Source organism: Hibiscus syriacus, unplaced genomic scaffold (genome assembly GCF_006381635.1).
Source record: "Hibiscus syriacus cultivar Baekdansim isolate YM2019G1 unplaced genomic scaffold, ASM638163v2 tig00111540_pilon, whole genome shotgun sequence".
NCBI classification, from domain to species: Eukaryota; Viridiplantae; Streptophyta; class Magnoliopsida; order Malvales; family Malvaceae; genus Hibiscus; species Hibiscus syriacus.
Genome location: NW_024063114.1, coordinates 1,405,330 through 1,477,418, shown reverse-complemented (window position 1 = coordinate 1,477,418; position 72,089 = coordinate 1,405,330). Strand labels below are relative to the sequence as shown.

Here is a 72,089-nt window from a genome sequence, read left to right as displayed (position 1 = left end):
TTATTTCGCATTCTCACTAATCTGGTTAAAGGGAAATTACTTGTACTCGGTTTATTTTCCTAACAACTGGTATCAGAGCTTTTGGTTGTGAATTTTGTCAAATTTTCTGCGAGGTTACTATTCATTACTATTCACGTGAATAGTGAATTTCGTGAATAGTGAAATTCGGTCGGCGATACGAGTTTGTCGACGGTGGTGTTCTAATACACGGTGATTCGCAAGAATTGTCAGAAACGATCCAAACGAAGCCAGATTCGAGTGGGAGCGATGGCTGCAGACGAAGGGAAGGTGAAAATTGAAAAGTTCGATGGTGCGGACTTTGGCTTTTGGAAGATGCAGATTGAAGATTTTTTGTACCAGAAAAATCTATATCAACCTCTCTCAGGAAAGCAACCAGAGGGCATGAAGGATGAAGATTGGGCTCTTCTCGACAGACAAGCCCTCGGAGTTATCCGACTGACGTTATCCCGCAATGTTGCTTTTAACATAGCAAAGGAAAAGACCACGGCGGGTCTTATGGCGGCTCTCTCCAGTATGTACGAGAAGCCATCGGCCTCAAACAAAGTTCATTTGATGAGGCGATTATTCAATTTGCGGATGGCGGAAGGGGCATCGGTGGCACAACACCTAAATGAACTCAACACAATCACAACCCAGTTGAGTTCAGTGGAAATTGAGTTCGATGATGAAGTTCGAGCTTTAATTCTCTTATCATCTCTACCAGACAGTTGGAATGCTACTGTTACAGCAGTCAGCAGTTCGTCGGAAACAGCAAATTAAATTCGACGATGTTCGAGATCTGGTATTGAGTGAAGAAATTCGACGAAGAGAATCGGGTGAAGCATCAACCTCCTCAGCCTTACACACGGAGTCTAGAGGGAGAACTTCAGAAAGAAATTCAAATCGTGGCAGATCAAATCTAGAAGGGGCAAATCAAGAACAGGAAATAAAGATTTTACCTGTTATAATTGCGGCAAAAGGGTCACTTCAAAAGAGATTGCCGAGCACGAAGAAAAATACCGGCGCACAGGAATCTGCCAACATGACGGAGGAGACAGGTGATGCCATGATTTTAAGCGTCAACAGTCCGATTGAATCATGGATCTTGGATTCAGGGGCATCTTTCCACTCCACCCCATGTCGAGAAATCATGGAGAACTATGTCAGTGGTGATTTTGGGAAGGTTCATCTTGCTGATGATGAAACCTTAAAGATCGTCGGAAAAGGAGACATCCGACTAAAGTTGCCAAACCAGACCACCTGGAAGCTGACAGGAGTGAGACATATTCCTGGCCTCAAAAGAAATCTGATTTCTGTTGGACAGCTTGATGGAGAAGGATAGCACAACCTTTTCAGGCTGTGAATGGAAGATTACCAAAGGAGCACTCGTCATTGCTCGTGGTAAGAAGACTGGTACTCTCTATGTAACCTCAAATTTAGAGAATATCATTGCAGTAGCAGATGCTGATGGAAAATCAAACCTATGGCACCAAAGGCTTGGCCATATGAGCGAGAAAGGGATGAAGACACTTTTGTCAAAAGGGAAGCTGCCGGATCTAAAAAATGTAGATGTCGGACTATGCGAGGATGCATCTTTGGCAAACAAAAGAAAGTCAGTTTTGCAAAGATTGGCAAGACACCCAAGGCAGAAAGGTTAGAATTGGTTCATACTGATGTATGGGGACCATCCCCAGTTCCATCTCTTGCAGGCTCACTATATTATGTCACCTTCATCGATGATTCAACAAGGAAGGTGTGGGTTTATTTTCTGAAGAAGAAATCAGAAGTCTTCGATATCTTCAGAAAATGGAAGGCCATGGTGGAAAATGAGATGGTTTGAAAGTCAAGCGGTTGAGGTCTGACAATGGAGGAGAGTACAGAGACAGTAGATTCAGAGATTTCTGCGCAAACAATGGGATCAAGATGGAGACAACAGTTCCCAAGACACCGCAACATAATGGTGTAGCAGAGCGCATGAACAGAACTCTGAATGAACGTGCCAGAAGTATGAGGATACATGCCGGCTTGCCCAAATTTCTATGGGCTGAAGCAATCAACACTGCAGCTTACTTGATCAACCGTGGGCCCTCAGTTCCTTTGGATGCAGAATACCAGAGGAAGTTTGGAGCAAGAAAGAAATAAACCTTTCACACTTAAGAGTGTTTGGTTGTATTTCTTATGTACACATAGACTCTGTTGAAAGAAGTAAGCTTGATGCTAAGTCCAACAATGTGCCTTTGTTGGTTATGGCGGTGATGAGTTCGGTTACCGTTTTGGGACTATGAAAATCGGAAGATCATCAGAAGCAGAGACGTCATTTTCAATGAAAATGTGATGTACAAAGATAGATCAACCGCAGAATCAAGTAATACCGAAGCTGAAACAAAGGAATTTGCTGAGTTCGAGGAGATTTCTGGAAATGATGTTCAGATCAATCCTGAAGCAGTTCAAGAAGAACCAGGCACACCAGAACTGAGACGCTCATCCAGAATTCCTAAACCAACCCAACGGTATTCTCCTTCTTTACACTACTTGTTGCTGACTGACAATGGTGAACCAGAGTGCTGATGAAGCAATGCAAGTGGGGATTCAGTCAAGGGGAGTCTTCCATGAAAGATGAGATGGACTCGCTTATGTCAAATCATGGGAATTAGCTGAATTACCACCAGGCAAGAAAGCGCTCCACAACAAGTGGATTTACAGGATCAAAGAAGAGCACGATGGGAGCAAACGCTACAAAGCAAGATTGGTTGTCAAAGGCTTTCAGCAAAAAGAAGGTATTGACTACAATGAAATTTTCTCTCCAGTCGTAAAATTGTCTACAATCAGACTGGTGTTGAAAATTGTAGCTGCAGAGAATTTACATCTTGAGCAGTTAGATGTAAAGACAGCTTTCCTTCATGGTGATTTGGAGGAGAAATCTATATGAGGCAGCCAGAAGGCTTCATAGAGGCAGACAAGAAAAACCTGGTATGCAGGTTGAAGAAGAGCTTGTATGGTTTAAAACAAGCTCCTAGACATGGTACAAGAAGTTCGATAGCTTCATGAGTAGCAGTGGTTTTATCAGATGCCAAGCAGATCATTGTTGCTACATCAAGAGGTTCGACAACAGCTTCATATTTTATTATTGTACGTTGATGACATGCTCGTTGCAGGCTCAGACATGCAAGAGATTATACACTTGAAGCAAAAATTGTCGAAGCAGTTGCTATGAAGGATCTGGGCGCTGCAAAGCAGATTCTTGGGATGAGGATCAAGAGAGACACAAAGTCGGGGACTTTGATGTTATCACAGGCTGAGTACATCAACAAAGTACTCTCCAGGTTCAACATGCAAGATGCTAACCAGTAAGTACACCTTTAGGTGTTCATTTCAGACTCTCCAAAGACCAATCACCAAAGACGGAGGAAGAACGTGCACACATGGTGAAGGTGCCGTATGCCTCAGCAATTGGAAGTCTGATGTATGCCATGGTTTGTACCAGACCAGATATTGCTCATGCAGTGGGAGCTGTTAGCAGGTACATGAATAATCCGGGCAAGGTACACTGGGAAGCAGTCAAATGGATCCTCAGATATCTTCGGGGTACCACAAACAAAGCACTTTGTTTCAAAGGTGGAGATATGATACTGACAGGCTATGTAGATGCTGACTTAGCCGGAAATGTCGACATCAGAAGAAGCATTACAAGGTATGTCTATACTCTAGGAGGAACCGCAGTGAGCTGGGTTCTCAACTACAGAAGATAGTTACTCTCTCCACAACTGAAGCAGAATATGTCGCTGTTACGGAAGCCAGCAAGGAGATGGTTTGGCTCCAAAGTTTCTTGGAAGAGTTAGGCAAGAAACAAGAAAACAATATCTTGTATTGCGACAGTCAAAGTGCTATCCATCTAGCAAAGAATCCGTCTTTTCATTCCAGGACAAAGCACATACAATTGAGATATCATTTTATCCGGTCTCTTCTGGAAGATGGGATTTTGAAACTTGAAAAGATTAGTGGAGCTCAAAATCCGGCAGACATGTTGACAAAGACGGTGACTACGGACAAACTGAAGTTGTGTTCAGCTTCAGTTGGCATGCTAGAATAACAAGACCAGACATGCTGCTGCATTGATCGAGGTGTGAAGACATATTAAAATCAGTCTTCAAGTGGGAGATTGTTAAAAGTTTCAAAGTTTGGCAACCAACTTTGGAAAATGTTTTTTCAAAGTTTGGTAAATGTTTCTTTGAAAAATGTTTTTCAAAGTTTGGTAAAATTTTGGTAGATGTTTGTTGAAAATAGGAATGGGTAAATTCACTTTAGTCATTGCACTTTAGGGTATTTTCAAAGATTAGTCCCTAAGTTTCTACTATAAATACCCTTACCCATTTAGCTTCAAAATCATCCCAAAACATTTCTTTCTTCCTATACTAGAGAGCTTTCTTGTGAGTAGTGAGTGTTTTGTAAACACCTGTAAATTTTCTCTCTTAGTAAAAGATCTGCAGCAGCCCGGAGACGTAAGCACAATTGGCTGAACTCCGTTATCAATTTTCGGGTATTATTTTTCCGCTTTTATTTCGCATTCTCACTAATCTGGTTAAAGGGAAATTACTTGTACTCGGTTTATTTTCCTAACACTTCTTAGCAGAACCAGATGATTTACATCTTGCATTAGAAGGTGTGTCCCATTTTCCTTGCTTTCTAAATATTTCCTTCTCAAGTTCAGGCGCATATAGGATAGCGTCTTCCCGTCGAGCATATTTCTCTCTTTCTTGGGTGGCATACCTTGTGAGGATTCTGCCCTTTCAATGCAATCATCAAACTCCCCACATCGAAATGTTTTCACACGCTTAGACTTTTCTAAATTGTACCAATCACTGAGAAGGCAGAAAAAAGAAAATTTGTCTTGCTAGAAGAAATTAAGTGAAAAACAGACAACAGATCCTATGTCATAAATATTCTAATCAAAGTATGGCAGAAGAAGAGGAAAAAAATGCGCTTTTGAACCATAACTTCGAACAAAGAGAAAATCATCCCATCCACTGCAGGTGGAGGTTTTAGAATTCACCAGTTAGGTTAGCAAGGTCACACATACTCCTCCAAGGTATTTATAGAATTAAAAGAGGAAAAAAACTAATATAAAAGTTCATGTGACATGTGGCAATGTAATAAGTGGAATTCCACCTGTGGTGCATAGAAAAACAAACAGCTCAAAACACACAAAACGGAAGCAATAAAGAAACGGTCCCATGAATTCGATCCAATTAAAATGACCACATAAAAAAAAGTTGCAAAATGATGGTAATCCAATCTCCAAGTGTTATATGCCTCCTTGCACATTTCCACATCATTTCACAGAATGAGATGACTTCAAAAATCATATGTAAATACGGATTCAAACCCTAGAAACCATGCAAGATGAAGCTACAACTATCTATATTTTAGATTTTCACAAGAACTTTTTTGCCGAGTAAAAGAGATTGAACCACATCAATAATTCACAACTTTCCTCTGGAGTAAACTATCAATCAGCCACAATTTTCTATGTAAACCAATAACAAATCAAAACCGAGTTCCATATGACAGTGCACCATCAAAATACTTCATCTTTCCTTCACATCATACATTTCTAGTCATTCTCAGCTTTCATTTAAAGATTAGCTATACCTTAAATGGCTACAGGTCGAGTTCATAAGATTTCAATTAATTGTGGTTAGAATAATATCTTTTGTATCTTTTGTTTTCCATGTTTATGGCTTGGCTCAATTATGGAAAAGGGGTGTTCAATTAATTTTCCATGCTTAGCCTATTCTCTGATTTTGTATTTCTTTTATTTCATAATAATTCCTGCTAATATGCAGTTTTTTATGTCTTTTTGTTCTTGGGAAAAAGTTTCCCTTCTCAATTGAGGAATGGTTTGTCGAAACCTGGTGTTCCCAGCGAGTTTCTTGAAATCTTATTTAAATAGGCAGATGATGTTGAAGAATATCCCAAGATTCCAGAGGCGAAAGGGTCGATTAAGGCCATCCGTAGTGAGGCCTTCTTCATCCCTTTGTATGAGCTTTACATCACTTGTGGTGGGATTTTCAGGCTAACCTTTAGATCAAAGGTTTATCTGTCTTTTCCCTTTTTGGCTTAAATTTTTCACTAGTATATAGCGTTCTCCTTGATAATTGTGGATTTTCTGTTGATACACATGGTGATGGGATTTTCCTGCAGTCGTTTTTTATTGTTTCTGATCCTTCCATTGCTAAGCATATATTGAGGGACAACTCAAAGTCTTATTCAAAGGTAAACCATGGTATACTTCTTGGTTTTCCTTGGATGGGCTGATATGTTTTATTGTTTATCCCATCTCTTGTTTTATTTAATGTGAAGGGTATATTAGCAGAGATTTTGGATTTTTTCATGGGAAAAGGACTTATCCCTGCCGATGGTCAGATATGGCGTGTTAGAAGACGTGCTATAGACCCATCATTGCATCAAAAGGTATTATAATTAATTTATGGGCCCAATTCATTAAAAATAAGAATTGGTTTTTTTTGTTTATATGACGTGTTATCATAGACAACACTATTAAGACTTTCGATTCATGTTAGAAATTATATGCCATTCTTTTCTAAACACGTTAGTGCTTTATAATATGCACTTGAACTATGTATGGAAATTTCAGAATTGTTGGAAACTAGTGATATAGCTTGAAAGGGGGGCGGGGTCTCATAATTATATAAATAACTTAAGAGTGATTAATGTATTCTGAAAAGGAGTGGACAGAAGGAAGGGGTTTTAGCATAAAAATGATTAAATTAGTGTGCATAATTACTAACAGCAAAGTGTTCAAATGTGGTATTGCTAACATGGTATTTTCAAATGCATTCAAATGATGATATAACATGTGTCACGTAACTTAAAGTGATGATGTGTCATACGTCATACGTCACGTTATTTATATAAATATTGGAGATAAATTTTATTATTATACAAAGAATATTGAATCTTTTAGGATAAAATATCTTCCTTGACTTCTCCTTCACCTATTCATTTTATCTTATTATTTTCAATCAATTTCGGAAAAAACAGTCAAAATCAATTGAAGTTAAAAATATTAATCTTCAACCGCAATCTAAGCTTATGATTAGAACACGAAACAAAGAAGCTTTTGCAATTTAAAACATTTTATTCCCAGAATCTTATTATTACATTCCAAGTGCTCTCAGGGTCAAAACCTGAATGCAGAAATGATCGAAACATGTCTAGGGTTGAAATAAAAATATTACTGTGTAGATAATTAACTTGGAGGGATAGCAATTAAGACTAAATTATTTTTTCTGCTCATGGTCACACCAAAAGCCTCTGTCATGTCCAAGTCTCCATTCCTTATTCCATCAGGACGCTCCCAATCAAAATGGTAAAGCAATTTTGCCAAAGCCAGTTCAATGTTAGGAAGAGCAAATGATATTCCTGGACAAATTCTTCTTCCTGCACCGAATGGGATATACTCCAAATCCGTTCCTCTGAAATCAATGGAACTATTGAGGAACCTTTCAGGGTAAAATCTCTCAGGCTCATTCCAGTACTTGGGATCCCTTCCTATGGCCCATGCGTTGATTATGACTTTAGTTTGAAGGGAACTTGGTAGCCATTGATTTCACAATCCTCCCGGCTTTCTCTTGGAAGTAACAGAGGGAATGGAGGGTGTAACCTCAAGGTTTCTTTGATGACTGATGATAAGTATTTAGTTCTTTAAGACTTGCTTCATCTACATCTCCTTTTCCATGGCAGATCTCTCTTACTTCACTTTGTGCCTTTTTTAACACCCTTGGATTTCTCACCATTTCTGCCATTACCCATTCTACAGCTGTTGATGATGTTTCACCACCTGCACTGAACACATCCTGCCAAATCATGCCCCAACATTAGTTCATGCTTAATTCAAGAAGAAGAAGAAGAAGAAGAAGATACTAACAAAAATGATTGCTTTGATTTCCTTATCTGTCAGGGGAAATTCAAGACCGCCTTGTTGTTGAATCTTCAAAAGAACAGTGACCAAGTCTTCCTTGGTGTCTTCTTCACCAATTCTTCCGTTCTCCAGTCTGGTTCTATGTTCATTTATGATGCCTTCAATTATCCCATCACAAATCTGAAACAAAGTTCCAGCTTTCTGCTTCAATCCACTAATAAGCTCGAGCACTCTAAAAGATGGGTACATGTCTGCAAGTCTAAATCCAGAAGCTAGCTTTGTTAATTTTTCCACAGCCACTAAATACGATTCATGGTCGCTGCACGTCTTGCCAAATGCTGCTCTAGATGCGATCCTATACGTCAAGGAGAAAATCTGCTTACTGAGATTGACCGGCAAGCCTTGGTTCGAAGCTATAGATTTCACAAGTGCTGAAACTTCGTCTTTCCTGATCGATTCAAACGACTGCACTCTTTTAGCTGTTAAAAGTTCCACGGTGCAAATTTTTCGTGCTTGTCTCCAGTAATTGCCGTACGGTGCCATGGCGATGTCCCTGGAACCGTATGTCACGATATCTAGAGCAGCCACGTAAGGTCTATCGGCGAAGATAAGACCTTGTGTTATCATGATCTCTTTGGCCATCTCTGCAGATGAAACGACGACGGTGGAGAGTTCGCCGAGCTGGAGGTGCATTAAGGGTCCATGTTGATTGGCCAAATCTCTCAGAATCTGGTGAGGTTGTGCCCCGAATTTCACGAGCTTGTGGAGGTTGCCGATAATGGGCAGTTTCCATGGTCCTGGCGGCAGTTTCTTGTTTGGATCTGTGCTTGTCATTTTCTTTACTGTTTTGATTGCTACATACAAGAAGAGAAAAGAAGCAAGCAGGATGGAAAGGGAGGGAAATCGAAGCTCCATTGTTATTTGAAGAATCGAAAGTTTGAAGATGTGATTCGATTCCCGATTTGAAGGGATATATATAATAAGATGAAGATTGAAGCTGCTACTGGAAAATTTTCAACTCTTACCTATTTGCTGAATAATCTAGACGTAGTGATTGAGACTTCATAGTTTTATTTAAACGATAATTTATGAACATCATTAACCATATTTATTTTTAACTTTTCATATATAATTGCAAACTATTCATAAATAACTTTGAACTAAACACAAATTCATACATATATTTAAAATATTTTTTCAACATAAAAATCAACTTTTCGTCGTTGTCTTCTTCTCAATTTCTACACTATTATTTTTCTTTATTTCATTCCTCTCTATAAGTCGTTTGCTACGTTGGATTGATATGCCTTCATACTTCTTCTTCTTCTTCTTCTCGATTTTCATCTCCTTATTATCTTCTTCAAGTTTTTTTATCTCCTTATGTTGATTAAATATCGAAATTATTGCCTCCTTAACCCACTCCTCATCTGAAGACGAGCTTTAACCTGAATCTTCGGTGTGATGATTGGCTTTTGGGCTGAAAATTGATTATCGATGTTGTTTGAAAAATGTTTTTAAATTTTTTTGGAGTTGTCGCCAATCATTTTTAAGGTGTGATTAGAACACCGAAAATCAGATAATTTAATGAAACATTTTTTTATCAAAACTACCCATTTTTTGTCTGAGAAATCAGAAATTAGGTTCGGGAGTCGGTTACACGTGGTGAAGGATTAGCATCTCAATGCCCAAAATTGATACCTAGTTGATTACCCTATTTTTGAAACTAAAATTTTTGAGTTCAAAATTGTATTTAATCTAAAATTCATTATGTATGAAATTTTTAAAAGGATGTCGATTTACCAAGACCAATAACGACCACCCCCAATCACAAGCGGAAACTTTGTTATCAATCTCAATAAATGAACATTGCCTTAATTTAAAAAATATAATGCAGAGTTTAAAAAGGATGTCGATTTACTTCAGAGATTAATAGTGGTCACCCGCAAGCAATGGTGGAGGATACATTGTTAATCACCTAATAAATTAACATTGCCTTGATTTTAAAATCGAAATGCAATCAGTCAATTCATTATTAACATCAAAAATGAACGTTTGGCTTGATAATGTTGATTGGATGCGTTGGAGTAATCGACAGCCGTCCCCTGACCCGTCGTCGTCACATGCGAGTGGGACTCCTCCGCCAATATAGGAGGTTTCTGAAACTGGTCCAATCAAACCGGTCTGAACCGAGTCAACTCGTGTGAGTCAATCTGTTGACTTTGACCCATTGACTTTGATCGTTGATCGATCTGACCGTTGACCGTTGACTTTGACAAAAAATTTAAAATTTTTGAAAAGTTGTATCTTATGTTTTTCGATGTCCTGAGTTCGAACCCAAAGTTCATTTTGCCAAATTCAATCCCTGACAACTGTCATTTCGGATGTCAAAATAGTTCCTTATTCTCAATCAATAAATTAAGGAATGCGTAGCAAGGAGAAGTAAGGGTCGATTCCACAGGGACTTAGAAAATTATAAATTTCTGTCTGAATTATTTATGCCAGGCGTGAAACAGTAAAAATGGGGGGATTTTAGTAAAAGATAATAAAGTGATTAAATAAAAGTAATTAAAGTAAAAATAAGAAGATGAAGATTGTGAATAAATACGGTAAAAGTAGCCTCAAGCTTCGCTTTGATTCAATTTCCTTTAGATCATCGAATAAGATTTTCTCTTCGGGATTCACGTCGGTTACTTTGTCTACAAGGGCTATCCTTGTGACTCTATCTTGTATACCGAATACCCAAGGAAATCTTTGATTTCGGCTTCGGTAGTTGATTCTAACAACATCTATTGTCGTAGATCAAATACCATTTAAGTTCGTGGCGACCGACTCGGATTGTTATTTCTATAACTGTCAATTCCGATCTCAATTCCCTCTTGGCGAAGCTATCTCGCCAAGTGTGTTCCCAAGAAGTCGAATTGCTTTCTATAAGCCGAATCTTCCTCCCACACGTTTAATCGCAACAACCTCTTGACCAAAGTCAATCTTTGATTTTGAAAACTGTTTTGATTTTGAAAAATAAGCGCAGAGATTGAGAGAGATATTTCGAAGATATTAAGGGACCGTTTCAATTCTCCCGTTGGAATTCAATCATCGCGACAGCTCTCGGCTTATGAAAAGTTTAGCTAAGCATGACAAAAATCATACTTAGCATAAAAATAAAACTTGAAAATAAAGAAAAATAAAAAGAACTTGAAAATGAAAAGAGAAAACTTTTATAAAAACTAGAGAGAAAAGAAGAATGTATTCTGAATGATGAGTTTAGGCTTACCCCAAGTGGGTATTTATAGCCTCTCAAAGCCTAAAGGATAAACAAAGAAAATAATAAAATAATACAAAAGATAATTGTTTTTAAATTTAAATTCAAACTTAAACTAGTCTCCTAATGCAACTCTGCTCGTCAATCTTCCAGAAGGCGTGCAGACGAAGTCTCCTAGAAACCGCCGCTGACTGGACCTTCTAGAAACTGCCATGTTAGACCGCGTCGTGCCCAGAGTCGTGCCCATGTCTCCAGCCGTGACCAAATAATAAAAAAATGCAGAATTCGCCCGTTTTATCACCAATTCTGGAAAGTAAGGACCTGCACGAAAATAGACATAACAAAACCAAATCAGCAGCAATAACTTCACAAAATCGAAGAAATAACGAACAGATATTAACGATTCTGAACACTCATCAAATTCCCCCTCACTTATCTCATGCTTGTCCTCAAGTATGATTAACCAAATCAGTCAAAAACTTCATTAAACGTTCTTTGTCAAGTTTCATATTCAAGGAAGTAAGGTAGAGACCACAATAACTATTGAAGTCAAGAAATCAATCAACTGAACATCACCAATTGAAACAAGTTAAGTGCAATTGTAATATCCATTCATTCATAAATCTCAATGCTCATAACTCAATACCTTACCGGGATTCACTCAAATCACTCAATGTGTTTGGGGTAAAGAAACGCTCAATGTCAGAATCGACACGATATTACCATAAGCCTGCAAGTAAATCAAATCTCCACTACTAATAAGAACAAGATGCATAAATCAAAGGGTCTTTTATTGGTTGTAACGTGGCTTAGGTAAAGGTGGGGAAAAGGCTAAATATATGGCTAAAATTCAAGGCAAGGAACTAACAAATAATAATCTCAACTCCATCAAAACATTAAGCACAACAAGATAAAAAGACGACATATCAAACAACAATTTTCTCGTCGAAATGCATTTTTTCTTTTTCACACTTTTGTTGTTTTGTTTTCCATTTTTTTCTTTCATGTCTTTTTTTCGAACAGTTTTTTTTTCTTTTTCGAACTGCTATTTTTTTCAACATTTTTTTGTAATGGAGAATACAATGGTAAAATTATTCACTTGCCCTGAAAAAGGTAGAAAAGAGGGATAAAATAAAAAGGCTCGGGTTTATGAATATGGTGGAAACAAAGAAATGGAAATAGGCTCAAAAGTGGTTAACTAAGGGAAAATATGCATGGGTAGGCTATTTAGTGGGGAAACGAAATGGTTAATCCTAAGGTGCCCAAATCATTTTTAAGCATCATGTTCATGTGTAATCTCGACAGTATTTAACATGCAGGTTCTAGTATGCCAATGTCAAATTCGACACACTCAATCAAACAAAATGAGAGCGAAAATGATATGCTCGTAAAGGCTCAAATCTCACCAAATTGTTTTCATGCATTGAGCTAATCACATTTCAACCAAAAAAATCATGGAATATCACAAAAATACCAACTTATCACAATCCATGTTATCCATTATCAAGAATATCATAACCTAAATAATCATGTGTTCCCAAACAAGCATAGCATTCCAAAAATTTTCACCAAGACAAAGACAATCAATGAAATTTCCGACCAATTCAACTAACACATACTAGATTCAAAGCATAAAAATAAACAAAGGGAAATACAACCGACACTCTACTCCCCCTCACTTAAAGCGTTTTGCCTCAAAACGAAAAAAATTAAAGTGCAAGAGAAAGAACAGAGAACTCCCTGGATTTAATGTCGACCGTGGCCATGGTGGAAGGTACTGGAAACATCATGTTGTCGGTGGAAAACCAGCATCTACATCCCCCGATTGTGCGTACCATTGTGAGTGGAGAGGTTAAAAACACGTTAGCAAGGGTGACGGTGAGGAGAGGAAGAAAGGATGATGGTCTCGTGCTTTTTGGGGAATGAGCGATCGGGTTTGAGAAGATGAAGATGGTTGGAATTTTGGTTGAATTTGGTTTAAAATTGGTTCTTGCCGTGGGTTGTAGAGTTGGGAGTAAATGAGGACTTTTGGTTTTTCTGTAATTTAGAAAAAGGTATACTTAAAAATTGAAAAGGTGATTGAAAATGATAAGATAGGGTCCATGGTCAAAGTAAGATAAAAGAGGGAAGGGGATAAGGTGGGCGGCAGAAGATAACAAAAAGGGGGAAAGAAAAAAAATGGGGTTTGCTAACGTGCGTCGGCCCCTCTATGGGTTTTGCTAACGTGCGCCGTTTAGTTAAACGGTGCGCACGACTTGAGGCTCTTTTTTTCTGCTCAATTCGATCATGTACTGCTCAATGGACTCTGAAATTAACACTGTTCGAATCATAATTCCGTAATTTCTCGCCATTTAAGTTTGAAAAAATATTCGGTTCCTGCAAAATAAAAATAAAAATTAAATTAAACATGCTTGAATGAATAAAAATAAAAAGTAAAAATATAGCGGAATTGAAAACAATGGGTTGCCTCCCATGAAGCGCTTTTGTTTAACGTCATTAGCTCGACGACCTGATTCAGTCTACAGGTTCCGTGACAGACACTTCCACTTCATTCGCTTTTTCCAACTAAGAAATTCCTTGAGAAATTTGAAAATTCTCACAAAGATTTCTTCGAATATTTCCTAATTTTAAAATCTTGTCCAGAAGAATGGCCGTCAAAACATCTTTTTTACCAAAAAATGATTTCTTGAAACGACTCCTTGATGATTTCGACTTAATTTTTGATGCCTGCAAAAAGGAATGTAAATCTTTAGTTTTTAAAGGAGTTGAGATCAAATTTGAATCAACAACTGAAATAGTTTTCAACTCCCTTATGTCGTCTTTTTTATCATCCGATTCCTTGCATAAATCATCAACAAAGTTAGATTCATCATCAACAAGTTCAAAAATGCCAACAAAATTAATACTATGAATGTTATCCGGATATCTCATTGCTTTATAAACATCAAATTGTAAGATCTCACCGTCAAACTCCATAGTAAGAATACCGCTTCGAACATCAATTTTTGCATTTGCCATGCTCAGAAAAGGACGACCGATGAGGATTTCAGAACCAATGTTGCTACGATCATTTTCCATATCAATCACATAAAAATCAGCAGGGAAAATTAAGTTTTCTACCTCCACTAGAACATTTTCTATGAGTCCTTCAGGATACATAATTGATTTGTCGGCTAGCTGAAGTGTAACTCTCGTCTCTTTCAAAGGCTTGGTGGAAATTAAATTATAGACGAAGAGGGGCATTACATTGATAGAGGCACCTAGATCGCACATAGCTCGCTTGATCTTAACCTCACCAATTTTACAAGGTATTGAAAACATACCTTGGCCTTTATACTTCGGTGGAAGCGGTCGTTGGAAAACTGCTGAGACATTCGCGCCTAAATCCACTTTCTCGACCCCGGTAACCTTCCTTTTAGTCATACAGAGATCCTTCAGAAACCGACAATACCTTGGAACTTTCCGGATAACTTCGAGGAGATGTATGTTAACTTCCACCTTCCAAAGTACGTCTAATATTTCCTTTTCCTCAGCTTTTTTATCCTTTTTAACTAACCTTGATGGAAAAGGTGGTGGCACGTCGTAGGGAGATAGCTTCGGATCGTCCAATTGTTCTTCTTCATTCTTATTCTGGGATCCTGCGTCATTGGTCTTCTTGGTCCGATGGGATAGGTGGCGCTACTACTGTACCACTCCGAAGGGTGATGGCGCTAACGTTTTCCCTTATATTCACTTCAGTTTGAGACGGAAGTTTACCTTGTGACTCTAATCTCCCAACGGTTTGAGCCAGTTGGCTCAATTGCTTGTCCATCTCTTGGAAGTGGGCTTCAGTTCGGGTCTGGAATTTCTCCTGGGATAGTGCTAACCTTTCGACAATCGATTCTAGTGATGTCTTCTGCGGCTGTTGTTGTGGTGGAGGTCTCACTTGATAGCTTTGATTCGGTCTCAGGTTCTGCGCATAACTGAAGTTCGGGTGATCCCTCCATGCTGGGTTGTATGTATTACCGTAAGGATTATAAGCTTTTTGGGGAGGTCCCGGGAAGTTTCCGACTACGTTGACTTGAGCTGTTGCATCGTCTTGAATTAGTGGACAACCGTCTGTTAGATGATCAGGCAATGCACATATTTCACATACTCGGTTTTGTCCTGTCTTTCCTGCAACAAGAGAGTTTACGACTTCAGTTAACTTATCTATTTTACTTTCCAATGAAGATGAACTTATCTCATGAACCCTTCGAGAAGGTTCATTATTTGCGCGGAACTGTTGGGAATTTGCAGCCATCGTCGATATTAAGTCTCTAGCCTCGGTAGGAGTCATATTCACCAAGGCTCCACCGCTAGCAGCATCGATCATCTTCATTTCCAGGGGAGATAATCCTTTATAGAAGTATTGAATGAGTGTTTGTTCGGTTAGCCCATGTTGTGGGCAACTAGAGAAGAACTTTTTAAACCGCTCCCAGTAGTCGTAGAGCGACTCTCCATCAAGTTGCTTGATTCCAAGTATTCTCCTTCGTAGTTCACTTACTTTTGTTGTAGGGAAAAACCTGTCAAGAAAAAGACGAGTCATATTAGCCCATGTAGTAACAGAATTAGGAGGAAGATAAAATAACCACTCCTTAGCCGAGTCGGCTAAGGAAAAAGGGAAAGCTCTAAGTTTTATTTGGTCCTCGGTTACTCCTTGTGGTGTCATGCTAGGGCAGACCATGTGAAATTCTTTGAGATGTTTGTGTGGATCCTCGTTTGGCAATCCGTGGAATGTAGGGAGGAGATGAATAAGGCCAGTTTTCAACTGGTATGGAGTTTCACCTTGGGGAAAATTAATGCACATAGGTCCTTGTTCAGTGGGTGCCGCGGCTAACTCCCGAATAGTAGGTTCGGCCATCGGATTTTTATTACCTGAATTTGATCTTTCTTCTGGATCTAATTGTTGTCTCCTTCTTTCCCGAAGTGTCTGTGCGTGGAGTCTCCTAGCTTCAGCTTCGATCTCCGGGTTGTACTCCACTAATGTGCCCGGATTAGTCCTGGTCATAAATCAAAAACAAACAAAAATTAGTAACTTTGGTGAAGTCCCCGACAACGGCGCCAATTTGACAACTGTCGTTTCGGATGTCAAAATAATTCCTTATTCTCAATCAATAAATTAAGGAAATGCGTAGTAAGGAGAAGTAAGGGTCGATTCCACAGGGACTTAGAAAATTATAAATTTCTGTCTGAATTATTTATGCCAGGCGTGAAACAGTAAAAATGGGGGGATTTTAGTAAAAGATAATAAAGTGATTAAATAAAAGTAATTAAAGTAAAAATAAGAAGATGAAGATGAAGATTGTGAATAAATACAGTAAAAGTAGCCTCAAGCTTCGCTTTGATTCAATTTTCTTTAGATCATCGAATAAGATTTTCTCTTCGGGATTCACGTCGGTTACTTTGTCTACAAGGGCTATCCTTGTGACTCTATATTGTATACCGAATACCCAAGGCAATCTTTGATTCCGGCTTCGGTAGTTGATTCTAACAACATCTATTGTCGTAGATCAAATACCGTTTAAGTTCGTGGCGACCGACTCGGATTGTTGTTTCTATAACCGTCAATTCCGATCTCAATTCCCTCTTGCCGAATCTATCTCGCCAAGTGTGTTCCCAGGAAGTCGAATTGCTTTCTATAAGCCGAATCTTCCTCCCACATGTTTAATCGCAACAACCTCTTGACCAAAGTCAATCTTTGATTTTGAAAACTGTTTTGATTTTGAAAAATAAGCGCAGAGATTGAGAGAGATATTCCGAAGATATTAAGAGACCGTTTCAATTCTCCCGTTGGAATTGAATCATCGCGACAGCTCTCGGCTTATGAAAAGTTTAGCTAAGCATGACAAAAGTCATACTTAGCATAAAAATAAAACTTGAAAATAAAGAAAAATAAAAAGAACTTGAAAATGAAAAGAGAAAACTTTTATAAAAACTAGAGAGAAAAGAAGAATGTATTCTGAATGATGAGTTTAGGCTTACCCCAAGTGGGTATTTATAGCCTCTCAAAGCCTAAAGGATAAACAAAGAAAATAATAAATAATACAAAAGATAATTGTTTTTAAATTTAAATTCAAACTTAAACTAGTCTTCTAATGCAACTCTGCTCGTCAATCTTCCAGAAGGCGTGCAGACGAAGTCTCCTAGAAACCGCCGCTGACTGGACCTTCTAGAAACTGCCATGTTAGACCGTGTCGTGCCCAGAGTCGTGCCCATGTCTCCAGCCGTAACCAAATAATAAAAAAAAATGCAGAATTCGCCCGTTTTATCACCAATTCTGGAAAGTAAGGACCTGCACGAAAATAGACATAACACAACCAAATCAGCAGCAATAACTTCACAAAATCGAAGAAATAACGAACAGATATTAACGATTCTGAACACTCATCAATCCCGGTAAGTTGTTTTTCAGTATTTTACCTTTCGATTCGATCTGTTTTTCGCAATTAAGTCCCGTTTCTGATGTAACTTCTGTTTATATGTATCCGAGATATTATTGGATGATGGATTCAAGTTTGAGAGTGATCGAATGGAGTTTAAATGTTTGATCATTGGAGCACATAAATCGAGGTAATACATTACTACCTTATGTATGCTTTATGGAACATATTGACATTGGTTAATGCATAGATGAATAGGTTTGGTTACATATGTGTAATTAATATATTTGTAAACTCGTTCCAAATGCAATAAAAGGTAATTAAACTGTATAAAACTCATATTACACGTATACAACACTAAAGGATTGATAAGGAATAATTTCAGGTTCAATGATTAACCGATAAAGCAATCAACCTCAGAATCTTTAAATTCTAATTATTTTCGTTAAAATGTTTAATATTGGAATCACATGATTAAGAAATTACAAAATTACCCCTATGAGGTAAAAATGGACTGGAATGACTCTGATAGTGAAAGTACTATGAGAATTCATTTTTAATACGACAAACTACTGATTCACCTATTAAATTTTTGATTTGTTCGAAAACATGTTGATAATTAGATCTTAGCATCCGAGAAGGTACAAGACCTAGAATTATTGATTTGTCAGCAAACAGCTAAAGACTAAAACATCGGGAGCATTATTTATGTTTGAATTGTTCAAGAAATTGAATTAAATGGAAAATTTTGATTTAAGTGTAAAATGACCCAAAGTACCTCCAAGCCCTAGAATGGCTAAATACCCTCAAGCTCCGAAATGAATAAATCAACCTCGAATACCAAAATGACCTATAATTTCTATTTCTTGAGCGAACACCCGGAGACTAAATTACCAAAGGTACTTTACATGTCTGAATTTCCCGAAATGACTATATTATATGACCAAGTTGAATTGAATGAAAGTATTGTATGTATTCGAATTGTGGAAATGACCGAATTACTCTGGAAACTCCGAAGTGGTCAGGATAAACTTGACTACTAAATGACCTAAATACCCTCAATGACCTAGAATTAAGCGAGTGACTTGGATAAGTCTGGAAACGATGATGAACTTACATATTGTATTGTCCATAAGGGTTTTGAACCACGAATCAAGCAAGTCGACATTTCTTGATACCGTTGCAATACATAAATGAAATAAATCCATTCAACGATGATTCTGAAGATGATCAGTTTGACTAGTGGTATCGGTGTTAAAGTGTGAATATCTATATCCTTGAAGTGCATCGATTTGACTGATTGACAGTTATCATAGTGCTGAGATTTGTTCAGTTCGAGTTGACTTGATATCCTGATAAATCGACATTAATCTTAAATACCATGAATCATCGTCTCACTCTTATTAGATTAAATTACTAAGAATTCTCTAATAACAAAATGTCCAAAATGCCCTTGATTTCCTGAATAATGGAATCACTCCTTGCATACTAGAAATCTCAAGTAACTTTTATGCAGTAGATTCTGAATATATTCCTGATTATTTAGTGCTTTCGAAAAATATTTGAATACTATATGATCTTGATAAATCACTTCCTAAATGACTGATAATATGTTAGTTATCAAACCCCCTTTTTTATAGGGATCTTGATTCTAAAATCCTATTAAATGAAAAAAAGTTTCATGGCTCCCTACCTGATAAATACCAAGTACCTCCAGAGAATAACTGGATCCTCTAGTGTGTTCCTCATGTGACATGTAATTATTTTACATGTTTTAAAAAGTGATTTTATGAAATTAGGGATTTACTGATGTTTTGATTTACTTTTAAATGAACTATTTCTATATGATATGTGTTCTATGATTACATGTTTTCACTGGAAAGTATAATCGTTCTTGATTTATATCATGGGATCTACTGATTACTACTTAAACTGTTTTGTTGGGACATTATCTGGGTAATATAGAGTGTGGAGGTTCAACTCGGTCAAACTGGTAATTCCTTATATATGTTCAAATCGATCGAGCTTGTAATTCCTTACGGACCTAAGGTAACCATTGGGTAGGCTCTGAGGCCCCAAGAAACTTTATTGGGTAGGCTCTCAGGCCCTAAGACACTCTCTTGGGTAAATCATGAGACTATATATGATGTATAGGTGGAGGGCATTCATGTGATTTAAATAACTACATAATCATTTTTACAATATACTACTAGATCATGATTTTGATATTATAGGGTACTACTAAATATGATTTCTACTGGAGACTGTATGGGTAGGATGGAGTATGTTCAACTCGATCAAACTGGTAATTCCTTATATAGGTTCAGACCAATCGAGCTGGTAATTCCTTATAGACTTAATGAGACCCTTGGGTAGTCCATAGGCCCCAAGGTACTCCCTTAGGGTGGTTCCTTTGCTGTGTGCTTAGGGTAAGTCCTTATGGATGCAGTTCTGGGGAAATTGCATAAAGGTGTTCTGTTGACAGGGTATTAATGTGGTTTTAAAATATGTTTTAAACTACTAAAGTTTTTAAAAGATCTATATACATTACTCTATTTTGTTGAAACACACTAGACATCCTATTTCGATCTCCTAAACATGGTCATCTAAATGTTTACTCTGAACTGAAATCTTCATATCTTTTACTCAAATAAATATCAATGGAACCACAGCTCATCCTAAAATCTTATAGACGACTGAATCAATAAGGAAAATTTATGCTTTTCTATTTATTTGCATGTCCTTCAGCATCACTTAGTAGTTCTGTATTACTAAGCTTCCCAAAGCTCACTCTTTTACTCACCATTTCAAGTTAAAAGAATTGAACCAATACATCTATCGAAATCAATAAAGGAGTTCCACCGACGTTGCTCGCGGAGTACGGTGCATGTGATTAGGTGGCATGTAGGTTGTATTTTGTTTTTATATCGAGTCTGAAATCTATTTTATTACTGATATTATTGAATTCTACTTTATATATATATATATATATATATATATATATATATATATATGATTTTATGAACTTATATTTTAATTATAAATTATTTTATGATTTTACATGTTTTAATAGAAATTTTAATTTTTCCATGATTTTTATTGTGAGTCGCTCTGGTGGCCCTAATGTGACACATCAGATCGGGTTACCCGCATCGGTCTGAGGGTGTTACATACTTTTTCTTTGTGCCACTTAGCTTTTCTTTCTTTGATTTTGTTAATCGGCGATGACATCTACTTAATGTTAGTTGTCGATTGTAAGTATTCTTTATTTTTTATCTATTTTATATTGCATATTTATTCTTCTTTTGTTTTTTAATTTTTAATAACTCTGTCTTCATGGTACGGTTTTCTCTACTTTTAAGGCATGCTTTCTTCTACCTTTTGGTACATTTTTTTATCTTCTCTATCATTCTTTGGACGTTCTTTTTTATTTATTTTTTCAGGGTTGAATTTGACATTGTCTCAACTGATCAAGATGATGCCCTACTTTGGACCCTCAGATGAATTTGGATATGTGGCTTGTGTTCGGAGATAGTTTTCCCACAACACTCAACTCTGATTCACTATTGTCGGTGGCCTTTCAATTGTTTAATCTCATGTCGTGGTTCGTTTGTCGATGCAGTCAGGTCTATTAGTATCTTTATTTTGTTCTAGTTTTTTTGGATGATTTTTTAACTTTTTTTCTTGTATGGTCCCTATATGATCTGAAGTGGCTAATTTCGTGTTAATGTTTATATATGTAAGTTTTAATGACAATATTTTGGCAAAAGTGCCCAAATAAGGATGTGAAAATGTTTAATTCCCAATCTAATACATTTATCTAATTAATTCCTGATCTAGGGTGTTTTCTACAAGATTTTTAGGATCTCTCGGCGTCTTCAGGGGTGTTGATTGTTTGTGGGGATCTCTAGGCGTCTTTAATTGAAATCCATGAAAAAAAGTTGACATTTTTACATAAATATCACCTTAACAGAAATTAATTACTTGTTAGACACTGTTTAAGAATATTTTACGGATCTAACAAATTTTTAAATACTTTCTATAAAATTATTCCTGCATTAAATTACACAATACAATTATGTCTACCAATTACCACTTAACACTTTCTGATGCGTTTTTGACCCTTTCAAAATCCTATACGTATAGTATATTCTAGGAAAACTTTGAGGGTAAATAATTTAAAATATAAATAATTTTATAAAATATTACGGATCATCATCATCATTATTTTGAAAATAATTTTGTAGAAAGGTGTGGTACATGCACAGCATAGGATTTTGAAAAAATATTTATAAAAGTTTTATAACTAATATTTATTTTTCAAAATCCTATGCAGTGAATGTGTCGCGCCTTTCTGCAAAATTATTTTTCAAAATCCTAGAATATACTATACATATAGGATTTTGAAAGGGTCAAAAACGCATCAGAAAGTGTCAAATGGTAATTGGTAGACATAATTGTATTGTGTAATTTAATGCAAGAATAATTTTATAGAAAATATTTAAAAATTTGTTAAATCCGTAAAATATTCTTAAATAGTGTCTAACAATTAATTAATTTCTATTAAGGTGATATTTATGTAAAAACGCCAACTTTTTTTCCTGCTAAAGACGCCGGGATTTCAATAATGGAATTCACCCTAAAGACGTCGCGAAATCCGATTCAACCCTGAAGATGCCTAGGTATCCCAAAACCCTGTAGAAAACACCCTAAATCAGAAATTAATCAAATGAATATATTAGATTGAGAATTAAACATTCTCACATCCTTATTTGGACACTTTTACCTAATATTTTAAATGTCACAAATAAATAAATTTATTGTAGTGAGTTCTGCCCCAGACTCCCTTGCAGCTGTTCTGCACCGAGACTTATATGCACCCCCCCCCCCCCTGCATGGACGCTTAGAACCCGGCTCTGGCCACCTTTGTATTGGAAAAAATGGTTAAAGATTAAAATAATCTATTGAGCTATGATATATTTTATCTTTTCTTTATAACGACTTTAAATAATCAAATTATATATTATTATTTTTAATCAACACCCAATAATTTGAGTATATTAAAGCCTACGTTCAAAAGGTGACGCATACAAATATAATAAGATGAAGTCTTGTACAAATTCAAAAGGATATATAAATTAAGTTGCTTTCTTGTTTCTTCCGCATAGAAAATGACGACAAAGGTATCTTATTATAGTATATTTATTATATTAAATTCTAATGATGACAGTGTTTTTTGTTCTTTAGTTGGGGAGAATCCTTTCCAATATTTTCCTACGACTAATTTGCACTCCGTGGGAGAAACGATCTAATTATAAATAAATTTTTTATTAAGTTAATATGGTTATAAAATAGTATATTTTCTAAATACTTAATTATTTGACAATAAATACTCAATCATCTTGTTGTAATTGTTGATGTTCGAATTAGTGACTTCTAAAAACAACAACAATTTTTTTAACCACTGAGATAAATCGATTTGATTTAATCATTATTACCATTATAAAATTTAACCTAACCGTTCCATTAAGTTGGCAAATAAAATTGTATGTGCAAAATTTACTCAACAATCAACTGTTATACACATAAAAATAATAGATAAAAAAATGCCATCTAATTTTATTTAGAGAAAATAACCTCAGTGACCAAAAATCCCATATAATATACGATTTTAACTAACTTTTTCCGGATTTGCCAAAATGACCAACAAAATCGCAATGCGATCGCTAATTCGCAACGCGATCTCCATTATCGCAAATTCGCGTTGCATTTTCGCAATGCGATAGTTGAAAATCGCGTTGCGATGGTCTACAGTATCGTTGCGATTTTCCCAATTCGCAATGCGAATAAGTAAATCGCAACGCGAATTGGGAAATTCGCAATGCGAATAAGTAAATCGCAACGCGAATTGGGAAAATCCCAATGCGATACTGACTATCGCAATGCGATAATAAAAAATCGCAACGAGATACTTACTTTCGCAACACGATACTGACTTTCGCAACGCGATTTACTTAGCGCCATTCGTATTAACGCGTATTTTTTTTTCAAATTCCAAACACGTATTTTTCTTAATAAATCGGAAAATGAACCGTCCACAGTAATCGCAACTCATAACCTCAAACCCAAAAACACAACACTCAGTCCCATCTCCATCTCTCACTCTCTACGGCGAAATCCGTCCCCATCTCCGAAGATTTCCGTCCCCATCGCCGGCGAAATCCCTCACAACCATTCACAGTCAAAAATCCCTCACAATCATTCAGAAATGGAAAATCAACCTCCGAGGGTTAGTTTTTTTTATTTTTATTTTGAAAATTTTGCAATATTTTAGGTTTTTCATATTGAGATTGATGATAAGTTTACTGGTAATTTCAATAATAGGTTAACCATTTCACTTAGATTTCTTATTAAATTCATTTGATTGCTGCCAATACTGCTAAACTGTTTAGCTGTGAAGTTAGTATTTGTCTTTGCTTTGTCTTTTGGTTGAAGTAATGCAGAAGAAGAATAGTTTCGAGAATGAGAATCGCAACGCGGAAATGACTATCGCAACGAGATAATCGCAACGCGAAATAAAAATCGCAACGCGAAACCAAAATCGCATTGCGATTTTCATTTCACGTTGCGATTTTCATTTCGCGTTGCGATTTTAATTTCGCGGTTGCGATTTTCATTTCGCGTTGCGATTGTCTGGTCGCGATAGTCATTTCGCGTTGCGATTCTCTCGTTGCGATAGTCATTTCCGCGTTGCGATTCTCATTATCTCGTTGCGATTTTCATTTCAACCAAAAGACAGAAACAGTGTTGCAAATTTTAGTTTCAAGAATAAACTACTATTTATGTTTATTGTTTTGTTTTTGGTATATCTTGACAGTGTAATTTTTGGTATATCTAACTTGGTATGTTTATTGTTTTTTGTAGAAATTTTTTTCGGCTTCATTGACATTAAGGAATAAAGTTAGCCTAGCCACTACAATTGCTTCGAAGCTTTCACCTGCACAAAGAAAATTGTTTGAAGAAACCTGCTTCGGGCCATGGCTGAGAGTACAGCATACGGGTGGAGATGCTAGTTTGACCCATTTGTGGCTTCAGACCATGACTAGCGATCTACCCGACAGTATACAACGTGGTGAGGAAGAGATATGGTTTCATTTTCCACCGGCGTATACTTGTTTTGGGCGGAAGGAGTTCTGCTTAATCACCGGTCTACGATTCGGACACGATGATGTAGGCCGGTACACTCGTCATATCACCCGCCCATCATGGTTATCCAGGGTTTTTCCTGATGAGTCAATAGAGAAGCCGAACTTACACGTCGACGACATGAAGAAATTGTTTAATAAGAAAGATGGTTTTACTCGGATGAATGACGTCGATGTTGTCCGAGTATGCCTTCTACTACTTTTGTATGCCGGCTTTCTAGGCAGAGAGGCCAGACAACCTATTCCTCAGGAGCTAATATTATTGGTAGAGGACCTAAATGCATGGAATCTGTTTCCGTGGGGTTCGTATATATGGAAAGCTACCTGGACTAAGTTGTCGTCTGCCTTTGATGACCGCAAAAGTTTGCGGGGCGATGGGTCGAAATACACTTTGTCAGGCTTTGTTTGGGCCTTTAAGGTAAGAATTTCTATATAATGTTTTCAAAATTATAATTAATTATTTAACAATTACTAATGTTTGTTATTATATTGTTTGTAGATTTGGATATTCGAGGCTTTCCCCAGCATGCGACATATGCATTAAAATCCTCAGATGATATTCCTAGGGCTATTTCCTGGAAGAGGAAACGTATGTTGGATTGGGAAGACTTAATACCATATGCGACAATAAATAATGTAAGTTAACACAAATACTATCATATATAAACAAGTTATTAATAGTAGACGTTTAACTTTGTTTTAGTTTTTATTATTAGGAGGCCAACACTCCATTAATGAGACTGACACCCACGGAGGCTGAGCTTGCCACTGATTGGTGGCAAGCTAGTCAGCGTTTTTTTGATGGCACGAATGATGAGCAGCCTCCTACTTCCTCCACTTCGAGAGCCATCACCTCACCCAGAGCCATCACCTGATCGACCCGACTATACACCTCTACAACGAGAGCCATCACCTATCCCGTCACATCATCGAGTCTCTTCTCCACCATCACCTCATGATAGGCGACCGACAAAGATGCCACGACTTCTATCTCCCTGTTCTCCACCTCCACGGGATGAGTCAAGGGAGTTACGTGATGAGGTCAATGCCTTGCGTGAGGAGATCGGTACTCTACGCGATAACGATGGTGCATGGCGTGTGGAGGTGTCTACTTTACGTGGTGAGGTTGCCGCTCTACGTGAGATGGTAGTATCGTTGCAGAATGAGGTTCATACTCTACGCAACGAGGTAAGTTTAAGATTTTCCATATTTAACTTGATGATAAATTTACTCGTAATTTCACTTAAATTAACCATTTCACTTAGATTGCTTAGTAAATTTATTCGGTTGCTGCCAAAACTGCTAAACTTTTTACTTTAACACTGTGAAGTTAGTATTTGTCTTTGTTTTGTCTTTTGGTTGAAAGTTTGAAATATATTTATCTTTGTTTTCACTGTTTAAATATCATGTCTGTTTATTTACTGATATTTGTATTTTTATTTAGCGGACCGATAAGGTGGATGCTTTACGTCGGGTTTTTCTTGCACGACAGAGTTCACGCATCAGACGGCGTGCACGTGCTATTAAGTCTCCGTATACCCCAATAGTGCGAAGACACCGCAAGAAGAAGCCCGACTCGCCTATCATCCCTCAAGAGTCCACTCCTATCGTTGAAGAGGCCCCTATCATTCCTCGAGAGTCCCCTCCCACCGTTCAAGAGGCCACTGTCATCGTTGAAGAGGTCTCTCCCACCATTCAAGAGCTCGATTCACATGGCGTCATATGTAGGATTCTTGAGAAACCCTCTGACGTGCCGGACATAATGGATTCAAGTTGGCTCTCGTATGAGTTACCGGCCAGTACCATACCGGTATCTGAAGAGGAGAGGAAACAACTACCGGACACAATTCTGGATAACACCCTTTGGGCTAAGACCGCAGTTGATTTTTATCTACACGAGCGAAGCCAGGGGTGTTTCACTGACATATGCAAGCTCAATGATGATATCTATTTGTTGCTTGATCGGTCTTGGTGGGGCGTATTATTAGGGGTCGAAGACAATGGCTATTTCGATGGAGGGGTAAGTCTTATATTTTTCTTATATTTTCATTTGATTAATTTGTTTAAAAATTAATGTAATTCACTAATATATGTATTTTTTTGTAAAACAGCATATCGATGCGTGGGTGTCACGTCTACTAATAATTAGGAAACTTAAGGAAAATAAAAGAAATACACGGTATACAATAATGCCGACGGCTTTTAACGCAGTTCACTTGAAGAATCAACGAGATGAATCATTTGCGTTGGGCAATGGACAAGCTAAACTTTATCCTGCATGGTGGGAGGTCGATAAGGTTAGTGTTTATTTTAGATTGAGTTTAAAGGTATTCATAAATAAGTGCGCAAATGAATGAATTATTACTTATGATTGCAGGTGTTTATCCTGTTTTGGAACGTAACCATTGGCTTCTCGTCGAGCTTCAGATCCCATCCCTTAAGGCAATAGTATATGACAGCATGATAAATTACATATCATTGGCTGATTTAAGAGATATTATTAAGGGATGGAGCTCTTATTTGGCTAAATACTTGGATGCGATAAATTATTGGACTCGTTCTGGAAACAAGAAGCCAAAGAAGCTCAATATTACAGTTAGCAGAGACGAGACCGCACCACAACAAACGAAAGGACCCAGAGGGGATTGTGGTCCTCTCGTATGCTTGGCGTTGGACCGTTTGATCATAGGAAGTATAAAGTATCTACCTCCCACCGATATAGATAGAGCTGCAGTAGGCTTGTGGTTTCGACATTATATGGCTAGATCGATATATACGAGACGCTGCCTACCTGCATCCGCGTTATAAAAATGTCCATAAACAATTGGTATGTTTATAGGCTTGTGGTTTGAAAATGTTTGGTTAAGTACCTAGAATTCAATAATTTGCTGTTTGTAGGTTTTAGATGTGTAAAAAGTGTTGTTTGAGCAAATGTTTGGTTTATGCAGGTTAATCTCAGAAGTGAGCTGCGTGAAAATGATGTATGGCTGCAAAAGTTGATTCAATAGTATAAGTGTTATTTTCTCTAATAATGATTGCTTATTTTTTTATTGTTTAATTGATTTGTAAAAGGTGATTTGTAAAAGTTGATTTGTTTAATTGATGTTAACATAATTCTTATTTGTGCTTGTTTAATTGATTGAAATGTAATGGTTGATTTTGTTGATTTCAATCTGCATTGTGTTTGAAGGCAAAAAGTACTATCGCAATGCGAAATGAAAATCGCAACGAGAGAATCGCAACGCGAAAATGAAAATCGCAACGCGAAATTAAATTCGCGTTGCGATTTTCATTTCGCATTGCGATTCCCTCGTTGCGATTTTCATTTCGCATTGCGATTCTCTCGTTGCGATTTTCATTTCGCATTGCGATAGTAATTTCCGCGTTGCGATGGACATTAAGATGATTGCCTATTAAGTGATAACAACTGGAACAGATCATAGCAATTTTCTCGTTGCGATAGCCATTTCGCGTTGCGATAGTCTGTTTTGCCTTCAACATAAAGCAAATTGAAAATCAACAAATCAACTATTACATTTCAACACAAATTATGTACACATCAATTAAACAAATCAACATTTACAAATCATCTTTTACAAATCAATTAAACAATCAAAAAATAATAATAATTCTTATTTCTTCATCAATTATTGAATCAATGAATCAACAACTTTGTGACCCCGTACATCCATTTCACGCAGCTCACTTAAGGATTAACCTGCAGAAACCAAACATTTGCTCAAACAAGACTTCCTACACATCTAAAACCTACAAACAGCAAATTATTGAATTCTAGGTACTTAACCAAACATTTTCAAACCAAAAGGAGTATATATGTTAACAAAACTTGCATTTGACTTACCAATTAACAATGGACACTTTCATAACGCGGATGCAGGTAGGCAGCGTCTCGAATATATTGCTCTAGCCATATAATACCGAAACCACAAGCCTACTGCAGCTCTATCTCTATCGGTGGGAGGTAAAAACTCTGTGCTTCCCGTCGTCAAACGCACCAAGCAAAGGCATACGAGAGGACCACAATCCCCTCTGACTCCCGGTGATTGCTGTGGCGCGGTCTCGTCTCTGACAACTGTGACATTGAACTTCTTTGGCTTCTTGTGTCCAGAATGACTCCAATACTTAATCCCATCCAAGAATTTAGCCAAATGAGAGCTCCATCCCTTGAAAATATCTCTCAAATCAGACAGTGATATGTAATTGATCATGCTGTCATACACTATTATCTTCAGGGATGGGAGCTGAAGTTGGACGAGAAGCCAGTGACGACGTTCCAAAACAGGGATAAACACCTGCGATCATAAGTAATAATTCATTTATTTGCGCACTTATTTATTAACACCTTTAAAAAATTTAAAAAATTAACACTAACCTTATCGACCTCCCACCATGCAGGATAAAGTTTAGCTTGTCCATTGCCCAACAAAAATGATTCATCTCGTTGATTCTTCAAGTGAACTGCGTGAAAAGCCGTCGGCATTATTGTATATAGCGATTTTTTTTTATTTTTCCTAAGCTTCCTTAATATTAGTAGACGTAACACCCATGCATCGATATGCTGTTTTACAAAAAAATACATATATTAGTGAATTACATTAATTTTTAAACAAATTAATCAAAACCATATATAAGACAAATATAGTCTTACCTCCCCATCCAAATAGCCACTGTCTTCAACCCCTAATAGCACACCCCACCAAGACCGATCAAGCAACAAAAACATTTCATCGTTGAGTTTGCTGATGTCAGTGTAACACCCTTGGCTCCGCATGTAGATAAAAATCAACTGCGGTCTTAGCCCAAAGGGTATTATCCACAATTGTTTCCGGTAGTTGTCTCCTCTCCACTTCAGATACCGGAAGGGTACTAGCCGGTAACTCATACGAGAGCCAACTCTCATCCATCATGTCCGTAACCGGTGGGGGTTTCTCAATACTTCGATATATTACCCCATGTGAATCGGGCTCTGGAATGGTGGGAGGGACCTCTTCAACGATGACAGTGGCCTCTTGAACGGTGGGGGGAATCTTGAGGGAGAATAGGGGCCTCTTGAACGATTGGAGGGGACTCTTGAGGGATGACCGGTGAGTCGGGCTTCTTCTTGCGGAGTCTTCGCACCATTGGGGTGAACGGAGACGTAATAACACGTCCACGCCGTCTGATGCGTGAACTCCGTCGTGCAAGGAAAACCCGACGTAAAGCATTCACCTTATCGGGCCGCTAAAAAAAATTAATACATAAATCAGTAAATAAACAGACATGATATTAAACAAAGACAAATATGTTTCAAACTAGCATTGTATTCACCCAAATCATTATTCTATCATAGTTCACAAAATGCTCAGATATCATTCCAGAAGTAAGCACTTATATAAACATTTAAAAGGACAACATATATAAACATTCCAGAAGAAGAATAGTTTACTTTCGCAACACGAAACTTAAAATCGCAACGCGAAATGACTATCGCAACGCGGAAATGGCTATCGCAATGCGAAATGAAAATCGCAACGCGAAATGAAATCGCAACGACAAAATCGCAACGCGAAACAAAAATCGCATTGCGATTTTCATTTCGCGTTGCGATTTTGTCATTGCGATTTTCATTTCGCATTGCGATAGCCATTTCCGCGTTGCAATAGTCATTTTCGTGTTGCGAAAGTAAACTATTCTTCTTCTGCAAATTGAAACTTGAATGGATTGCATTACTTCAACCAAAAGACAAAAACAAAACCAAAAACAAATACTAACAAAAACAGATTGGCAGCAACCGAATGAATTACGAGTATGAAAAATCTTAAACTTACCTCGTTGCGTAGAGTATGAACCTCATTCTGCAACGATGCTACCATCTCACGTAGAGCGGCTACCTCACCGCGTAATGTAGACACCTCAACACGCCATGCACCATCGTCTTTGCGTAAAGTACCGACCTCCTCACGCAAGGCATTGACCTTATCACGTAACTCCTCTAACTCATCCCGTTGAGGTGGAGGTGGAGAACAGGGAGATAAACGTCGTGACATCTTTGCCGGTCGCCTATCTTGCGGTGATGGTGGAGAAGAGGCTCGATGATGTGAAAGAATAGGTGATGGCTGTCGTTGTGGAGGTGTATAGCCGGGTCGATCAGATGATGGCTCTAGGTGAGGTGATAGCTCTGGGCGAGGTGATGGCTCCCGAATTGGAGGCTGCTCATCAACCGTTCCATCAAAAAAACGCATACTAGCTTGCCACCAATCAGTGGCAAGCTCAGCTTCCGTGGGTGTCAGCCTCTGTAGAGGAGTGTTGGCCTCCTAACAATATAAAAGCTTAAACAAAGTTAAATGTGTACTAGTAATAACTTGTTTATAAACATATGGTAGTATTTATGTTAACTTACATTATTTATTGTCGTATACCGTAGTAAATCTTCCCATTGCAAGGTTCGTTTCCTCTTCCAGGAAATAGCCCTGTGAATATTATTTGAAGTTTTTATTGCATATGTCTTCATGGCGGGAAAGGCCTCAAATATCCAAATCTACAAACAATATAATAACAAACATTAGTAATTGTTAAATAATTACTTATAATTTTGGAAACATTATATAAAAATTCTTACCTTAAAGGCCTAAATAAAGCCTGTCAAAGTGTATTTGGAACCATCGCCATGCAAACTTTTTCGATCATCCAAGGCAGACGATAACTTATTCCATGTAGCTTTCCATAAATACGAGCCCCACGGAAACAGGTTCCACGCATTTAGGTCTTCTACCAATTTGATTAGATCATTTGGAATAGGTTGTCTGGCCTCTCTGCCTAAAAAGCCGGCATGCAAAAGAATTAGAAGGCATACTCGGACAACGTCGACGTCATCCATCCGAGTAAAACCATCTTTATTATTCAAAAATCTTGTCAGGTCTTCTACGTGTAGACTCGGCCTCTCCAGCTCAGGAAAAACCCGGGATAGCCATGATGGGCGGGTAATGTGTCTAGTGTACCGACCTACATCATCGTGTCCGAAGCGTAGACCGGTGATTAAGCAAAACTCCTCCCGCCCAAAACACGTATACGCCGGTGGAAAATCAAGCCATATCTCTTCATCACGACGTTGTATAGTCTCTGGTAGATCTCTAGTCATGGTTTGAAGAAACAGGTGTGTCAACATGGCATCTCCACTGGGATGTTGTACTTTCAGCCATGGCCCGAAGCATGTATCCTCAAACATTTTTCTTTGTGCAGGTGAAAGCTTCGACGCAATTGTTTTGGCCAGGCTGACTTTATTTCTCAAGGTCAATTGAGCCGAATAAAGTTCTACAAAAACAATAAACATACTAAATTAGATATACCAAAAACTACACTGTGAAGATATACCAAAAACATTAATAAACATAAATAGTAGTAGTTTATTCTTCAAACTTAAATATGCAACACTGTGAATTTCGTATTTGTCTTTGTTTTTTGGTTGAAGTAATGCAATTCATTCAAGTTTCAATTTGCAGAAGAAGAATAGTTTCTGAAAATGAAAATCGCAACACGAAAATGACTATCGCAACGAGAGAATCGCAACGCGAAACTAAAATCGCGTTGCGATTTGCATTTCGCGTTGCGATTCTTGGTTGATTTAATAAGCAATCTAAGTGAAATGGTTAATCTATTATTGAAATTACCAGTAAACCTATCATCAATTTCAATATGAAAAACCTAATAATAATGCAAAAATTTCAAAAAGAAAATAATTAAAAAAACTAACCCTCGTTGGTTGATTTGGTTGATTTTCCATTTCTGATTGTGAGGGTGCCTCTGAGAGATTTAGATAGACGGATTTCGCCGGAGATGGGGACGGATTTCGTCGGAGATGGGTGAGAGAGTGAGAGATGGAGATGGGACTGAGTTGTGATTTTAGGTTTTAGGTTATGAGTTGCGATTACGGGATATACTGTGGACAGTTTAGTGTTCCAATATATTTATATTCATGTTTGGAATTTAAAAATAAAATACTTGGCCAGGATACTAAGGGCGCTTTGAAAATCGCATTGCGATTATGTATTATCGCGTTGCGAAAGTCAGTATCGCGTTGCGAAAGTAAGTATCTCGTTGCGATTTTTTATTATCGCATTGCGATAGTCAGTATCGCATTGCGATTTTCCCAATTCGCATTGCGATTTACTTATTCGCATTGCGAATTTCCCAATTCGCGTTGCGATTTACTTATTCGCATTGCGAATTGGGAAAATCGCAACGATACTGTAGACCATCGCAACGCGATTTTCAACTATCGCATTGCGAAAATGCAACGCGAATTTGCGATAATGGAGATCGCGTTGCGAATTAGCGATCGCATTGCGATTTTGTTGGTCATTTTGGCAAATCCGGAAAAAGTTGGTTAAAATCGTATATTATATGGGATTTTTGGTCACTGAGGTTATTTTCTCTTTTATTTATGATGTTCATTATAATAATTATTATTAGTATACACATAAAATGATGTCCTAAACGTAAAGTTCATTAGTCAATAAGAGAAACCAAATAATAAAATATTAGGTGAATTACAAATTTGATAATTGGACTTTCCTATAAATTTGATAACTTAATTTTATTATTTCTCCTATTTCACTCTTTATATTTTAATTTTTTTCAATTTTTTTATTGAACTTAATATATTGGGTTTTTTTATCACTCAATTATTTCCTCAATAACGGCGTTATAAATGTACATCTATATAGATGCAAAACAAAGTTGTTTTGGTGATTTTTTTTAAATGATATCGTTTTAACACTGTTAATATTTAATAGAGGAGTGACAAAAAAACCAATATATTAAGTTTAGTGAGAAAATTAAAAACTTTTAAGGTTCAGTGAACAAAATAAGAGAGAGAATAAAGATTAGTGATGAAATTTGTAATTTACACTTAAAATATAATATCCACTAGCATGTGATATAGATTTATATAATATTTCAAGCCTACCACAATTAAGATATATATATATATTGTAATAATATTTTAAGCCTACCACAATTGAATGTATAATAGATATAAGTCTATTCCCTTACGGTTCAAGCATGTATGATTCAAAGATGTGTGATAGTTAATTTTTTCGCTGTATATATCTTACCTGTCTTTCGAGTGGTCTCGAAATTGCGTTTCGAATTAGGTTGATCGGACGCCTAAAACTTACCATTTATCTTATATGCATCTTACCAGAAATCAAACGGATTTAGGAGTTGATTACAGTCAAAAAATGATGAGCATCATTGTACTGCCATTTCGGTACCAATATGATTATTCGGTTGTCTTAATTACAAAAATTAAAAATTTAATTAAAATTAAAATTTTCAATCCAAATTACTTACCTCTGACGAATTTTGATAATTAAAATAGCCTAAGTATACCAATATTAGTGTTAAAAGATAAATAAAAAATATTGCAAAACACACAAAAAATAAGGCTACCAATTTATAAAAATATGAAACATATTAAATGAGGGAATAAATTAAAACATAGGGGTTGCACTAATGTTAAATAAAAGACTGCAAAAAAAGAGTCAAGATACCAATTTATAAAAATGTAAAAATAAAATTAAAGGACTAAATTGAATTAATTCAAAATTCAAAGGTAAAATTAAAAATGGTGACCAAAATGAACTACGTGTCAAAATTAAAGGGACTGTGAAAATAATTTAAGAATTTATTAACTACAACCTAGTCCCCTATAAATATCCCAAAAAATTCATTTTATTTCATTTCCCACATCTCTGTTCAAAAACAAAACCCAAAACTCTCTCAACTTGCTCTCCCCAACCTAAAACGGCCACCCCATTGGCGCCTAGCCCACCACTGATTGTCGCTCTGGCCACCGTCACTGGTGGCTGAAAACCTAAAAACTAACTTAAAAGTTTCTCCCTCAACTCCGTGAACACGAAACCGAGGTCCAAATATTTTAAAAAAAACTCTCCACTTGTGTAAATCTACACTTAAAGTCTCAATTTTTACATTTGTTCGACGGCGTCCCTTCAACTTTCCAATGATCCTTCTTCCTCCGAACAAAAGCCGAAGCTATGTCTCTCCCTATATTTTCAATTTTTTGTGATTTTTTTGGTGGGTATTCAAATGCTTTTTAGTTTGATCCTCCCTCCATTCGTTTTTTTGCAGGGATTTTAATAGCCATGGTTGAAAGATTGTTTCCCTTTTTCGATTTGCTTTGGAAGGGAAATTTTCCTCTTTTATTCGATTCGGTTTGAACCGAAATTTTTGGATTGTGATGTTTCCTTTTGTTCTTGATTTACATGCCACAAAATGATTTATTTCCTTTTGTTCGCCGATTCGATTCTTGTTTCTCTATTTGGGTTGGATTCGATTCTGCTACTATCGTTGATTTGGGAAATTTTTCAAAAAGTGATATGGAAATATCTTCTATTCGACGCGTATTAGCGTGTTCTTGTCATTTTCATCGACGCGTGGGATCGACCGATGACAGTGTTGGTGGCCTTTTGACATCCTGATGCATTTTCGCTCGTTGGATCAAAGAGTTAAATCCAACGACTCTCGCACGACTGCGCGTGATGATAAATTTTAGGGTTTCATAACCCTAATTAATTTTGATCCGGGCCCTTGATTTGTGTTCTGATATTGCGGCTGGGAACGTGCGGCGCTGGAGTTAAGCATGGAACCCTAGTTCGCTGGGTCATGCAATTTGAGTTTTTGTTTGGGCTCCAACCATTACAGGATTAGAACTCTAATTTGAAATTAGATTTGGAGTTTAACTTAAAAATAAAACTAAAAATAATAATATTAATAATATATAAATAATAATAATAATATATAAATAATAATAATATAAAAATACTATATAAAATATATATTATACTGTACTATATAATATAATTTTTTTAAAAATAAGTCTTTGACGAAAATGAGTGTTTACGGTATCATGTACAATGTGATCCACGATGAACATTGACCACCAATCTAGTTGACCATAAGGATTAAAATATGATACGAATATAGTTAACGTTAACAATGCTATGGAATCTTACAGGTTGGAGTTTGAGTAATAAAAATAGTACTCCCATGTTATCGTTTTTTTTATTTTTAATTGTTTAGAATCTTATACATAAGATATTGTTGTACAAACTTAATATTTAATTTGAAGGTATAGTTTACAATGGTAAGGTGTACTTTTTTTTCCTTTATTTAGTTTTAAGAACGAGGCTATTACAATTATATTTTATATATATAGTCTTTTTAATACGTAAAAGCCTTTTCAAGAAAAAAAGTTTTAAAATTTTTGATTCATTGAATAATTTTGATTGTTTTAATAAAATGAATTTTTCAACTCAAATTTAAAAAAATTTCCCTTTTAATTCGTCCACACAGCATAGGTTTTGAATGATCTAAACAGAAAAGGTAACAAAAGTGGTTGAAATAATTCATTTTAAAATTTAACAAAATATTTAAATAATTAAAAATTAAGAAATAATTTTTATTCTAAAAAAATATTTAAAAGGTATAATGATAAAATTAACTCTTAATATTTGCTTAAATGGTCATTTTGATTTTTATATTCTTTTTTTTTTGAGTATTTTAGTCTTAATGTTTTAATTTTTGATAGAAATAACTTTTATTGGACAAAAATCGTTAATTGGTTAACGTTCAACGCGTATTATTGATATGATATGATATTTCATATGCACTTAATTAATGGCATATCATATATTATGACACTCAATATAATGACGTGACATGTATCATATCGTCTATAATGTTGATATGTATCACATCATCCAAATTGATGATATAACATGTAACGTATCACTTAAAATAATGATTTGACATATCACATCACCTAAAGTGATACATAATATAGCCTAATCACCAATTAAACATATAAATAACATACGCTAACTGTTAGTCAAATAACGATTTTCATCTAATATGGATTATTTTTTATCCATTATACCTATTTGAAAATTAAAAATAAGAAAAGCAAATTTATTAGCTATTTTTTTAAAAAAAGAATTTAATCATTTTATTTATTATTAAAAAATAAAATTATATGTTGAATATTTAAAAGATTATAATTTATCTTCCTTTTAAAAAAGAAATCTTGACTTTATCCATGATGTCTAGTAATGAACTCGGTCGACGTTGGGCATTTCGGGACTTGTTTGGTAATACCGATTCCAAAGTTGTGATGATTGGCGATGTCAGATTTGAGAAGCTACGGCGGGATGCCAACAGTATGGCTGATGCCTCGGTCAAAGAGGGATAGCTTATTTTTGGTGTTTTGCTTGCTACGGTGCGGTAGGTTGTGTTTTCCTGCGATTTATTTGCAGACTCGACTTACGTTTCAGTTTTTGCTTCCACCACCCTTGTGTTACATGTTTGGGTCGGTTTGTCTCGTCTCTGTCTTTACTTTAAGGGGTGTTTGGTTCAAGGATTGTGGGATTCCCATGGGATAGGAATCCCACATTCCCATGTTTGGTTGACCGGGAATCTCATTCCCGGTAATGTTTTATTATCAATAGTAGATTTTTTTGGGTATATTACCGGGAATGTCATTACCTCCATTCCCTTAGGTATTGTAACATTACCAGCGTTTTGGACTAAAATGTCCTTAAATTTTTATTTTTTTTTCAAAAATATCATTCTTCTATAATTGAATAATAAAAATTCTACGAAGGTTAAATTAAAAATTTATCCTTAAATTATTTTAGATTTACAAAAAAAATTCTATAATTAAAATTTTATATGAAGTTCAGAGATTAAAAAAAATTTACCCTTTCATTAAACCTTTTTTATATTTTTAATTTTGTAAAAAAATTTATATAAATATTATGAATTTAATTTTTTAAAGAAAATATATAAATATTTTACAATTTGTAATATTATACAAATATATAATAAGGACAATTTGGTCAAATATACATTCCAATAATCTTTTATTCCTTTAACCAAACACGGTAATCTTACATTCCTGCTAAACCAACCAAACACAAAATACAACATTCCCAGTAATCCTATTCCCTGGTAATCTTTTATTCCCACTGGTAATCTTACATTCCGTGAACCAAACGCACCCTAAGGGGTGTTTAGATGGGGAATGTAGGATTTTCATGAGAATGAAATCCACATTCTCCCGTTTGGTTAGCCCAGAAATCTCATTCTCGGTAATGTAAGATTATTAATAGTGATTTTTTTAGGGTATATTATCGGGAATGTCATTATCTCCTTTTTCTTAGGTATTGTTGGATTGACGTTTTGAACTAAAATTCCATTAATTTTTTTTCTTTCAAAAATACCCTTCTTCTTCTGTCATTGAATAATAAAAATTCTACGAAGGTTAAATTACAAATTTATCCTTAAACTATTTTAGATTTACAAAAAAATCTATAATTAAAATTTTATATAATTCAGGTGTTAAAATAAAATTTTACCCTTTCATTAAACCTTTTTATATTTTCAATTTTGTAAAAAAAATTATATAAATTTGATGAATTTAATTTTTTTTTAAAGAAAATATATAAATATTTTCCAACTTGTTAAAAAACAAATATATAATAAATACAATTTGATCAAATATACATTCCAATAATCTTTTATTCCATTAACCAAACACGGTAATCTTACATTCCTGCTAAGCCAACCAAATACAAAATACAACATTCCCAGTAATCTTATTCCCTGATAATCTTATATTCTCACTGGTAATCTTACATTTCGTGAACCAAACACACCCTAAGGGTAAACTATATAAATGATCTCTAAACTTTGGAGTTCCTATATTTCAGTCACCAAACTTCTGTAATACAACTGTTAACTTTTAAAGCTTAATACACTTTTAGGTGTCTAAATTAGATCTCAAATTGAATTTTGGTGTCTATTTTCTTTTTTACAAAAAGTAAGTGCATATCAATTCCAACATTACACTTTCAGATGTCTGGACTGTAACAACTGTTAAATTTAACCGCTATAATGCGTATCACACTTATTACACCATCATCGTCATCTATTATGATGAAAAACTAGCATCTTATTACCCAAAATATCTTAAACAATTGTTTTTAAATTAACAATTGTAGATCTCTTTTCATATTACATCTTCATCTTTCATGCTTTCTTTTATCGGCTCATCGTCCATTAAACACAAATAATGGAGTGAACTATTCGCATCTTTGGAAAGGAATTTGCATTATTTGAAAAACGAGCTTCAATTTATAATTTCGAGTGCGACTCGAGCTTGAAAATTATAGGTTTGGGAATTTTCGCGTTAAGTCGAGCTCAGCAATACTCGAGCTCGACTCGACTTGTTTACCACCCTAATTCAGACTTTGAAAGATATGAAATAAAAAGAAACTATCTAAGAATTCAAATATATTTGTAACAGACACTTACCAGTTTTGGATCCTCAACTCCAAGTCCGGATAACATAGGGTAAAACTAAGCATCCAGTTCCAAACTGCTTAAACAAGAAACACAAAATCAACAACTTTACAAATGGTGTTTTAAAAAGACAATATGTAGGCCCGAGAAACTCTAAAAGACCAACTTGTATATTATGATTTCCAATTACCTGTTTGCTACCTGACATCACTTTTCCATTGATTCCTTGGAAACAGGTGTTCAAAGCCTGAAAACACTACTCATCGTATAAAGCTTAGTTTCAATGTCCACTTTGCCTGGTTGATCTAATTATAAGAAATAAAACAAGCTCCTCACCTCGATGATGCTGATAAGGAACCGTTGGTGGGAATGCTTTTTGTCAGAATAGAAAAAATTGACAATGCTTATTTCGCTGACAGTATTTAATTTTTCGTTGTATCATGTACAGTGTGATCTACGATGAATCTGTAACTGCATTACTGGTGGAGAGAATGACTTTAACAGCTACTTTTGATGGTGACCTGTTGATCTTTTCAAGTAACCTACTGAATACTAGTTTGACAGGTATGCAGGCCACTGTTGTGGGTCGAGATGAGACTGGTTTGATTAATCCATCCATTTGACGGTTACCACTACCAAATGTAGGTTTAGAACTAGAATTATGGACTACACCAATTGATGACAATGTTCTTGTTTTCTGGCTAGAAAATAAGCCTACTTTCTTCGGAAACTTTCTTTGTAACTGCCTGTCTGTAGGAGAGCCTGGAACATGAGAGATTCTCGTTTTTAGCAGGCCTGTGTTATAATTGGAACTTCCTACATTGTACCTCTTTAAAGGTGGTTCCCGTTCATGATACAAGGAATGATATTCAGCAGCTTCATAACTACTCAATGCAAATGGTTGGTGTGGACGTGGGACCTTAAAGTTTGTCCTCTTGGCAGTCCTCCATGCCGGCTGAAGAGAACTGTGTCCATGGTTCATAAGTCCAATACTGAAATAACCTTTAGCGGAGAGAAGAGTTTCAGTTGAAATGTCATCTAGAGCTTCAATCTGAATGGGATGCCCTATTATTGCCTTCCCATCCAACTTGCTCATCAAAGAAACTATAGGTACAGGTTCTTTCTGGTAGCCTGCTTGGACTTTCAAATCCACATCTATCAACAAAGATCTTTTTTTTTCCACCAAAATTACCATAGGTGTAAAATTTAGGATCAAAACACCACACTTTATTCTCCCACTCCCTTTTCACAGCAACATGGTTTTCCCATGGCATGTCTTCCAAATCACGAATGCTACGATTGAAACTATTTCTACTTCTGGAGAAATCCCTTGACTTGTATAAAGATCCTGTACCATCAAAACCAAACATTTGGGCTCCGAAATCGTTTGCACTCAAACAAGCCACATCAACATCATCGTCAAAGTCAAGATTTCTATGATAACTCTGACCTAACAGCCTTTTTTTGAAAGTTACCCTCCTTTCTTGAGGATATAACCAGCGAGCACATCCATCATAACGTCTTATATCTGCTGCATCTATGGATTTTTTAACCAGATTCCGTACGTTCCTTTTCCCTTTAAGCTGCCATTTGTAGACTGTTTCATTCACTGAAAGAGGATCACGAGGATAAAAGTGAGACATCTCACCAGAAAGAGATGACTCATCAGACTCCCCCTCTGTCAAACCTTTGAAAGACACCCAATCGAGGATCCATACTTACAGTAGCACCTGAACAGAGAATAATAAATGGAAACCATCAACAGTTAGGCCATGCTTTACTGACTATAATCAAACCACATAATCAAAATGGTCGAGGTGACATGTAGTTAGGGCTAGGAGGCCATTTGGGGGGCTCCCAAATGTTCTCCAATTCCTACACTACTCCATGGCAAATTAGGTCAAATTCATCTATCTATATGACCCCCCAAATTTGTTAATCTCACAGTAAGTAATTTATGTTGGCCTCCCACTTCAATGTAACTAAGCTCTGCCATTGCAATATGGTATTCAAGAATCAATGATAATTTTTAATTCCATATCTAGCAAGTCAACATTAGTTTCCAACCATGAAACTTGACCACTTCACAATCCTTATAATTTTTGAACTACAATCTACATCATATGCATTTTTTTTATATATAAAGAAGTTCAAATATTACTTAACCAATGATTCCCTCCATCATCTCTCTCTTTTTTCGTTTTTCCCCTTTCCCACTAACCATCTAATTACTTTGATCTTTCTTGTTTCGCTTTCATTAATTTATTCAGCAACATATTTATAATAATACGAGGCATTAATCTAGAAGAACCTTTCCAAAATCAGTCGAACAATGTACCAAAGTTATATCAGCAGATAAAATAAGCAGGTCATAAGGAAACATGAAACCATATACACCTTAAAGGAATAGACCAGCAAACAGAACCGCATTACATTTTTAACAAAGGTTGTTCCTAGACAACATATATATATTCCTATCCCCTCAGTCATAAGGAAATATGAATCATATGTGTCTTTACGTACTAGACCAGAAAAGAGAACCATAATGCAGCTTTTTATCCCAGGCTGTTCTTTGACAACATATAAATCCACATCTACTAAGCATTAGGACTCAAAGAACATACCTTGGTATACTGCAAACAAAATCAAAATTGTACCAGAATCAATAATTTGTGAAGGAAATATCTGTCTAGAATAGTATGTTCAATATACCACAAATGTACAGAAAACAGTATGTGAAAGTGTGAAACATAAGGTTTTCAAAGATAAATCAAGAAACAACAAAAAGAAGGAATGCATAACTGCGGAAAATGCACAATCCTAAGTTTAGAACATATTGGTATGGTGTAAGATAATATTCCAAAAATAATGCATGAAAAAGAATTAAGAATAAGAAAAACTGGCCTGAGTGCGAATCGATGTCCTCATAAATATCTGGTTCAGCCTCAAAAGAATCAAACTCTGACTCAGATTCCGAGGAACTTGATTCAGAAGAGCCAGATTCAACATCTTCCAAGAACTCACTAGCATCATGTTCATTCGAAAGCCTACGAAAAGGAAAAGAATCACATTCCAAAAAATGGGAAGGTGACATATCAATTTCATTTTGAGGAATTTCTTTATAATTCAAGGCATCAAATGACTCAGGTGACAATTACATGCATCTGCTCCTCTTTGCTCGGAGAATACCTCCCAGTCGCTCTCCTCCTGAAATAAAAGTAGAAACAGAACTAAAGTCGGGTAGAAGAAGATGCGGGACTCCTAATTTTGCACTACTCAGCTATACTTGAAAAAAAGGGTGCCTCCAATCATATCTCTTGTCCAAAAATTCCTCAATAAGCCCTCATGATCTAAATCAGATCTTACCATTGATGTGAGTGGGTCTTCCCATGCTGGAAACCCTTGTTGAAGGAGATAGAGTATCATCAACATCCAAAGCACCCAAAGATGTAACCTTTTGTTTCACATATGCAGGCTTGGGCCACGAGTCCAGCAATCCTCTCATCCGAGGTATGATTTCAGCATGATCATTTTGTGAAGTTGGCTGACTTCCGGCTTTATATTTTTGCAAGTGTACTGGGCTGCTCACTGTTTCGTACTGGATACAAGTTTCTTGACTCCTGGATTGATTTGATTTTTTGTTACCAGGTTTTCCATTACTAATATCTGAACCACAAGAATCCTTCTTAGCAGAACCAGATGATTTACATCTTGCATTAGAAGGTGTGTCCCATTTTCCTTGCTTTCTAAATATGTCCTTCTCAAGTTCAAGCGCATATAGGATAGCGTCTTCCCGTCGAGCATATTTCTCTCTTTCTTGGTTTTCCTTGGATGGGCTGATATTGCTTTCTTGTTTATCCCATCTCTTGTTTTCTTTAATGTGAAGGATATATTAGCAGAGATTTTGGATTTTGTCATGGGAAAAGGACTTATCCCTGCCGATGGCGTGTTAGAAAACGTGCTATAGTCCCATCATTAAGACTTTTGATTCATGTTAGAAATTATATGCCATTCTTTTCTAAACATGTTTGTGCTTTATAATATGCACTTGAACTATGTATGGAAATTTCAGAATTGTTGGAAACTAGAGATATAGTTTGAAAGGGGGCGGGTCACGTAGTTATATAAATAACTTGAGAGTGATTAATGTATTCTGAAAAGGAGTGGACAGAAGGAAGGGGTTTTAGATAACCATAAAAATGATTAAATTAGTGTGCATAATTACTAACAGCAAAGTGCAGTCTAAAAAAGACTGATAAAATGAGAGAATACTCATTAAACTGAAACATGCCCAAATCATTAGATGGGAGTTACTTTTCAAATATTATTTTAACTCAATCTGGAATTGTTGTTTTACTTTTTATTTTTCAGTTTTTAGTATGTAGCAGCTATGATTAGCTTATTTGGACTGGCTACCGATAGTCTTTGCCAGAAACTAGATGTTGCTGCAACTGATGGGGAAGATGTAGAAATGGAATATTCATAGCTATGATTAGTTTACTTTTTGATACTACCGTTATCACGTTAATAGAATAAGAACTGTTGATCACCTGCATCTTGAAACTACATATAATACCCCAGGCATAAGTTATGTATAAAGAGATTCTCAGCCATTTCCGAAGCTGAAATACCCGTACCAGCGTACCTAGCCAAGTTACGAGTCGTTTTTCATTTGAGAGAGCGATAATCATTCGAACGTGCTTTGAGTATATCTGTGTGGTCTCATAAATATGTAGTAATTCAAAAAGGGAAGCATACATGTACCTTATAAAAGATCAATCAAATCGATATGCAGGTTGAGATGACTACCGGAGCAACTATCCACACAACACAGGGTCTGAAGATGACAGTTACGCGAAGTATAAAGCCTCCGATTATCCCTGAAATAAACATGCAGGGATTGAAGATGGAAGCATCTGTTCGGAACTTGGAAGTAGAGACCCAACTTGGAGAGAAAGGTGAAGTTTCTCAATCTCATTCATAAGTAGAATAGCTTGCTACATGTCATTACACAATGTATCTGTATCAAGGGGAAGTAAAATTGATAAGATATAACCATTGGGTGAAAATTGGTAAATATTTTTGTATGCTTCCCATCAGCTAGCTGTGGTTTCTGGGGTTGTACTGGAATTAGGAAAAACAATGAAGCTTTGAGCTGAACAATTAGGTATTTGCAAGTAAACTGGTTCCAGAAACCAATATGACATATATGGCTATATACTGATATTTGTTCGACACGTGTATGCCAACTTTATATTCTAATTTTCTAAAGTTATTTTCATATATTTTGGAGGATTATGCCACTCAACATTTGAATATCTGTCAGATATAGAGGGTTTGAAATGGATACGCTAGACAAAATGAAGGGTTTAAGTAATCAACTATAGTTAAGGAGGTTAGTATTTATTAATGTAAGCTACCTTGCTTGTTTGTTTGTTTTTTTTTTTATGTAATGTAAGCCATCTAGCATAAGGATAGAGAAACCAAAATTCGATTTGATTTTTTTAAAAACATTCAAATTAATTAAATTAAATTATTTAATTTTGTATTTAAATCTAATTTAACTTTATAGCTCAAATAAATTGAATAACAATTAGTTTTAAAAATGTGTACTAGTTTCTTTCAACAAAAAATGCGGAAAGAAATCTTTAAAAAGTCAGTATATATAATTTACATGTATATATAATGTTAAATTATAATTATTTTATCTTTTAAAATGATAAACTAAAGATATTAATTTTTTTATTAATATGGGGTAAACACAGGGTAGTATTTATTGAAAGATAACTTTCAACCATTTGACATTGAATGCTCACACTTCTAGCATTTCTCGTGCTCGAAGACCTTAAGAAATAACAACAATTATTTTACCACTGAGGTTGCTTAATTCATGCAAGATCTTAAACGTATAAATTATCAAATCAAGTTTTATCATAATAAAGTACATGCATGGTCTTAAATTTATTTGCTCTAACGTAAAATTTAGTAATATTATCACTAAAGTTCATTTTTTTTAATTTAACTTGAATAAATTTGTTTTATCCAACTAAATTCTAGTTCATTTCACTTAATTTAAAAAAAAAATTGATGTCATCCATTAATTGATCGAGTGACCGAAAATGCTCATATTATCCCATCCTAAAGTATAATTAATTGATCGAGTGAACTAAGATGCTCGTATCATCCCATCCAAAAGTAGAATGACTTGGACCCCATTAGAATCCCAAAACAAGTTCCACAAACTGTACAATGAATACAACCAAACTTGATCACCAAGTTCTCTATACGAATACAGCTATAGGTCATCAATATTGATATGGCATTTAACATGAAGCCTTTTGATACCACATTGCTAAAAGATGTATAATTCAGGACCAATTAATATATTAACTCCTGTAAAACTGAGAATTGAAGAAAGAGCAGTGGATATGCTTTATTCTAAGACTGGGATGTTAAAACCATACACTAAGATTACAAACACACCACTACTCATTCTATTGGATTTTCAAAGCAGTATATTGAAGGGTAAAATAAGAGGGGGGGAAATGAAAGACAGATGCTAAACCAGGATCAAATTGGCATTGTGCATTTCTTTTGAGAATGACCTAATAAATGGCATCTACCACATTGAACAACTCTCTTAGGCCGCTTCAAATTCTCTACTCGAAGAACTTTCTTTTTTGGTCTGCCAGGTGGCCGACGAATTTTGGGAGGGTGTATCATGATATCAAGCTTGGCAGCTCTACCATCGGCTCCTTCACCGAGCTCCTTCCAAACACTCTTATCCGGTATAGGATGTATCACCTGCGAATAGGTCTCACGGTAGCTTCCCACTGTGAAACAAGGTTCAGCAAACAGATGAGCGTTCTGCCCACAAGAAATAAGGGCAGCTGCAGCATGTGCACATGGTAAGCCATACAGCTGCCAACGACGACAGGAACACACGCGACTCCTAATATCCACAATATTTGTCCTCTCGGTTGAGACAATCTCAAACTCAACTTCATTTGCCCTAAGCACTTGGTAGCAATGGGCATCGGCAATTGCCTCCGAAATCCGCTTCTCAGCCGATGGGACAAGAATTGAGGTCCATCTCATTCCCATTTCTCGACGATTGTTAAACCAAGTAGTGAGTTGATTGCGAATATGCTCCATCATTTGCACAATGGGGAGTTCATGACATTCGAGGGCCCAATTATACAACATCTCAGTAACACCTAGTGTAAAGTGGCCATATCGCACTCCTTCAAAATATGCTACCGCCCAAAGCTGCGGTGGGAAGAGTTGAAACCATTGTATAACCTCCTGCGAGATCTCTATCATTTCAGCAATTTTACTCTCAAACTCTATAGTAGTGAGAGCATAAACAGCATTCCAGAAGATATTAACCAACTTCGTGTTCTTAAATGTATCACGGAAATTTTCACTGGCATAACGTAGACAAAAACCATGAAACGCACTCGGAAAATGGGTTTCTACTGCGTCCACAATGCCTCGCTGTCTTTCAGATAGTATAGTAAGTCTAGGCATGTTTTCAGTGTTTACACCAAGAAGCTTCCTCAACTCTGACATGAACCACATCCAATTTTCATCACTTTCGACATCAACAATAGCAATTGCCAAGGGAAACAATGCATCATCGGCATCAACAGCTGCAACACAAAGTAATGCACCCAAGTATTTTCCTTTCAGTTCTGCCTTATCAAGTTCTAGAAGTGGTCTGCAAGCAGTTATAAACCCATAGATAGAAGCACGGTAAGAAATAAAGAGGCGCTGGAAACAATTTTCTTGCCCGGTAGCAAAAACCGATGCAATACTTCCAGGGTTGGTTTTTCTTATTTGCTCACAGTATGCAGGAAGAAGGCGATACCCTTCTTCAAAAGTCCCATGAAGTGCAGCCATACTTCGTTCCTTTCCACGCCAAGCTTGCATATAAGAAACAGCAACTCCATGCTGGTCTTGGATATCTTGCAGGATTTCTTTTGGCTTGTACTGTGGATTATCCCGAATGCGTGCTTCTACTGATCTTGCAACCCAACCAACTGATGCTTGCTGATGATGGAGGTTGCAAACCCCTTCACACGTATGCTCCCCATGCAGAGTTCTAATTGAGAAAGTTGGAACCCCGGGACATTTTGCTACATGGACACGCCATGGACAACCTTCTTTGGAGCACTTGGCTATAAACCGGCTGCGATCAGATTTAACTATCCTAAGATCAAAATGCAATGCTATAGCAATATCTTTCAAGGTTCTTCTGCAGGTTTCAACATCGGGAAATTCCTGCCCAATAACTAATGAAAGATCTACAAGGGGTTGAGAAGTATCAGCTACTACTAAAGCATGATCAGCCATGACTACATAAAACAAAAGAAGCAACAGTCTGAGGCGATTCAAAGGGCTCCTTCCATGCAACAAACAGAACAGAAAAAATGCTTCCAGGGAAAAGCTTCAAAAACAGCACATATATGCTCTTAGTTAGGCACAGATATTGCATTAGAGACAAAAAAGAAACGAAATTACATATATATATATATATATATGCATGTAGATGGATAGATAGATAATGGGGTGTCAGTTTGGCGGAGGTAGACAAAATAAACCAGAGGGTCAAATTTAAATATTGAATACCAACCAGTATAATTAATCAACATAGAAATGGAAACAATTTTCTTCTCGATAGAACAGAAACATTGGCAGCAAAATCCCTTTTTAAGTTGTCAATTAGTAAAGCAACTTATTTGGTACCCAAAAGGATTACATAATGCACCTGTGATGGAAAAGAAAAGAAACATGCCTATCAGAAAGAAGGGAACAAAAGTGAAGATCGTGTAAAATGAAATTCAAAATTGTGAATTGCATTAATTGCTATGTTTCTTAGACATGGATATGTTCGTTTACATGTAAAACGAAAGAAGTAACAGTCTGAGTCAATTATCAGTTAGAGTTTTGAAACCTAAACCAAGTGAAAGCCAAACCCAGTTACCTACCTCTAGCAGTGTGTGATCCATAAAAGCTAACCAGAATAGCCAACTAGCCTGAAAGCTACATAATTGACACTAAAAGTCTCAGAATCAAAACTAATAAACCTATAACTGAAGCCAACATAGACTCGCCTCATTGTCTCCTCGACAGTAGTTTACAAGCTACAGATTATAAAAAGGCAATTTAAAAATTTCTAACTTCATCCAAATTTGTTCATACTTCAAATCCTCACTTATTTTTCGGAAAAGTATTTGAAATTCTAATTACAAAAGTAAAAGAAATTAAGAACACGTAAACTAGTTAAAACACCATAAAAGGCTTCACTGAAATAATTCCATTCAAACAAAGCCCATCGACCACATCCTAACGAAACTTCAGAAGATTTTTAAGTCACTAAAATCCCCTTTAAATAAGACCAAGCCCTAAAAAATAAGTAAGAGATGTTTTCTAATAATAAAGTTCATATCTCAAGGTTGAAAATTTTTATCGCTCCTAACCAATGATATGATGAATTTAGATATAGAATCATCGAAATCTTTGACAAGTAAAAGAAACTTGAACAAACTCACTCAAGGTGAAATCCCCTTGTAACAGCAAGATAATTATAGCAGAGGCAAATCAAATTTCAATGCCACAATTTTTACAACAGTTAACAAATACAAAGAGACATGGTATACCTTTGAAAGCTAATATCAAGTCACCTTTAACTCTTTAAGCAACAAAAATAACATTTTTGAGCCTATATAATTTACCAACAAATCAAAATAATCTAGGTTCCAAGCCATCGGAAAACAGAAATTGCAAAACTGGCTAGATTCAAAGGGCATACTAAGCACAACCTAAAATCAAAATGAACTTTAAAAACTTTACGCAGATTAATCTTTTTTCTTAACTCGGCTAATCGCTATATCTTAAAGCATTAAATAAATAAGTTCCACCAAAAACTATAAATTTAAAGACCCAATTGACCAAAAGTGTTACCTTGAATGAATTTGGTTCTAACTCTTTCAAACTCCGTGATGCCCGCGAGATCTAAGGCTCACTTCTTTCGATAATTTTTCACAAAAAAGGCACAAAATCTTGTCCATCGCTTACCACCACCTTTTAAATGAATTGGTAGGTTAGGAAATCCTATAGTAAGTGAACACGTTGAGAATTGGAGAGGGAAGAATGTAATTAAATAAAAGGACTTGTTTTGCTTCGTGTTTGGATGATTGGAAAACGAAGGAAAACTGGGAAAAGAGGGGAGGAAAATATTCGTGGACCTGTTAAACAATTGGCTGTTATGAGAGAGAAACATTTTTGAGTAAATATCACAACGGGTCCCAAACCTTTCAGCACATATCACATAAGTATTAAATTTTAAAGGCTAAAATGTAAAACAAAAAGTCCATCAACTTAAACCGGATTGAATTAACCAAAATATTTTTTGGTCTATTCGTTTAGCTCATTCAATTTGGTAGTTTATTTTATTAAAAAAAATGGTAGTTTTATTCGGTTCGGTTTTTGGTTTTGGAAATTTAAATTAAATATTTTTTATTTATTTTAAATATGAAAATAAATATTTAATATAAATGCACAAATCAAACTACTTCAGTGATTAAAATGATGATTATTATTTTTAGAAGTCTCGAGTTCTAACATATTGTATGTCAGAGGTATATAATCACTCAAACAAATATTAACATTCTTTCAAACAAATATTACTTTATAATCACTCTTAAATTAATAAAAATACTTAATTATAAATAACTTAATTCAATAATTTAATTAATTGCAAGTAAATATTTAATATCATCGTAACACCCTAATTCAGTTTGACTCAAAGATCCATGGATTACAATGTCACACGGAACTATCAAAATAGTAACCCCAAAAAAATTTCTTTTAAAAATTGCTTAATGATTCAATAAAATAAATTATCCATGGTAGTAAAAGTAAAACGGGATAGTAATCTCAGTTTACAAAACAATGGGGATCTCCCAAATAAATTTAAAACGATAATACAGTACTGATTACAAATCAAAGTTATAACTAAATAATACACAAGGGTCCATAAATAGTACATGCCCTCTAAAGATGACTCAAGACATATTATGATGTCTCCGGGAATTTGGTCTGTTGTATTGGAATATCTGGTTACGATAACTCTCCACGAACTGTCCCTAAGAATCTGCGCACGGAAACACATTATAAACGATGAGCTTACGAGTTAAGTGTCTCACTAATAAATGTAATATACTATATGCATTCACTAAATGAGATAGTTAATGACACAAGTCTGAACATAAAACTATTGATTTAATTATTGAGTATGCATCATGGTGCGAATGAGGATTTTGCATCTCGGAGCTCACACATCCCTCTACTCATTCTGAGATACCCTCGGGTATCTAGGGTGAGATCCGGAGCTGCATCGAAAACGTACAACCACCAACTTACTCTGTCGAATCTTGGGGCATCTGCGCCCAATCGACTACTGAAGTGACTTGGCACTGACTTTGATATCCAATGACTGTAGTATTTCTACTATAGAGGAACTCAGGAGTCCTGACTGTTTCCCGAGCATCAAACAATGCTAGTTTTATGAAATTTTTTAGTTGTTAATGTTTCTATTGTTATGTTATTAATTATTGTTCTCGCTTGGAGTCTTATTTGATGTTATACTGAAGTGTTTGGGGTACATCGGGTCTAATCCTTCAAAATTTTGGGTTATTTACCAAAACTGACTGTTGGTATCGATATTGGCCCTTCAATATCAATACCCTGGCTCGGTATCGATTCCAGAAAAGCCTACTGGAAAATGGGTCTTGATATAAAGTTTGGTAGTTTCGAGACTGTGACCCCAATATCGATACCCCTGACTCGGTATTGATACCACTGCCCTGAAATCATGGGTTTTGCCCAGACAGAAGAACAATCTCAATATCGACCTTCCAGTATCGAGACCCAACCTGAAGAATGCACTGTTTTGACATGAAAAATCTTAACTTATGATTCCAAAAGCCCTATTGAGGCCCCCAAATGATGTTTAAGTGTTATGTATGATAATATAGGCCATAAGAGTCCATTAACCATGTTGGAAACACATAAACACTAAATACACCATGAACATGTTCAAACTCATGCAACCTACCAAAACTCATCTAAATGAGCTACATGTGATATAGGTGAGTTAAGAGTGAGTTACCAGTGTGTTGTTGGTGCCCAAAGCTCAATCAAGAACGAGCTTTTCTTTCCCCCTAGCTTTGGAGCTTTCTCCAACCTCTCTCACTGAGAAAGAAATCAATGTAAGAGATATTAACTGAATTCTAGAGGTTATGAATGATTTAAGAACACTTCTTAAGACCTAAAATTTCTGAAAAATTGAGTAGAACCATCTAGTTCCTTGAACTTTTCTAAAACATATTTTCTCAACCATGGTCAAAACTTGATCATAAGGTCTCAAATGAAAGTTGTAAAGGTGTTGAGTTTTGTTTTTACCTTTTAAATGTTGATTGGAGACTGAAAAATAATAAAGTTCCTACCTTTTCTTGAGATGTTGAAGGAGATAGAGAGGTTTTGAAAGTGAAGAAGAAGAAGATAAGGATGATGGTCAAAAAGATATATGAGAAGCCACATACGTGAGATCACATATCCTTAATGGTTTTCAACATTATTTTTAAACTAAGAACTAATTACTCCTTTGGTCCTTTTGAATGTGGTTACAAACTAAAAACACCCTTTTTACTTCTCATTGGGCTGAACTCAAGCCCAATTCCATCTCAATTTCGATAAGATCTTTTTATAAACTAAGAAATTAATTCAAGGTCCATCTCGGGTTAGCTCAAAAATTCTAATCCATGATCTAAGGGGTTACAATCACAATTTTAATATTATATTTTATATTAAAAAGAAAATAATCTCCTAAAATATTAATTTCTTTAATAAAATTAATAAATCTTTTGGTCACTGGCAGTAGAAATCGATTTGATATTGACTTTCATATATAATTTGACTCATGATCATACTTTTATTCATAAATTAGAAACTGTTTAAAGTGTTAAAGATTTATATTTCATTCTTTTTTAGTTGTTATAAAAAAAATTATCAATTCTTTTATGTCTTTACAGTTATTTTAAAATCAACAAACTTATTTCATCATCATCTGTTATAATTCATTTAAACTCATAAAAATACACATAAAAGATTTATCATTTTTTGTTTGTTTAAGGGTTCTTTAAAATTTGGATTTTTTTATATGTTTATTTAAAAAAATAAAAAGGTGAGAAGTATTTTTTTTAGAAGAAAAACAGCATATCTCGAAATTAGCTTTGTCAAACGATCGTCAATAGAGATTAGAGAATTAAAACATCAAATCTTTGGATAATTTTTTTGTTAATTTTAAATGAGTTATGTAGAAAATTAGTCTAAAAAGGGAAAAAAAATAAGTAAAACGAAAATATTTTGAATAAGAATGATTTATATCTTTTTATCCTCAGTAGTAGTGACTCGTGGCACCACCTAAATGATTGAAAAATTATTTAAAAATTATTGATAAATAAAGAAATAAAAAATGACATATCATGCTATATAAAAATTGTCATTAATGATTTTAAAAAATATTAACATAAACCTTAGCCGCTCTCATCCTTCCCCCTTTTTTTTTACAATTTGTGCTATTTTCTATAGATCAAATCAATTTATTCTTTTTTGATTTTGTTTAATCGACAGCAACACCGATTTTGATGTTGATTGCTGACCGTAAGTTATTTTTTCTCTTTATTTTTTATTTTTTTAATAAGAATAATTATGTTTTTACGAATGTTTATCTCTACATTTGTGACATGTTTATCTCTATTTATGTGGTATATTTTTATTTGTCTTTTGATAATTTTCGATAGTTTGACTGTTATTTTCGTTTATTTTTTCTTCTCATGGTTTGATTTGACATCACCACGACTGATAAAGATGGTGTTTATTTGTTATCATGATGATTTTTCTTGCTTTGGACTCTTGGATTAATTTAGATGTGTGTTTTGCGTTCGTGAATGTTTTCTCACGTCGCTTGAATCTGATTTGTGATTTGTCGGTAGTCTTTCAGTAGCTTCATCCCCTTTTGTGATTCGTTTGCCTAAGCAGTCAGGTTTATTTGTATATTTATTTTGTTTGAGCATTTTGATTAGGTTTTTTAATATTTTTCTTCTTTGGTCAATGCGTGATCTAGGTGGCTAGTTTTTGTGCCAATAATTATAGGAAAATGTTCTAATTATAATTTAGTTTACGTTTATGCTTGTAAATATTTATTGTAATTATGGATATTTTTTGTTTTTAATAAAATTAATTATTTTCTATCAAAAATGATTTTAAAAAAACAAAAATTTAAATACTAAAACAAAATAAAAGTAAGTTTAATACAAAACATGTAATTTATTTTTTTAATGTTAATTTAATAAAAATAATTTAATTAATGATATGTTTCGATATAATTTTAATAATATGCTACGCTGTGCAACGTCCCATAGAATTTTCCTCGTATGGCATCTAATTTGATTTTCCAAAGAGCCCACTTGGAAGGCTGCCAGTGACAGTGCCACCCTCAATAATTCGCCAAATTTTATTTTAATTTTCTCTCGATCTTATCAGTATTAGGCAAAACACTCCAAAAAATGCTAAAGCGAAAGGAAAATTTACTTCTTCCCCCAAAATATAGGCTTCTTGCCACACCAATCATTCAGTAGTTGAAACTGGAGATCGTCGTGAATGGGCTTCTGTTTCTATAATTCTGTTTCTTTGCATCTTCTTCTTCTTTCTGCTCTTCCATGGCTCCATATCTCTGTTTTCTTCTGATTCTACATAAATTACCGATCACCGGCATTCATCTCCTCCTTATTTTCCTACATTCTCTCTTATAACTCTTCCTTCTTACCGGTTTTCCCCGGTTTCAAGACAAAAACCCTGATTTTTCCCTTTCATTTCGAAGATAAATTACGGGGGAGAAGCTCCGATCTTTTATTTACGAAGGTACCCTTTTGGGGGTTTTTATCTTGTAAATTTTAACTTTTGTATGTTTTATAGGAAATTCAGTAGCTTCTCGTGGACAGTTTTCTTCTTGTTGTTGTGATTTTTCTGTTTGGTTGGCTGGAGAAACTGTTGAAGTGAAGGAAAATATTCAACTTTAGATTGATTAAAGCAAATCGGTAATTGAAAATAAAAGCACCCTTTATCGAAGTAGGATGAATAATTCAGATCTTAATGATGGTTTTTCTTTGTTTTTCTTTTCTCTTTCCAGTTTTCTCAGCAAAAAATAGGAAATTTAAGTGATGGCATCAGTGCTTTTGTACCATGTAGTTGGGGATCTACCGGTGGGGAAGCCAGAGTTGGTTGAATCCTCGGAAACAGAGTCGGTGGGAGCAGCTATAAGAGCAATAGGAGAATCAACAGAGTGTGGGATACCAGTTTGGAAGAGGATACCCTCATGTGGGAATGGTTGAAAAGAATAAAATGAGATAACGGAGGTTTGTTGGTATTTTAACTTCACTTGATATTGTCTCCTTTTTAGCCAAATCTCAGTGTTTGGAAGATCAAGATAAAGCCATGAAAACACAAGTTTCTGATGTTGTTGTCCCTAATAATGCTCTCCTCAAGATTGTTGATCCTGCCACCAGGTTAGTTCATTGCTGCTTATGTTTAATCACTTGCTTCTTTATTTTATTTATTTATTTCAGCTTAGAAATGTTGTAAAAAAAAGTTCACTTTTTTCAGTGGATTTACCTATGACCTTAATATCACAAGAATCTTCATGATTTAACTTTATGTTGAAGTGATTTATACTGTTCTCCCTGTGATTCACTACCATGGACGTACGATCCAACACCGTGGATCATTGCTTCAACTCCATGTAGAAGCATTGGAGCTTTACGTGGCGACTTTTCTCGATAATAAAACATGTCCAAATTTTTACTTTTTTGGAGTCTAGGTTCCATTTTTTTTAACTGAAGCTGTTATTAGTGTCTTTTCTAGAATAAAGCTTATGGTTTTTTTCCTTACTAAAAAGTGTTTTCTCTTGAAAAGCAGCTTTACTACTTGTTCTAGGAACATTCCTTGTAGACACCCTAAGATAACCAAAATATGGTCTCGTCAACATCGAATGCATGCATATCTGTTTAGGATTATTTAGGTAGCTAATCGACATGGTTTTAACTAGGCCTGTTTATGTAGAGTTAAGCAGTTGTATTGAATACGTGCATACCTGTTCTGATACTGGAATATGTTTTTATTATGAGCAAGCGTCTTGTGGTTCCAGTCGATGTTGCATCCTTTGTGTCATTTTTTAGCTTACTGGGTATGACCATGTCTGCTAGATTTTGCCAACAAGCTGTTTCATGTGTAATTTTGCTACCTCGAAGCACCATGTCTATGTTTTGATCCCATCTAAGGAGTAAGTTATTAAACAAATAGTATGTTTTCATGAGAGAGTTCTATGCTTATTTTGTTTTAATTATCTGGTTTAGTGTCTAATTTGAGATTTTTGTTTGATTAGTAATGTGAAACCTGCTTAAGTATTGCGAGGCTTTACCTTGTTCAATGTGGTTCATTTGAAGAAAAGAGCAAATCTTATTCTTGTTTGTGATTTTATTTTATGTTGGTACAAAGGATATAGTGGCATTTTTATTATGAGAAATTTGTGGACAAAAGAAAATTTATTTTTGGCTCTTCCTTTGATGTTCTCTATCGGCTTTGTTAATTCTTTCTTGTTGGACTAGATTGATAGATGCGTTCGAGATGATGAAGCAGAGTGTGAGGCGACTTCTTGTTCCAATAGAAAGGTATGGAAAGGCATGAGCAAGAGATTCTCAATTATTTATAATGGGAGGTGGCTCGAGAACAATGAAAATTCTAGCAGCAGCAACCTCGTTGCTATTGCCAACCGCCCTTCCTCTTCATCCACCTCCACCTACATGCGTGACAAGTTTTGCTGGCTCTCAAGAGAAGACATTATCCGTTTCCTCATTGGTTGCCTTGGTGCTCTAGCTCCTCTTCCACTCTCCTCTATTTCCTCGCTCGGTGCCATTAACCTGGACTATAATTCCATTGAAGCCTCCCTCCCAGCTTTAGAAGCAACTCAAAAGCATCCCGGTGATCCCAGTGCAGTTGCCGTTTTGGAGATCACTCCCGATGGTCACTGTAAGATTATTGGAGAAATCGCGGCCTCTAAACTATGGAAATGTGACTATTTAGCTGCTGCTTGGGCTTTAGCCAACCTCTCAGCTGGACAATTTGTTATGGGGGTTGAGGATAATGTGAGTTCGAGACTGCTTCCCAATCTTTCTGTTCATTCTTCAGTTCAAGATGATAAAACAGCCAATGGTGGTGTGTCAGCAAGGCTAAGGAGATTCAGTAGTAGAAGCATCGGGTTTAATCCAGTGAGCCCAAGTTTCGGTGTTGGCAGGAGCATGTATAGGGGCAGAAGTGCACCCTTGGCATGCAAAACTTCTAGTTCATTAGCTGCGGTCATGGCTCAAATGCTGTCTCATAGGGCAACCCACGTGTGGGTGACCGAGGATGATAACGATGATGTTTTAGTCGGGGTGGTCGGTTATTCCTACATTTTGGTTGCGGTGACCAAACAACCCGCTGCAATGATTCCCTCAACTCGATCGATCGCGGAGCTCACCTCGGAAATTCAAAGTTGAGTTCCCCTCATTCCCCCTTGTTTACCATTGTGTATGCTTATGAGCGTGTTTCCATGTTATTCTGAATATATATTTCTACAAAAAATGTCCGTAATAAGAACGTGGCGCGTTTCTTATTCTTATCGGATGCTATTAGTACCAAAGTGGAGGGAACAAAGTCAAGTACTGAAGTGAAAAGAAAAAAAAGTAAAGTTTGGGGTTAAATTGATAATTAAACATTCTCTTGTACTTTCCTGTATTACTGATGTCGGGGGGACGTGATAGACAGGAAATGATAATTGCTTAATCAAATTGTCTTTTTTCATTAAAATAGCTACCTGACCTAATAAACTTATCTATATAAGATGATTACATGTTTAAGCAGTGATTTCTTCGGACCAGATCGAACAGCGATGTCTTCGGACCAGATCGAACAGCGATGTTTCTAAATATGTATTATTTTGTAATTATTTTAAAAAAAAAAACAAATAATTTAAGTAGCGATGTTTTTAAAACGTATTGTTAATAAATTGATAAAGTTCTGAATATATATTATTATATAATTATTATAGATTATTTTAAAAATAAAATATTAAATGTTTATTTTAATAAAAAATAAAAAAGTATAATCTAAACATTGTTCTTCAAATAAGTCTAAAATCAATGAATTCAGTGTTAGTTGCTGGTTGTTATGGTTGGATTATGTTATGGGTCCTGTTAATTTTAAAATCAATAAAATTGATTTTTATCTATTTTTTATGATTTAATTATTTTGTTAAATCTTTATTAACTTTAATTCCAATCCACGTATTTTTCCAAAATAAATTATATTGGAATATCAAATTTAATTAAGCAAACAAATATATAGAAATACCTATATTAATAAAGGATGATGAATTTTGAAGCCACGTATATATGGAATGATACGATGGTGGATCCCATATAATACAAAATGCCACATCTAGTTAGTCGTCATAGACTCATACTTGCATGCCACCTGCATCCAGGGCCGTGGCGGGGGCACAAACTGCGCGACCGCGCAAGGTCCTCAAAAAGGGCTTAAAAAATATATATAGTGACGTTTTACCAATAAACGTCATTATAGATATATCTATTGCGACTTTTTTTTAAAAAAGTCATTATTATTACGGTTTTATGGATAAAATGCCATTATAGATAGATTTATTGCGGCGTTTGTCAAGAAAACGCCACTATTATTACCCCGAAATCAAATATATCTAAAAAATAAGAACCCTTTATACGAATTTGTACATGACCCCTGAAAACCCTGCCACGGCCCTGCCTACATCAATAGTGCTTCAACTCTCATGCAAGTTGTTGTCATTATGACAACAAAATCATTTTCCAGTATAATAATAAAAAAATAATAAAGAAAAGGTAAGGACTTGGATAGCGGATTTTTCACCTTCCACCCGAATTCAAATTCGACCTGCAATTTAACTTCTTTCTTTAAAAAAATTTTGACCTGATTTGATTTGAATTCAATTTTTTTAAATCCGACTCTATTGAATCGGGTCGGGTTAATACCTGTCAAATTCGGATTAAATTGTCATCATATATAAGACCAATCAAATTAAATTTAAATTTAAATACTACCCGATTTATTTTATCCTAGGTGTCAATCAAATCTCATAACGTATGAACTCAATCTAAATACGTATAATTGTATGAAAAATATAAAATACTATTTATTATAAGGTAATGTAGATTTGCCAACTCATTGGATTGATACTTGTTTTAAAGTAGCACATGGGTTGTTGCATCATGTCCAAGTCCTCACATCATATACCAAGTAATACATAGACCTACTTACCATACATGTTAGGTCTTTTTATGGTAAGGATTGGATCAAATTAATCTTTTGTTATTAATTGTATAATTTTAGTTTTTCTATTATAAAAATTTATTCAAATTATTTTCTACCATTAAACAGATAAATCCAGTCTTTATGCTAATAAACAATAAAATAAGCTAAATTTAATATTTATAATGTGTTTGATAGAGGTATTATTTTTTCTTGTTTAATATAGATTAATTTTATTTTATATTTTCTATCCACTGAATTTGACATTGAATGCTTATATTTACAACATTCACAGTGCTTGAATCATATATCTTAAAGCACAACACTAATTTCTTTACCACCGAGATCGTTTGATTTGAACGAAAAGAAGTAAATATTTTATTTATTTTAAAGTTGTTTTATTTTCCACGTGAGATTTTACACATTATTCTAGTTTTCAGATTAATTTTCTAATAATTATTTATTTATGTACCAAACGTGAGTTTTATTTCTAATTTATATTATGGATAAACCAATAATTAAGCTTTATATTATGTACCAAACGAGGCATTAATGTTAAAAAAAGAGAGTCAATTACTGTTTAACAAAATTAGTATTTTTTATTGTTTTTATAGTTCTTCAAATGAAATATGTTTTGCAAATGAAAAAAAAATATTGTTTCTTTTATAAAAAAAAATCGACCTTGTATGATTCCTTTAACTAGTATAGGGACCGAATTGATCTATTTAATTGTAGAGAGACTAATTTAATTAATTCTTATAATAGAGAGATTATTTTAAATTGATTCTTCTAATAGAGAGACTAAATTAATACATTTAACAATATAAGAACTAATTTGCCTCACTCCCTAAAATAGGGGGACCCCAATAGTTTCTTTTACCCTTAAAAAACAAGAATATGTCACAATTGATACTTGTAATTGAAAAAGAGTAACTTAAAATGAAGAGAAACACGACAATATTCAGCTCTAGAATTTTTTTTTACTCATAAGTACTAAATCTATTGATAGACTAATCTAAATCAGATATTATTAAGATCTGTTATGAAAACGATCTCTTAATTTGTTTCATTTACAATATCTAAATTTAAACTTTAAATCATGTTTAAAGGACCTAACATCTCATCTCGTTAAATCAACCGATAATTAATTCAACTCCAAAAAAAAATATAAACACCACCGCCATCTTCAGCAAAAGTGGTTGATAGAGCTTGATATCCTCCATCAAACCACCTCCCGCCCCTAATTTTTCTAACGGCTCACAATACATAACACCACATCTCCCTTCACCAACATTTAAATCTCAGCTACTAAGGGCCATATCTACCTTAAAAAACCCTCATTTTTCCTAAGGTAACTCAAATCTTAAAAAAAAAACCTTTAATGGTTCACATATAACCAGAGAGCATTGAATCCCAGTATTTGAGACCCCTTTCACTATCCTTTAAAGTTGCAAAAATCTTTTTAAAAAATATGGTAGGCACAACAAGCCAGACTACAAAGTTCTAGGAATTCACTTTCCCTCGAGCATCATCACCAAGATTATTTATTTATTTATCTGTTGACCTATTCCGACTATAGATACTGTGCTAGTTCAAGTGTGAAACAGCAGAAACATTATATGCACAAACGCCATTCAGAGAACAAATTGATATTAAAATAAGTCTCTTACATTGTTCCAAGTTGCATCACGCAATACACCCGCTGATAAGTAGTAAAATAATAGGCATCTTGAATCTCTGTCATGCCTTACAGAGCATTAACATTAATCTATTTATACCCTAAAAGAAGAGAGAATAATAATAACCTTGTAATAAGACCCATTAGCTTCACTAACAAAGACTATGTTTCCCCAATGATCCCATATCTTGTGTTCTAACAATTTCCAGGCAATGCTACTTCCTTGAAGAAACAAAAATTATAGACAAATCCCACTGGAGATAGCCCCCCCCCCCCCAAAAAAAATAGAAGCTAAACTGAAAACAGCAAACTCCCTATGAAGTTTTATAAACAAACAAATGAAGAAGAACAGATATTCTCTTTCTCCACTTTAAAAAATGCATCGGAATCAATACTTTTTAATTTTTTTTTTTAAAAAAAACCCTGAAATAAAACAACCAAAACGTGAGAAAAATAAGGATTTAGAGATGGCATCCAAAGCAATTACAGGTTTTGGGAGTGAAAGAACAGAAGCCAAAGGGTCTGTTTGGAATGTTGCAATTGATTGCGTAGCAACAAGAGATGGTAAGCAAACACCTTTAGCTCCACCACAGCATGTACAAACAGCGCATATCTGGAAACTCCCCAGCTTTCTCCTGCTCTCATTGAACAGCTTCATCATCTTTATCGCTTTCTCATCCACCAATGGAACCATTTCTGAAGACCCATTTACCTTCAAATCAAGAAACCAACTCAAAATCCACAAAACAAAGGATCAAAAGCCAAGGGATCTATGCATTCAAAGCAAGGTTTTCTGATACTCACTCGTGCCATGCTTGTAGCTTCGTTGCAATTGAAGACATGAGCTGAAACGAAGAGAAACAGGAGAACAAGAGTGACCCCATGACCGGATTTCATGTTTGTAGCAGTGGGTTTTTGCTTCCGGGACTGATTTGATGAACTGATGGTTAGTAAAAGAAAAGAAAGCGAAATGGGTATTGATTCTTTTTCTTTCTTTTACTAGAATTTGTTGAAGAAGAAAAAGGGTACCACTTGCAGTATTTGTATTTAGCTTAATTTTGATTTGGTGCAAATCATAAATGAAAAAAGAATTGTATTTTTTTAATGAAAAGGGGTACCACTTATTAAATATTTGATTCATGCATGTCCAGTGGCGGAAGTATATGATATTCGACGTTTGATGCTCCTCTATTAATGATGAATGTTTTTAAGACTGAAATTTAAGTGACAGATATCGGCATGGTGGCACCAGTCCGTATGAACCAATACTGATTGGTGGATGTTAAATTCTTTTACATCAATGATTCAGCTTTTATCGTAAAAATATTCAGTCCAATTCAAAAGGTGCTATCTTTTATAATCTTATCACTTGGACCGGACATGGTCTCTCCGAGAGGACGTTTCTGGACTGTGTTTCAAATTTCCTTAAATGGTTTGGTGGCATTTTCTAAATAGTAAAAAAATGAAGTGCTGGTGTAACAAAATGCAACAACAAAGCACGAGCCTAAAGAAGTGTAGCACGTCCCTTTAGTGTTTCCTTTTTACTTGCCTTAGCTTTCATAAAAACGTGTGCTTCTGAAAGGCACAAGTCAATTTTCAAAAAGATGGGTTTACTGACCTGAATTTCATTTACATTGACCAAATTATTGGCCATATTCTGAGGATTCACTACATCTTCAAAAGCCTCTTGCAAGGACAAAGAGTATGATGCTTGGTAAAGAAGAACTAACTAACCCCACAAAACATGAGAATCAGTAGGAGTGACTTACAAGCTCATCTTCATTGAGCAATTTATCACGGAGTGAGATCTCCAGGAGCTTCAAAGACTTCGAAGAAATGATGTGGCAAAACAGTACTTTTCCACTTCCTTCTGCAGGAGAGTTGAATGTTTATGCTTCTGCACCACAATTTCTACATACAATCAGGAATAACAAGTCTCAGTGCAAGAAACAACTTAGAGAATCACTCACAAGACTGATCAATATTAGGGCAGATAGTAATTATTACCTCAAGAAACAAGGCTGTTATTAGAAACTGCCTGCATATTTGAGGTTCAAGAAGAAGAAGGAAGAAACAATGGAATCTCAAGCCATAAAGATTCAGAAGAAAACTAGGCAGTGTTAAAAACTGCACACAGAAAGAAGAAAATGCCTCGTACAACATAGTGTAAAAGAAACATAACACCAAAATCAGAAAGGAAAACGAGCTTCGGGACGGCTGAATTGTTCACTTTCGTTTTACCAAATGTGACATAATTTTCAGATTTATACAACGCAGCATTATGAAATTCAGAAGATGAAACTGTTGACTGAATTGCATATTTTTCAGAGAACAAAATCAACTTGACATGAACTTTGCACATCTCCAACAATGGGAAATGAATTTACAGATTTCTCTTCCTCATCCACCAAACTATTGTCAAATGTAATCAGCCATGGTTGTTATAGCTTTTATCCCTCCGTGTCAATATTATCATCACTGGGAGACAACTGTCTATTTTCTGACAGTGAAAGTCGCCTGGGCTTTGTAGAAACTGCTTCAACAAGACCCTCTGGTGACAGCTTTAACCCAGTAGTTCCGGCCGATGATCCCAGGAAATTACGAACTGGGACATCAGATAGAGATGATGCCGAGTAATCGTCAGTGAAAATTCCCATAGGATGGTTAAACTTGCAACTTGGACCAAACCTGCAAATCCCATATCGAGAATAAAATATGCATAGAGGTTCGCCCCGTTAGAATGTAGTAGTAGAGATATCAATATTGTAAAAAATATCAAGCAACAATAACTAGCAACAATGAATGCCCACACATAGTAGTGAACCTCTTCTTGCAAACCAACCACATGCCCCACAAAATCAATGGTAATATTGCATGGAAGAGAAAATAATGAGAAGCAAAGCCACCAAGAACATGTGCAAAATGGATAATGGATAAGCAAAACATTATAAGCTTGTTAAGTAAAAAACGAAAGTAAGAAAAATAAAATAGTAACATTCTACAATTGAAGACGAATCTGTGATTAAAGCTTCAAAACAAGATGACACGATAGGGCTCTCTAGTCTCTACCATCTTATGGTGTCAAAGATTATAAAGCACTTTGTTGTAATCAAAATATTGGCATTACAAAGCTTCAAAACAAGATGCCATGATAGGGCTCTCTAGTCTCTACCAAATCCAAGCAAAAAAGGAAAAAAAAATCCATTTTATGCCACTTCTCTCTAATATAATTTAAAGTGCTGCATGGCAGTCACAAAATGACCAATTGCCAGAAGGCGTACCAAAGCAACATCCATTTTTTAACATAAAAGAATCATTAGCTTGGGCTGCAATTAAAACAATCAGGAAACTAAGTTTTTAAAAGAAAAGGTCATGTAAGATTATAGATGAGGGAATGACATTTTTAGGTAGCATGAATACCAGGTTTTTAATAAACAGCCGTAGTTATTTGAGCAGATCAAGATTCAGAAATAAACTTAAAGAGAGAATACCACTGAAAACATTACTCACCGAGCGTAAAGGAAGGCCTATAGGACTCAACACACAATCAGGAGCAGGAAGAACTCTCTCTCTTGGGTGATGAAACCTACAAACTGCACCAAACTTACAATCTCCAGTCTTCATGTAAAATTGGCACTCGGGCTGGCCAGGTCTTTCTGGGAATACGTTCTCCCTCTGCAAGGCATAAATACCTACAGGGACAGAACCAGAGCGTAATTGAGAAAAGGATGCTTGGGATCCTGAAGTTCCTGATTCATTCTGGTGTGAGGCTCCATAGATTTGATTATTTACATTTGTCTGCTGCAGGTTCTCGGAAGAAGAGGCTGATGTCAGTTGACCCTGGAGAAATCCTGGAGAAATGAAAAGAATTAGAATGGTAGCACTTGTCTCCCTTTTTCTTTCTCTTTTCTTGGATAATTAATGGTAGTACTTCTCAAAGATCACAAGTTACAAGCTGGAACAGATGCTTGCTAGTACAAGTGAAACTCAAATTACATTATCAAATGCTGTAGAGAGAACTCTTCACATTACTAAAAGACATTCGCTCTTTAACGGAAATACATACATGGACAGGTTCTAGTTTATAGAATACAATTGATGTATTTCGCAAGGTGATAGGCCGATTGTTTTTGAAAAAACAATCAACTATCAAATAAGCTAAATAATTTCACGCTCGCTTCAAACTCGTCATTAATTCAACAATTAGAGATACAAAGAAGCTGCTGCAGTTCATGTTTACTTTTACCGTGACCGATAAACATTTGTTCAATTAAAATACATGTGTAGCCACGTTCTGGTTTATGGCATACAGTTGAATGTATTCAAAAGGAGATAGACTAGTGTTTTTGGTAGGAACAAGCTGTTAATCAAGTTAAGCTACAAAATTTCCGATTCAATTTAGCCGTCATTTCTGAATTGTAAAGTAACTCAACAATCAAGAACATAGTTTTAAAGAAACATGTGCACATCATGTTTATTTACCAAGACCAAAAACTGGAGCAACCAGTATATCAAATTATTCAGATTAAGAGTTAAATTCCAATCCAATTCACATGTCTGTAGGTGTTACCCAGAGTTTGACATACCCTTTTATTCTAAACCATAAAACATACTAATAAGCATGATAAGAAGGTTATACTGTTTCTTTGAAAATTTTAAAGCACATACTGACAATTAGAATTCTCATGAGTTGCCTCACTTGTCACCTCAAATGTTTTCCAAACACATGAAAACACTAATTGGGCCTGCTTAATGAACAAAGCATTAGTAATAAGCTAAGGAAAAGCTTACACTATAAGCATTCCAGCCTGGAACCGATACCATCCCCTGGGGTAAAATCAAGGGTGCATAACTTGATGGACCTTGCCAACGGGGGCTGGGAATGAAAGATCCTCTTGACCAATTTGTAATCCCTCCTGGATATGACTGCTGACCAGGAGTGGTTGGAGAAGGGACAGTTTGATAAATAGGAGAGCCACTCAATGAAACCATCATATTAGTTGGTTGAGGATGGTGAAATTTACAAGTACTCCCGAACTTGCATTGTCCAGTTCTTAAATAATAAGCACACTCAGTCTCTTCCTGTATAAAGGAAAAGGAAAGTAAATTACACTGACTATGAATCACCCATAACCACAAAAAAAAACTATATGTTAGAAACCTATCATTGAAGAAGTACAGCTTGCCAACAAGGTCCAAACTTACATAACCAAACAAATTTTTTAGGCTAAAAATGGTCCGAAATTCAGCAGTATTTTTTGTTCATGAATTCATATTTAAATTTGAAAACAATTTCGTAGCTCAAAACTGAAATGAGGAAAGCTTCTCTTTGAGTCATAGCAAGTGATAAAGATTTTAATTCAGAATCTGTCTACATATGTCCATTTTTCACATTGGAACTAATCTGGATGGCATTAGTTTCTGGATTTTCTCAATTAATCCAATTAAAAAATTAAGGAAAAAGTGACAAAACTGAAACCAGGACATGAATATTGACATACTTGTATCATTGTAAAATTGTATTTTAAGGAGAGAAGAAAGGAAAAAATAAAATCCAAACCGGGCGAAGAGGGTAGCCCAAAATATTCAAGGAAACTCTCCCAGCTATCCCAGCTTTGTCCCTAGGATGGTGAAACTTGCATGTAGCTCCAAATTTGCAAGTTCCTATTTTCAGGTAGTACTGCAGAGCAGTTAAAAGAAAAATGTCAGTTGTTGGATCGGAACATATATGAAAATGAGAACCATAGAGTCCTATAATTGGACATGGTGCAGTAAAACCAAAAGATTAGCTTCTGTTGAGATTGCAGTTTAGCTTCCAATGCAGTAAAAGTAGGAGTCAGAGCCATCCAGCCTTTGCAGAATGGAAAAGAAGAAAGCAGGTACAAGAAGTCAGTCACCTAGTCAACCTGACAATTCAGAGTTCAGACTAAAGTTTGACAGCTAAGTCAAACAACTAGAAGAGAAGTAAACCTTTCCTCAATCCAATCTATTAGCATATTTCTATTTTCTTAGTTTCTTTATTTGTTTAGTTCCTTATACTAGGATCAAGTCAGTATTTCATCTGTCTTTATGAATTGCTTTTGACAGCAAGAACCTTTGAAGCAAAAGAAGAGACAAGGGAGGAAGAAACCACGTACAAACTTTATCATCAACAACCTATGTTGGTTATACTATTATTTTCAATAAAGTTTCCCTTAACCTAAAATTAGTCTCACTCTGTTCAACGTTCAGCAGGATTTGTCCCTAAATCTGAAGTAGTCCTTGTTTCATTATGAACAAAATTAGAAGTAGCACGAACACTCATTTAATTCTAGTGCATTATCCATATAGATGTGAACAAATTCTTCACTGCAAAACTAATGGATCCAACTGTGAAATCCATAAGAATTCACGAATAACAGCATATTGAATTTGCAGAGAAAAGTCAGCATTCACTTTTATATCAAAAATTTTTAGCAGTAATTTTGATTAAATCAACCAATATACAACTAATAAAATTAATTTCCTTTTTCAGATACATAAAACGTAGTATACTTCATGTTAACCATGCATTGCATATTGTCGCATACGAAACCAAAGAACAAATACATGCCTGACATTCAGGTTGTCCTACTCTTTCCGGAAACTCTCCTTTCACCCTTGCTGCAGCATTAGCCTGGAATTTGATATAATCTAAGCAAACATTTCAACTGACAATTGATATTTAAAAACTCAAATGAGTAGTACTAAGTTAAATTAAATCACTGCAGAAGGTTAAGTATAATCCCCCCTTTTCCTTTTTTTGGCAGCAACTGTAGTGTGTATGCATGTAAAAAACAATGCTAATCTCAAGTATCTAATACTCTATAAATTTCCTACAATGATTTAGTTGTAAAGATCCATGTGTAAAAGTTTCACGCCTACAACTTCTTAGCAATATTATGCCAATGACAATAATACAAGGCCACTAAAATTGAGCTCTTCCGCATTGTACCAAAATATCCCACTCAAAAAGCATTAACTCTGGACAGGACTTGTTCATTTAATTATACAAATAGCTCTAAGAGGCGGCATCTATTAGTTCTAGAGTTAAAATATCATCACCTGCAACTCTGTCCCCTATTCCCAAATTAAGGTTCTTTGTACCCAAAAAAAAGTTGACTCTGAACTCACAAAAGCCATGGATTTATACCAGTTTATGGTTTGGAGGATGATTAAAATGACATGATGCCCCAAATCTACAAAGGCCTGTCCTGATATAATAAGAACAATCAGGTTCTCCAGGACGCTCAGGATAGGCACTAGATTACATCGTTACTGGATCTCAAGTTCATTTGCCACATACCAGACAATTGACGGGCTTTGAAAGTTTTTGCGGTTTCTAGGCCTCAACAAATGGTTCGTCACACCTATTCATGAGCTGGATCGCTTGGCAAGTTGGCTGCAAAATTGGCCCATTTAGACCGATCTACGATAGTTTTCTACATTAAGGGAGTCAGGATTTTAATTTAGGGGTAAAGTATAATTAATAATAGAAAATAAATCGATAAAATTAAAATAAATCAAAATTAAAAGTCTAAATAAATAATTATTTCTATATATTTTAATGGTAAAAAAAATTATGATGGTAGTGGGCCCAAAAGGACACATGGTTCCGTCCCTGGTTTTCTATTACAATATTGACCGATTTAACCGATTTAACTAAATGTCATCTGAAGAGATAGGCATGTAAATATTCAATCATATGATCCAAAATAGAGATATAAGATAACTAAATGTCATCTGAAGAGATAGGCATGTAAATGAACTGAACGTTCAGAGAACCGTGTGGCGGGAAGTTCGTTTATGTTCGTTTATTTATTAAATGAACGAACATGAACAAGATTTTACGTTCGTTTAATTAAATGAACGAACATGAACAAAGGGTTTGTTCGTTCATTTACGTTCGTGAACGTTCGTTTATATGTTCGCTTACTTTTGTTCATTTATGTTCGTTCATTTATGTTCGAACAGAGAGCAAGTTGAATGTGTTACGAATATTATTGAAGTTGTTTGGATTTCAAGAAGATTGTTTTGTTGAACAAATTAACTTTAAGACTTTATTATGTTCATATAGTTTTTTTTATGATTTATGTATGATTTTTGTCGTATTCGAACAAATTAACTCTAAAGTTGCAGGTTATATTAATTAATTAATTTTAAGTTGTTATTCTTGTTGTTTACCTTTTTTTACATTCATGTTGTGTTCGAATAAATTTGTTTTTTGTGTTTGTGTTGTTCGTTTATTTTGTTCGTTTGTATTTGTTTACGTTTGTTTATGTTCGTTTATCATTTAAATGAACGAACATGAACAAGTTATATTCCTTAATGAACGAACATGAACAAAAAAAATCGTTTATGTTCGTGTTCGTTTATTTATTAAATGAACGAATATGAATATACCTCCGTTCGTGTGCGTTCGGTTCGTTTACAGGCCTATGAAGAGATGTATTAAATCTAACTTTGAGAGAGAGAAAAACACGCTATAGGAGCATATTAAACATCTACCATTTCTTATACGAAAAAGTAAAATATCTATTAAACGAAAAAAACTAGCATAACTCGTATTATGAGGGGAAAAATGAAAACAAAACCAGAAGAAGAAAAAAACTCTTAGTCGCTAACTGATTCAGAACTAGCATATGTTCAGAAAATTTTAATCTATTGACAACGCACATATTTCTTGCAAACAATGTTGCTCGAATACAAGACTTCTACTCTTATAGGAAAAAAATATATTTTTACAATTGAGTCCACTTGATGAGTTCATTAATCGTTTATTATACTTGATTCTTATTTAACATTTACATTAAAAAGTAGTTAATATTTTAAGAAAAGTCCAATTAAAAATAGCCAACCGAAATCCCCAGATATTGAATCCTCCATGCAGTTTTTCCAAATTTAAAATGAACGAGGATGAAGGAGACGTCAGACAAAGGGACGGTGCATGCTTTTTCTTGGCCAATTGAATCATCATATATACAACATGGGAATAACCTTGTACCCGCGCATGCACTTTACTTTCCAATAAGGTACAACTAACTTCCTCACATAATCATGGGTTTTAGAACCGGACCGATTAGCGAATTGGTCATATTACCGGTTTACTAGTTCAACGGGTTGAATTGATCCGATCGATCGAAAGAACCGGACGACGTCATAATTATTTAAAAAATTAAATAAAAATACCAAAAATATTTAATAAAAAATAATTTTTTATATCACAAGTCATATTCAAAGCAAGTCATAACATATATAAGTTAAAAACCATAAAATCAAGTGAAACAAAATGATTCAAATTAACTACAACATAATATTTAAGGTAAAACATATTAAATAATAAATATAATTATATACCTATAATTAAAAAATAAATTTGGGGTTAAAAAAATCATAACAAAATGACATTGTTTGGTTTAATTTTTTTTAAAAAACAATATCGCATGGCTAAAAAACATAGAAGAGCATCCCAAAAGTCTAAAGAGTAAAAATATGAGAACAAAACAATCTTACATTGCTAAAAAACATAGAAGCTCATCACAACTAACTTCTATAAATAATAGAGGTAATTTGACATTCAAAATCATGGAGCCTTTTAGTGAGCATTGAGTGAACTATTCTTTCACTTCAATCAAGCTTGAATTTTAGGCTTCAATCGAGCTTCTAATTTTTTTTTGAGTTCAAGCCTTTTTGAGTTCAAGTTTCAATATTATATTTCGAGTTTGAGTTGAACTTGATAATTTTTAGCTTGTGAGTTTGAGTTGAGTTGAGCTTACTTTTAAAGTTTTCAAGTTCGAGTCGAGCTCAGCAATACTCGAGTTCGACTTGGCTCGTTTAACAAACGACGTTGTTTGGTTTAATTTTTTAAAAAAAACAAAAATCCCAGTTTTTTCCGGTTTTCAACCGGTCCGGTTCGAACGGTTCAGCGATTCTGGCCGGTTCACTAATAGCGATTCAACCGGTTTAGATTGAACCGAACTAAGCAACGATTCCCTGTTAAACCGGTAGAACCGGCCGGTCCGATCCGATTTTTAAAACAGAGCACATAATTGAAAACAAACAAATAAATTACGGGTCAAATCTGGCCTCCTCAATCATATATATATAAATATAAGATTATTATTTAATATATCTTTACGAGTCTTTACGAGACATTCGATTTACAAAAATATTATCGGAGCAATATTATTTTTAGAAAAAATTATTAGTGGGGCTCATTTTCATTTAAAAAGCTAGGCATGGCGTTTTAATGGTCAATGGCTGCCACCTGATTGAACACCTAGCTTGACTTGTCTTGCAGTTTGCCCAAAGAAATGGAATTTTGGGGGACTCCTCCTGCGCACCTTTATCTATTGCTTGTCTAGTTTGTTTTGATAATATATTATATATATATATACATACGCTATTGCTTATTTTATCAGCTATCATTTTGGCCTTTGTTGATATAGTCTCCAATGTGGCTTAGTCAAACCATTTTCCACTTATCCTTTTTTGTAAGTGGAAATTACTTAATTGTTTTATTCTCGTTAATGCTTCATTAGGTTAAAAAATTTCAATTATTCATAATGTGAACTCCCTATAAATACCAAGTTAACCTACTAGGCTAAACACAGTTAAAAAACAACTCAAAAACAAATTCAAATGAATTCTTTTCTTTAATTTTTGGTGATAGGCGAAGATAAGAAATAATTCATGATTTCGGCAGTTGTGTTACTGTACGTTGATCATCTAGTTGTCGTATTCTGGTAGATAAACGACCAAAAATCTCGAACACCAATGAATGACAAAAAATATGTTTTAAGAAAACTGCGTAGTTACATGCCTCAACTCGTTTTCAATCGGTTGTTTCGTTTTCAATCGTGTATTTGTTTCAGTATTATTTTTTTATCATTTAATAAGATTTTTTTCCTTTTATTTGTACCGTCTCGGATATTATACCTCTAACAATCTTAAGATATATATTTTTTATCCTAGACGACTGACGAAATAAAAAGAAAAATGTAGTTGTGGTGGTATTTCATACGGCATTGTTCAATATCTACATATAGTTTTATTTTGTTCTCTATTAACGTGTTTTTTCTTCTTGTTGCGAGATCCAATCGTTGCGACAAGTTAAGATATGCCATCCATACATGATGCCATCCATACATGAATTTGGTTTGTTGGCTTCGAAAATTTGCTTAGTTTTGTCTTTTGCGATTCGCTTGGACTTGTGCGATGCATGGTAGCTTCGCATGGTTTGAATTGCACTGATTACATGAAACATGAACCTTTTCAAATAAATTACGTATTTCATATTTATTTGTTGTTCAATTCAATTATGATAATATTTGAAATTATCATTATTATTTTATTTTGGACTAATGTATGGTTTAAAGACAGATTCTATTTTCTACCTTTCTAGGAAAAAAATCCGAGATTATTTGGAAATCTTAGTAAAAGCTTAAAAAACAAATAAATTATTTTCGAGATTTATCCTATCGTTTTAACGAGTTTACTAAAAGTGGATAAATCTATTTAAATAGATATTATCGTTAAAGTAATGTTAGTTATTAAGTTTGAAACGTTATTTCTATTCGATAAAAAATTAAAAATAAGCGAAATTGATTTTAATATGCACAAACTCACGTAGGAATCAACTTGGGTAAATACACAAATGCATATCTGATTATTACCTATAAATGTGAACAATTAAAAACGTGTAATTTACTCTTTCAATGCTTACTTCATAAAGGTAATTTAA

The 72,089-nt window shown here is 35.2% G+C and overlaps 3 protein-coding genes, 2 long non-coding RNA genes and 4 pseudogenes across 5 annotated transcripts; 2 read left to right on the top strand and 7 right to left on the bottom strand.

The window, feature by feature from the left end:
* Positions 1-5,589, bottom strand: part of LOC120164640 — a 7,586-nt pseudogene extending 1,997 nt beyond the window's left edge.
* A 284-nt stretch (positions 5,590-5,873) lies between these two features.
* LOC120164537 lies at positions 5,874-6,470 on the top strand. The gene is made up of 3 exons (XR_005519745.1): positions 5,874-6,091; positions 6,202-6,273; positions 6,361-6,470. It is a non-coding gene; the product is annotated as an uncharacterized LOC120164537 (long non-coding RNA).
* Positions 6,471-7,176: 706 nt separating this feature from the next.
* On the bottom strand, positions 7,177-8,937 carry LOC120164495 (annotated as a pseudogene).
* Positions 8,938-38,928: 29,991 nt separating this feature from the next.
* On the bottom strand, positions 38,929-43,078 carry LOC120164552 (annotated as a pseudogene).
* A 2,516-nt stretch (positions 43,079-45,594) lies between these two features.
* LOC120164639 lies at positions 45,595-47,496 on the bottom strand (the record flags this gene model as incomplete). Its single annotated transcript, XM_039174309.1, has 1 exon — positions 45,595-47,496. A coding segment is annotated over one exon (1,740 nt), but the record flags the coding sequence as incomplete, so codon positions are not given.
* Positions 47,497-47,500: 4 nt separating this feature from the next.
* LOC120164553 lies at positions 47,501-49,438 on the bottom strand. The gene is made up of 3 exons (XR_005519749.1): positions 49,153-49,438; positions 47,822-47,956; positions 47,501-47,635 (listed from the first exon to the last, which is right to left on the bottom strand). It is a non-coding gene; the product is annotated as an uncharacterized LOC120164553 (long non-coding RNA).
* Positions 49,439-53,799: 4,361 nt separating this feature from the next.
* LOC120164548 lies at positions 53,800-57,124 on the top strand (annotated as a pseudogene).
* Positions 57,125-60,624: 3,500 nt separating this feature from the next.
* LOC120164550 lies at positions 60,625-61,294 on the bottom strand. The gene is made up of 2 exons (XM_039174247.1): positions 61,133-61,294; positions 60,625-61,040 (listed from the first exon to the last, which is right to left on the bottom strand). The coding sequence occupies exons 1-2, from the start codon at positions 61,223-61,225 to the stop codon at positions 60,717-60,719; spliced, it is 417 nt and encodes a 138-aa protein (XP_039030178.1). The 5' UTR covers positions 61,226-61,294; the 3' UTR covers positions 60,625-60,716.
* A 2,248-nt stretch (positions 61,295-63,542) lies between these two features.
* LOC120164638 (zinc finger CCCH domain-containing protein ZFN-like) lies at positions 63,543-67,489 on the bottom strand. Its single transcript, XM_039174308.1, has 5 exons — positions 67,481-67,489; positions 66,921-66,983; positions 65,889-66,008; positions 65,120-65,410; positions 63,543-64,168 (listed from the first exon to the last, which is right to left on the bottom strand). The coding sequence occupies exons 1-5, from the start codon at positions 67,487-67,489 to the stop codon at positions 63,773-63,775; spliced, it is 879 nt and encodes a 292-aa protein (XP_039030239.1). The 3' UTR covers positions 63,543-63,772.
* Between the last annotated feature and the right edge of the window lie 4,600 nt (positions 67,490-72,089).

Bases quoted from the DNA above. Each gene is read 5' to 3' on its own strand.
- LOC120164550 (XM_039174247.1), bottom strand. From the start codon at position 61,225: ATGAAATCCGGTCATGGGGTCACTCTTGTTCTCCTGTTTCTCTTCGTT. The intron at 61,041-61,132 runs GTGAGTATCAGA...CTTGATTTGAAG, and splicing joins AAGCTACAAGCATGGCACGA to GTAAATGGGTCTTCAGAAAT.
- LOC120164638 (XM_039174308.1), bottom strand. The intron at 65,411-65,888 runs GTTTGGATTTTA...TCCTTTATACAG, and splicing joins TGGGCTACCCTCTTCGCCCG to GAAGAGACTGAGTGTGCTTA. The intron at 64,169-65,119 runs GTAAGCTTTTCC...GGATTTCTCCAG, and splicing joins CAGGCTGGAATGCTTATAGT to GGTCAACTGACATCAGCCTC.